This window comes from Eutrema salsugineum, unplaced genomic scaffold (assembly GCF_000478725.1).
Source record: "Eutrema salsugineum unplaced genomic scaffold, Eutsalg1_0 scaffold_11, whole genome shotgun sequence".
Lineage (NCBI taxonomy): Eukaryota > Viridiplantae > Streptophyta > Magnoliopsida > Brassicales > Brassicaceae > Eutrema > Eutrema salsugineum.
The window spans coordinates 2359763-2431851 of record NW_006256901.1 but is presented as its reverse complement, the minus strand read 5'-3'; the positions used below and the strand labels follow the sequence as shown (position 1 = coordinate 2431851).

Genomic DNA, 72089 nt, shown 5'->3' with positions numbered 1-72089 from the left:
TTTGCTTAGGTGTGTAACTTTGTAAGATCGTATAATATTAGTATGTATTCATAATCCGTAGATTACAAACGGCTTCTAGCAAAACATTATAACCACCTAATATTATACGATTGTCAAACCTTGACGTTACAACTTCAACTAGAAAAGTACGGATGATCTTAAGACATTCCTAACAATCTCCCACTTGTACTGGAATCATCTATTCCTATAATTCATTTTTCTCTATATCTCGATCTGAGCATAAGGCAAGAAACTCTGTCATCCTTATTAAGCTAGATAATGTTTATCGAACTCCGATTTATACTGATCAAACAAACGACTGACATTCACCTCGTTTGACCACGGCCATGCATTTCTCAGTATCAAATCTTCGATAGGCCCATAGATATTTATCTCCCGTTATATAGGAGGGAAAAATTCCATCTTGTTCCATCCCTGTTCCTTACACAATTCATAATGCGCCCAATCACTGTCTTTATAATCCCATTTTACGGCTGACATTTGACAGAGTCAAAGCGAACCAGTCCATGTATAAGAAATCATGACGAACTCACTATAGTCGTGATGAGAAACTCTTCTGACACTCATATACAATCTTGTAGATTTCTCATAGCGGGTCAGTCCAATACTGTGTTCTCTAACACATATCTATGTGATTGACTTTAATACAACATATTAATGACTTCACGAAACTTAGTCATCAGTCACCTCACATACTAGTCATTCTTAGTTATTAACGTCCCATTTTAATAACCTCAACTAGGGACCTCAATAATTTAAGTAATCTTTCACTTATAGAGTTTCATGATCAAGTCACGTACTTGATGATCTATAAGAATGACAATAAATTATTTTGGGACTATTATTCAATTATCCAATAATAAAATAATACTGAAACTAATTTTATTAATTGAAAATAAAATCAAATGTATGTAACACATGAACATCATATCATCAAAAGAAAGTCTCCCATTAAAAATAAGATTACATCTTTATGATCTAATGCCTATAGCAGCTGTATGGCTCTCATGCTTAGGCCTGCGAAGAGGCTTCATCAAAGGATCAGCAACATTTGCATCCGTTGAGACTCTGCTAATCTTAACATCTACTCTATCAACAATATCACGAATGAGATGATATCGTCTTTCTATGTGTTTGGATTTCTGGTGTGATCTAGGTTCCTTCGCCTGAGCGATGGCTCCATTATTGTCACAATAAAGATCCACCGGGCCAGATATGCTAGGAACCACACCTAGTTCAGTAATGAACTTCCTAATCCAAACAGCCTCCTCTGCTGCTTCAGAAGCAGCGATGTATTCAGCTTCGGTTGTAGAGTCTGCTACGGTGCTTTGCTTGGAGCTTTTTCAACTCACCTCTCCTCCATTAAGACAAAAGATGAATCCAGATTGTGATAAAAAATCATCTTTATCTGTCTGGAAGCTAGCATCAGTATAACCACTCATAAAAAGCTCATCACTTCCTCCATAAATCAAGAATTTATCTTTAGTATTTCTTAAATACTTAAGAATATTCTTGACTGCTGTCCAGTGACTTTCACCGGGATCGGATTGGTATCTACTCGTCATGCTTAAAGCACATGCAACATCTGGACGAGTACAGAGCATGGCATACATAATAGATCCTATAGCAGAAGCATATGGGATTCTACTCATGCGCTCTCGCTCATCATGTGTCGAAGGACACTGCGTCTTGCTGAGAGTAATGCCATGAGACATTGGTAGAAAACCTTTCTTGGAATCATGCATACTGAACCTATGCAAAATCTTATCTATATAAGTATCTTGACATAGTCCAATAAGCTTATTTAATATATCTCTATAGATTCGTATTCCAAGAATATAAGCAGCTTCTCCCATGTCTTTCATTGAGAAACAACTACTTAGCCAAGTCTTGACAGACTGAAGCAAAGGAATGTCATTTCCAATGAGAAGTATGTCATCTACATACAAAACTAGAAATGTAACTGCGCTCCCACTAGTCTTCTTGGAAACGCACGGTTCTTCTTCGTTTCTAACAAAATCAAACTGTTTGATTGCCTCATTAAAACGAAGATTCCACCTCCGAGATGCTTGCTTCAATCCATAAATGTAACGTTGAAGCTTGCATACCTTCCTATCAGTCTCAGGAACTGTGAAACCTTCAGGTTGTGTCATGTACACATCCTCTTCGAGATTTCCATTAAGGAAAGCTGTTTTCACATCCATTTGCCATATCTCATAATCATAATAAGCGGCAGTTGCTAGGAGAATCCGAATGGATTTAAGCATTGCGATTGGAGAATAGGTTTCATCATAGTCTATACCATGAATTTGTTTGTAACCTTTAGCAACCAATCTAGCTTTGTATATCAATATATTACCATCCATGTCTGTTTTCTTCTTGAAAACCCATTTACACTCAATGGCTTTAACACCATCAGGTAAATCCACCAAAGTCCATAATTTGTTTTCTGACATGGATCCCATTTCAGATCTTGCGGTTTGAAGCCATTTTTTGGAATCAGGGCCCATCATTGCTTCTTCAAAAGATGTAGGTTCATCACTCTCTATAATCAATGGATCATGATCATCTGTCACCCAAACCCCATATCTATTAGGTTCGTGACGAGTCCTCTCGGACCTAGGTACCTCAGGTTCCACAGGTGTAGACTCTACGACTCTTCGTAAATCTAATTGATGCTCTTCCTCAGAAGTTGCACTAACCTCCTGTGTTTCTCGAACTTCTTCGAGTTGTACTTTACTCCCACTATTTCTCTTAGAAATAAATTCTCTCTCTAAAAAGACATAATTTCGAGCAACAAACACTTTGTTCTCAGCAGGGTTGTAAAAGTAATAACCTTTGGTTTCTTTGGGATAACCAACAAAGTAGCATTTATCAGATTTGGGTCCAAGCTTATCAGTAATCAAACATTTGACATAAGCTTCACAACCCCAAATTTTCAGAAAAGACAGATTAAGAACATTTCTAGTCCATATCTCATATGGTGTCTTCTCTACTGATTTTGATGGATATCTATTTAGCGTAAACGTAGACGTCTCTAGAGCATATCCCCAAAAGGATAACGGAAGATCTGTATGACTCATCATAGATCGAACCATATCCAATAAATTTTGATTTCTTCTCTTAGACACACCATTCCATTGTGGCGTTCCTGGAGGAGTGAGCTGTGAAACAATTCCACATTCTCTCAGATGATCAATAAAAGTTTGGCTTAAGTATTCGCCTCCTAGATCTGATCGAAGGGCTTTGATTCTTTTGCCAAGTTGGTTTTTACTTCATTCTAAAATTCTTTGAACTTTTCAAAAGATTTAGACTTATGCTTCATTAGATAAACATAACCATATCTACTGAAATCATCAGTAAATGTGATAAAGTACTGATAGTTTCCTCTGGCATTTATACTCATTGGTCCACATACATCGGTATGTATAAGGCCCAACAAATCGTTAGCCCTTTCGCTGTGTCCATTAAAAGGAGCTTTAGTCATTTTTCCCAACAAACAAGATTCACATTTTTCATAAGATTCAAAATCAAATGATTTCAAAAGTCCATCACTATGAAGCTTTTGAATGCGTTTCTCATTTATGTAGCCCAAACGACAATGCCAAATAAAAGTTGGATTTGAGTCATTTGACTTAAATCTCTTGGTACTAATGTTATAGACAGGCATACTTTGGTTCAAAACATAAAGCCCATTCTCTAATGGACCGCTACCATAAAAAATATCACCACGATCAAATGAACAACACTTGTCTTTAATCGAAAAATAAAATCCTTCCAAATCCAAACAAGAAATAGAAATAATATTCCTGCTTATAGCAGGTACATAGTAGCAGTTTTTAAGTTCTAAAACCATGCCTGAAGGCAAAGACAAATGAAATGTTCCTACAGCTAATGCAGCAACTCTTGCTCCATTTCCAACTCGCAGGTCTGCTTGTCATTTCTCCAGAGTTCTACTGTTGCTTAGGCCCTGCATATTAACACAAATATGAGCACCACAACCGGTATCCAATACCCAAAAGGTAGAACTAGAAGTAGCAACATTTACTTCTATAACATAAATACCTGGAGAAGAAGTCTCAAAAGTCTTCTTCTTCTTTTTCAGATCTTCCAAGTATTTTTTGCAATTTCTCTTCCAATGTCCAGAACCATTACAATAATGGCACTTATCTTCACCATAAGGACCAGACTTGATCTTAGGAGCAGGGTCTGACTTGCTTGGATTCTCAATCCGGCTTGTCTTACCATTTCCTTTGTTCTTACCAAGTTTCTTAAACTTTTTACCCCCTTGTACCATAAGGACGTGAGGGGTGCCCTTCTTGATGTTTGGTTCAGCAGATCTGAGCATTCCATGCAGCTCAGTCAGAGTCTTTGTCAAATTATGCATGTTGTAGTTCCTAACAAACTGATCATAACTTGACGGCAATGACTGAAGGATGAGGTCAGTGGCCAACTCTTGGCTGATAAGACAGTCCAATTTCGCCAAGTTATCAATGTAACCTATCATCTTAATGACATGTGGGCTAACTGGACTGTCTTTTGGCAGCTTGCAGTCAATGAAAGCTTTAACCGTCTAGTATCTCTCAGTTCGTGCTTGCTCCTGAAACATTCATTTCAGGCTGGTGATCATGTCAATTGGCGATTCCACGTTCTCATATTGCTTCTGCTAGTCTGAGCTCATGGTAGCCAACATGAGACAACACACATCGACCATATCACTGGCATGCTTCTCATAAGTATTTATCTCTGCATGTGCAGCATTGGACTTAGGTTTTTCAGGAGGAATATTCTTCTCTAAGACGTACTCCTTTTTCTCCTGTTTGAGAACAATTCTCAGATTTCGATACCATTCGAGGAAGTTCGATCCATTCAGCTTGTCCTTCTCAAGGACAGACCACAGCAAAACTGAGCTGTGAGGGTTTGACATAACTGGATCAAAAGAATAGGAAATATTAATATGATGTTCAGGTATTTGAGAAATCTCAAAAATTAAGAAAACTCTTATTATATTCAAAATAAAATTCTCCTCAAAATGAATATAATGATCCAAGATCCGTATTTCACTAGAATTCAAGTGAGTTTTGGCTCATCGTCCGAATGTCTAGTTATTTAGGTAAGCAACACCTTTGCTAATTATATCCTATATAACTCTTGATTGTTAGACGACATCTAATGTCTTATCCAACCTATGTCTCTAAGTCCAAAAACGTTTTGATAACTTAGTCAAGTAAACCAATCTTATTTCATATGGTAACCATTACCATCTATCTCACTTATGTAGTTGTAGATGCCTTGCTTGGCAAGCCCATCAAACAACGAAACAAGCCTTGATAATTAAAATATTGGATAGATATCAAAAATACTCAAAATTATTGAGGAATTAATTTTAATCCAAATTAGTTTATATTTAAATTGTATCTAATATAAAATATCTATGCATATCATATATGCATTTTTATTGGATTGTAAATAATTTAAATTAATTTTAATCTAACTAAAATAATAAATTATTATTAATAATTTAATAGATTCCAAAACCCTAATCATATTAGAACTTGAACCAAAAAGATTTAAAAATTAGAACTCATATCAAAGTAAGAATTCTTGTACTGGGTTGAACGCACGAAGAACCACACCCATACGAATTCACTCACGATATACAAGATGCATATATATTATATATTTAAAAATCAAGGAATCATGTATTAATGCTATACGTTCATACTTTTAAATCCACTATATGCACAAACTTTATATCTATGACATGCACATGTTACTAATGACAAAAAAACGCATGTCTCCGATTATGATAGTAACGATTTTGTACATATATCAATTATGACAAGCACTATCACACGAACATATAAATTCTGGGAATTGCTAATCAAATTATAACTATCAGAATTATTATATGTCAAAGATTCAACGAACGTACTGATTTAATTAAAATCATAAAACTCATAGTTTAATCAATATTCACACAAACATGTTTCATGAAATTTCATAAATTCAAACATGTTTAAACCAATCAAATTAACATGTATATCTCATATATATGCTATATTCAAAATCAGTATTAAGCCAGTTCGCTTTGATACCACTGTTGGAATTCATACCGGTTTATAACGATTTATAAAATTAATTATGAATTCTATTTCCAAGATCTCAAGCAAATACTAAATTGAATCTAGGTCATCATATTTAGAGTATAACTGCAGCGAAAAAATGAACAAAAAAACAAGATTGTGTAGCACTCCAAATGTCGTGCCTCTACCAATATCCACATGCACAAACTAGATCAAAACGGGATGCTAGTGCCATAAAGATTAGATCTCAATGCTTAACAAACTATTTGTCTCTGCATTATGTTTAGGGGTTTTTTTTTTTGACGTGAGAGTCTGCTATATTTAGACATCTCATTATATCCCTTATATAATGAAATCATGTTGACCTAACTCATTAACGTTTAATGGGCCAAAGGCCAAACTCTTTTAATAAGAGTCAGTTACTTAAAGCTAATCTTTTGCTCATCACGTGTGTGCCATCATATATAGCATACATATATTATTCTTTTATCTCATATATATTTATATGAACTATATGTTATATTTTATATAACATATATTATTCTCAAATCCAACATATTATCGATCTAGTTTGTTTAGGTGTGTGACTCTGTAGGATCGTATAACATTAATAACAGATTCATAATCCGTAGATTACAAGCGGCTTCTAGCAAAACATTATAACCACTTAATATTATACAATTGTCAAACCTTGACGTTACAATTTTAACTAGAAAAATACGGATGATTTTAGGACATTTCCAACATATGATACATACGAAACAAGTCAGACTTCAAAGTTCATAAGTAATATGTAGCTAATGTCACATGTATGATATATAATATTCAGAAAAATGATACTCCAAAAAAATTTCACTTATGTTCCAACATACTTTTCAATCATTTTTAAAGATATAATTGTTTTATTATGTATGGTCTAATTTATTTGCTGTTAAATTTATAATTTTTACTAACAAATAAATAAATTATAGAATTTATAGGTTTTAAACATAGAAATTGGTGGTTGAGTTTAGGGCCGAACAACTTGATGGTAATGTACTGGTTGGAAAAGCTTTCACTATTCTAGATCACGCATATAAGGTGAGTTTGGGCGGTGAAATTATGGTCTCTCAAAGCTTTGGCAGATACACAAAGATCCAAATGAGCTCCGGTCATTTCTTGGCCCTATCGAAGGTTTTGGGAAAGCCGGCTATTTCCGAAACTAATAGATTTCTGGATAACAGCTGCAACCTCCAGGCGATTAAAAAACAACAATATATGTATATAGTAAATATTATAACATCAGGAAATTGGACACAGATGAGTTAGAAACACATTAATTATACAAAAGCCAACGATTTAGTCATCTATTCTATTAAAATAAAAGTTTTTTTAGTGCTTGTTTCCAAACACTTCTAATTTTTTAAAAAAAATTTGTTTGGAAACAGTTTTAAAATTATCTTAATTTATTGTAATATTATTTAAAAACACATTTTCTTTTATATAAAAATTTAATTCGAAAAAGATACTCCCTCCGTTTTAATTTATAAGATGTTTTGGAAGATTTTTTTTTTGTTTGTTTTATAATATAAGATGTTTTCACATTTATATACAAATCTTTATTAGATATTGTGTGACTAATAATAGTCTGCAGTTTTTTTTTATGATTGGCTGATTTATTTTTACTAAAAATATCAAGTAATATTTTTTAAAGAAAAATAATTTTCTTAATCTTTGTGCTTTAACCAAACATCTTATATAAAAAATGGAGGGAGTATTAATTTAGATAACTAAAAATTTCCATAAATAAAGGTTATATTAATTTAAAATTCAAACTAGTTAATTTCTTCCTAATTAAATTTAATTCTAAAAATAGATATTAATTTATATTACTTTAAAATTAATTTAACATTTAAAAATTAAAAAATATTTTTTGAATAACACGTATGATTAACGAATACGTTACTGTTTTAATTTAATCATATTTAATCAGACTAAAATTTAAAACTGATAAATACTAATATTATATGGTAATTTGATGGATCGATTAAGTTTTAAAAAAAAAAATATAATTGTGGTCTTCTGCAGATTAGGTTATCAAAACATGCATAATATTAAGATAAAAATTATTTCAAATTAGTAAATATTTATATTATATAGTAATATGAATGGACATATTAGAATTATGGTTTTATAACTATGATCCTTTTCGGATTAATAGAATGAGAGATTTAGAAATATGTTTTTATAATAACGATTATTTTTTTATTAATAGAATAACCGGATTAAAATTATATTTTTATGATCGTAGTCATAATAATACTAGAAAAAGGTAAAAACAAATTAAATCTAAACACAAAAATAAACCTTTTTTATTTATTAACAAATTATATTTATAAAGAAAAAATAAATTACATTACAAATTTTGATTTAATTTTTTTATACGGATGCACGAATAAAATCTAGTACACCAAAGTTGTCCCTCTAAAATTGAATTTTTAATTCATCTATGTTTTAGTTTCTTTATTATCATTTAGTTTTTTTCTTTCTTATTTTTATTTATTCGGGTAAGTTGTACAACTCTGCCTATAATACTATGTTTACCCATAAAATAGTGCTTATGATTATGTGATTTAGTAACAGTGTGGTCATTGATAATCAAGGCACATATTTTGCCAGATTTTCTGCTGAATAAAATTCATAGAGGAATCTTATGAAAATCTGCAGGTATCTTCTTATAGATATATACTTTAATCAGAAAGAGCACGAGAAAACAAAAAATATCTATTCTATTAAAACAGAAGCACTTTTAGTACTTGCTTCCAAATATTCCTAAATTTTTTTAAAATATTTTATTTTATATTTATATTTAATTTCGAAAATTAGTTATTAATTTAGATTTTTTAGATTTTCTTAAATATAGGTCATCTTTAATTTAAATTTTAAATTATTCGAAATTTATAATAATTAAATTTAATCACAAAAATCTGAATTCAATTTAATTTATAATTCAAAAAAATTAAAAAATTATAATTAAATTTTACTACAAAAATTTAGATAATAATTTTTTAATACTTTGAAATTCTTTAAATGCAGGTTAGATTTCATTTAAAATTTTGAATTTAAATAATATTTTCCTAATAGTGCATAGTAAATAAATATCTTATCATATTTTATCATAATCAATCGGTGTAAAATATTAAATATTACATTTAATAAATAATTATATTATACAATAATATGGTGGAGCTGATTAGGGTTACATATTTATACTTAATGTCTATGACTTAGTTTATTAAAACATGTAAGATATTAGTATGATTCAAGGTAATTAAACTAACGGTAATCAGTTTATAGATATATATATACATTTTTTTATAATAACACAAATGGTAAATACATATCTTATTATATTTTATCATAATCAATTGGTCCAAATATTCAATATTAGTAAATATTTATATTATTCAATAATATGATGGAACAAATTAGGATTAATCATTTATAATTATAGTTTTATATGAGTTAGTTTGTCAGAACATGTAAGATATTAAAAAATAATTTAAAATAACTAAACGGATGGATTAGTAAATTCATAGATATATAGATTGTTTATGTGTAAATCTAAATTCACATCATAACAAAGTTACGTTCATAATCAACATTAGATCAATGTATACTTAATTAACTCATATTCTATTAATATCTGATATTCTATAAAGTTCTCCGATATTCAAGCTAATTAACTCATATTCTATTAATAAACAAATATATATTATCTAAAATTAAAACATGATAAAAAAAATTTGATTTAAAAAATAAAATAAAATAAGAAAAACAAATTATATTTAAACCATAAAATAAATACAACTTATATTATAAATAAAAAAATTAAAAAAATTCTTGTGCGGACGCACAATATTAAAATCTAGTTAATATATAAATTAGCTGCCCATTTTGTACAACTCAAAATAGTGAAAACGGAATTGTACATGAAAATAACTAGGTTAAATAAGAAAATTTCTAAAAATAACATTATTTACTATATGCTATGTAGATAAAATTGTCCGTTGTAAAGTTATTCATATAATTATTATTTTACTATATTTTTAAGTAAAAATTCGTCTCTTGATTTGTAATAAATAATATTCATACAACAAGAACAATAACTAGTTAGGTTATGTTTGACATAATAGTTTTAGATTAATACACCATTTCAATAAACTTGAGATAAATTAGAAAATTGTGACAGAAATGAAATCCTATATTTTTAAGAGATATGTAATGTAAAAGCTAAATTATAAGATTGCGAAAATAGATAGATTATTGAATTGCCAAATCATTTAACCAATGGTTGGGTTTGACATAGTTTTAGATTAATAAATTAATTAAAATGATTTGAGTGTAAGTTACCGGAATGTGAGCATAGATATAGAGAACAGAGATCTTATCTTTCAGAGCAGCTCCAATGCAGGGATCTTAGGAGTCTCTAAGCATACTTTAAGATTAAAAATAAAGATTAAATGAGGAAATAAGATAGAATCAGTTCTAATTTGAGAGATTTGGAAACTTTATAGAGCCCCTGGCTGATTCTTATTGGGCAAGGCTTTTATCATTTTTTTAAATTTTTTTTTGAGACACTATTTCTCTTCTCATTCAGAGTGTGTCGACACAATCAATGTTTTATTTTTGACACAATCGATTTTTGGCTTCTCTTTTTCTCATTCAGAGTGTGGCGAGGCGGATAATAATTTAGAACTTCCCATTGGAGAGTAAAAAACTTTAAAACTCTTACAAATATTTATATAGGTGTATATAACTCCAAAAATATTAAAAAATGTGATAAAAACTCTTTAGGGTCTCCAAGCGTTGGAGATGGTCTGAAAAGTGAAGGTCCTGGTGAATATGTGAATTTAGAGAACGACTTGAGTTTATTCAATCACAAACGAGAGTATTTATACAAGCTGTAGCCAACCTTAGCTAACCCTAATACAAAATATGGAAATATTACAATATGTGATATTCACCAAGATATGCCATATATTCGATATTATCCTCAATACTCCCCCTCAAGTTGGAGAGTGTAGATTACGAACTCCCAACTTGACCAGTAAATTGTTGAACTGTACTCTCCCGAGTGCCTTAGTGAGCAAATCCGCCAGTTGCTCGGTAGTAGACACATGAACCATAGTAAGTAGACCATCTTGAACAGCATCATGCACTTGATGAAAATCGGCTTCAACGTGTTTCGTACGCTCATGGAAGACGGGATTAGACACAATGTGTATAGCAGACTTACTATCACAAAACATACACACCGGACCCTTATGTGGAAAACCATATTCGCCTAAGAGCTGTCGCAACCACTTGATTTCCCTTGTAGCAAAAGCCATAGCACGATATTCAGCTTCCGAAGAAGAATGAGATACAACGTCTTGCTTTTTAGTTTTCCATGAAATAGGAGAACCTCCAAGCAAAGCAACAAAGGAACTCAAAGAACGTCTAGTAGTCGGACACGCCGCATGATCAGAATCACAATAAACCGAGAGACTCAAATCAGGATCCGAGCTTAACAATAAACCTTGACCAAGTGTCCCTTTGAGATAACGTACCACTCGAATTGCTGCTTCCCAATGTCCCTCTCTAGGAGCTTGCATAAATTGAGAAAGAATATGAACGGCATAGGTAAGATCGGGACAAGTAATATTAAGATAGATCAAGCGACCAACCAGCCGTCGATATTTTTCGCATCCCGAAGAAAGGTAACTGGTATCCTTCCCCAAACCATGACGTTGCTCCATAGGTGTCGCGACCGGCTTGCAACCAAGTAAACCAGCTTCTGTAACTATGTCGAGAGCATATTTCCTTTGAGAGATCATGAAACCTTCTTCACCACGTCCAACTTCAATGCCTAGAAAGTATTTAAGCTTTCCAAGATCTTTCATATGAAAACACCTTCCGAGATAGTCCTTAAATTGTTGCAAGAACTCCATATCATTCCCACAAACCAGAAGATCTTCCACATAGACGAGTACACGTAGCTCGATATTGCCGCGACTAAACATGAACATCGAATAGTCACCATATGCCTGCGTGAAACCGAATTTCTTGAGTGCTCCTGTCAACTTAGCAAACCAACAACGAGGAGCTTGCTTAAGCCCATAAAGAGACTTGTGTAAACGACAAACTTTATTTGGATCAGAGTGTCGAAAACCTTGTGGAAGCTTCATGTAGACCTCCTCTTTAAGATCACCATGCAAAAAAGCATTATGGACATCCATTTGATGGACAATCCAACCTTTCTCAGCAATTACACGTAACAGACCTCTAATTGTAGTCATTTTAGCAACAGGTGCAAATGTCTCATCATAGTCTTCTCCTTCTACTTGACGATTACCCAACGCAACAAGACGAGATTTATATCTCTCGATCGTACCATCTGAATTGTATTTAATCTTGTAAACCCACATATTGCCAATAGCTTCTTTCCCTGGAGGCAAATCACAAACAGTGAAAGTCTTATTCAGTTCAAGAGCGTCCATTTCCCCTTGCATAGATCTCCGCCAAATCTCATAAGCAACGGCCTCTTTGAAACTCTTTGGTTCCACACCACTTGTCACTGCGGCTAAGAAAGCTTGATGGGCAGGTGAGAAACGCGCATCAGAAATATAATTTATGAGAGGATAGGGTGTGGTACCTTGGACCGTGATCGAGGACTCGATCGATGAAAACGAAGCAGTGAGAACGTGAGGGGGGTCTTCTTTGATCTGACGTGTGTTATAAGTCACAAAATCTCGAAGTTTGACAGAAGGTATCCGTGTACGATGACCACAACCTAAGACTTCTTGATCGTCAACTCTCTGAGAGTCATCTAGAGGTGCATGACTCGATGGAGACAAAGCGTTGGAAACAGGGGAAACAGACTCTGTTTCAGCAAGTGTATGAGATGATGGAGGTAAAACTGAGTCCCCGGTCATCTCCACGACTTGAGGTGCTGGTGTATCATCAGTCAAATCAGACGAGCTCCCCCTTAAATCAACAACTGGAGCTGTGGTGATGATCCAATCATCGTCTGGACCACCAGTAACAATGCGTTCAGTCTCCAAAGGTACTGTTTCCAAAGTCTTAAAACGGAACTCATTTTCGTGAAATACAACATCCCTAGATACGAAGAACTCGTTCTTCTCCATGTCGTAAACGCGCCAACCCTTTTTACCAAAAGGATAACCCACAAATACGCAACGTCTGCTTCGCGATCCAAACTTATCTTTGTCACGTCTAACTTGATGAAAAAAACACAAGGAACCGAAGACTTTAAGATGATCATAAGAAGGCTTTGTGTCAAAGAGTACCTCAGACGGAGAACGCCCCTTTAAGATCTGTGTGGGAGTCAAATTAATCACATGTGCTGCCGTAGAGATGGCTTCGCCCCAGAATTTCACAGGTAAGTTTGCTTGAAACAACAGAGCCCGAGCCACATTTAAAATATGTCGATGCTTACGCTCGACCCTGCCGTTTTGCTGAGAAGTCCCTACGCAAGATATCTGATGAACAATGCCCTTGTCTCGAAAATACGATCCTAAACACATGAACTCCGTCCCATTATCACTACGCACTAATTTAACTGACTTCCCAAATTGTGTTTCAGCATACGCACAAATTTTTTTTCTAGAACCTTTCGAACTTCTGATTTCTCAAGAAGCAAATATGTCCACCCAGCACGAGAAAAGTCGTCCACAATGGTAAGAAAGTATACAGCTCCACACGAGCTGGTACCCTATAAGGTCCCCAAACATCAACATGAATCAATGCAAAACAATCACTTGTCTTATTAATACTGTCAGGAAAAGTTAATCTAGTTTGCTTTGCCTTAAAACACACGTCACATGGACTTGGCTCAGCTTTATTCAAAACACGAGAAAGCTCAGATAAAGAAGAAAAAACACCAAAAGCAGGATGCCCTAGCCTACGATGCCACAAAACTCGATCAGAATTGCCATCAGTCCTGTTGACTCGAACAGCTGCGACATCCTTGAAATAATACACCCCATCACGTTCTTCACCGGCTCCAATCAGAATCCTCGAAAAACGGTCCTGCAAAATACAAATCGCATCAGTAAACAATGCAAAGCAATGTGTATGCTTCAACAACTTCGAAACTGATATCAAAGAACAGTTCAAATCGGGAACAAAGAGCACGTCTTTGAGAACAATTCGATCTGTCAAGATCAAATCTCCAACACGACTAGACATCGTCGTGCTACCATCTGCGAAATCCACCGTACATGGTGCTGTGTTCTTTACTTCGACTAGTAATGAAAAATCACCGGTCATATGATGTGATGCTCCTGTATCGATTATCACATCACCATAACTCTTACCAGACAACTTCTCAGATGATCCACTCGGCTTGCCTTCATGAATGATCTGTGTTATTGCCTTCCACTGCTCCGGTGTAAGCTTCGGAGTCGTACCCACGTTAGGACTGGTTGCATGTGCTGCATTAGCAGAGCCACGACCTTGGCCAAAACCCCCACGGCCTCCTCATGCACCTCTACTTCCACCACGACCGCCTCTATTGTTCATCCACTCTGGAAACCCGACCAGCTGCCAACAAGTAGTTTTATCATGACCTTGTCTCCCACAATGAGTACACACTCGATCCTTCCCGCGATTTCCATTCACGCCAACTCCACCAGCATCAAAACGAGGAACTGAACCAGACTGATCGCTGTTTTGTGGCTCACGTCGAGTCACAAAACCCACCGCTTCTTGTTGCTGCTGCTCCCGAGACTTGGCAGAGTTGAGACTTGCTTCCTCTCTGATCACCTTAGCATAGACCTTGCCCAAATCTGGTAAGTCATCTGCTTCAATGATCGCAGTAACCACATTACCGAACCTTGCCTCATCAAGACCCATGATGAACTGATGGACACGTTCATCTTCCCTTTCTTTCTCATAGGCTGCAGCCGCTGAGCAAGTACAAGCCGGAGGAGGCTTGTAGGTCTGGAGCTCCTCCCACATCTTAGCCATACGACCATAATAGTCGATCACCGCCTGTCCATTCTGACGACAAGACGCAACCTGTTCCATCAACTGATGAACTCGAACCTTGTTGCCCACGTCAAAACGCTTCTTCAAATTTTCCCAGAGTTTGTGTGCATCTGAGATAAAAGTTACTGTGGAACGAACTTGCGGTTCAATCGAAGTTCTGATCCAACCTAATATCATCGAGTTCACACTCAGCCAAGACTCCAAATCACCGCTGTCGTGAGCTGGTTTTGGCAACGTACCATCAATAAAACCAGTCTTCTTCTTAGCTTGAAGGGCGTTCAACATCTCCATAGCCCATTCATTGTAATTATCTCATTTTAACTGAACGGAGGTAATCATGGCACCGGGATTATCCGACGAGAAGATCGAGTACGGCGAAACTATCGTGGTGTCACCTTGTTTTGCAACAGTTTCACCAGATCGTACCACCGAGTTGTCTCCTCCAACATTAGAAACACTTGTTTCATCCGCCATTGTAACCGTACACTACCGGAGAAAGAGAAACTCGAAGAGAAAAAGAATAACTTTTTTTCTAAATTTGTGTCGCTCAACACGAGAAACAGAGAACAATTAAGAAAAACCCTAGTTTGATCTCTGCTCTGATACCATGTGAATTTAGAGAACGACTTGAGTTTATTCAATCACAAACAAGAGTATTTATACAAGCTGTAGCCGATCTTAGCTAACCCTAATACAAGATATAAAAATATTACAATATGTGATATTCACCAAGATATGCCATATATTCGATATTATCCTCAATAGAATATCGTATGAACCTGAGAATTCACCAGGACCTTCACTTTTCAGGTTTGAGCCAAAGAGGATATCGCATTCAATTGTTAGCGATGCCATGTTCTATCTATCTTCACAATCATGTGATTTAGCACTCAATAAATATATATATATTGCTAATATTGTGAACGAGTCAAAAGAGATCTTTGAAACATCTTTTATAATCAAGTCTTTCATTTTTTTTTAAAAAGAACATGATATTAAGGGAAAAAACTCTTATCTTATTGTTTCCATAAGCAGTGTATATATACATTACATAACTAATGTATCAGAAACCCTAATGGGCCATGAGACATTAACCTGATGGTTAATGGGCCGGTTACTAGAAGTCCATTTGTTTATAACACTCCCCCTTGGACAAGGTAACCGTGCCTGTCACAAAACCGGGATCTCTATAATGCGCTGGGGAACGTTGCCTCATTAAAACCTTACCAGGAAAACCCAGTGGGAAAAACCATGGTGAAGGAAAAAGAGTACAACACGCATTACTCCCCCTGGTTTAGGCATCACTGTAGATCTCTAAGTCTACGCATTCCTATCTGATGAATGAGCTTCCGGAGTGTAGAAGTCGGTAATGATTTAGTGAATAGATCGGCTGAATTTTCGCTTGATCGGACTTGCTGAACCTTGACCTGACCATCCTTCTGTAGCTCATGAGTGAAGAAGAATTTGGGCAGAATATGCTTTGTCCGGTCACCTTTGATGTAGCCGTCCTTGAGTTGAGCGATACAAGCTGCATTGTCTTCATACATCACCGTAGGCTCCTTATCTTCGTCCATACCACAATCTGATCGGATATGCTGAGTCATGGACCGCAACCAAACACACTCTCTACTAGCTTCGTGAATGGCCAAGATTTCCGCATGGTTGGATGAGGTAGCGGCAATAGTCTGCTTCATGGATCTCCAAGATATGGCTGTTCCTCCATGCGTGAAAACATAACCGGTTTGAGACCGGGCACAGTGCGGATCTGACAAATATCCTGCATCAGCAAAACCAACTAGACCATCCTTGTTATGGTTAGAATAAAATAATCCCAAGTCCTTAGTACCTTGAAGGTATCTAAGGATGTGCTTAATACCGTTCCAGTGCCTTTGAGTTGGACACGAACTAAAGCGAGCTAAGAGGCTCACAGCAAAGCAGATGTCTGGTCTAGTGTGACTAGCCAAGTACATTAATGCTCCTATGGCACTGAGGTATGGCATTTCAGGACCGAGGATTTCTTCATCGTCCTTCTTTGGACCGAATGGATCACTATCCAATCCAAGGCTCCTCACAACCATTGGGCTGGTTAATGGGTGGGCCTGGTCCATATTGAATCTCTTGAGTACCTTTTCAGTGTATGCCAATTGATGCACAAGGATTCCGTCATTGACGTACTCAAGTTGTAATCCCAAACAGAATTTAGTTTTGCCTAGGTCTTTCATTTCAAACTCTGCTTTTAAGCATTCAACTGTTTGGGCGATTTCACCAGATGTTCCGAGGATGTTCAAGTCATCCACGTATACTGCTATGATTACAAATCCTTTGTTTTGATATTTTCTGATGAAGATGCATGGACTGATCGGATCGTTTTCGTAGCCTTCTCTGATGAGATATTCGCTTAACCGGTTATACCACATACGTCCGCTTTGTTTCAGTCCATATAAGGATTTGTTCAGCCTAATGCAGTGTTTATCACGAGATGCATGCTTATCTTTGAGCTCAATACCATCTGGTAATCTCATATAGATTTCACTGTCCAGTGGTCCATAAAGATATGCGGTTACAACATCCATTAACCGCAAATCTAAGTTTTCTCTTATGGCCAGACTTATGAGGAATCGAAATGTAGTTGCATCCACCACTGGAGAATAAGTCTCCTCATAATCGATTCCGGGTCTCTGTGAGAATCCTTGTGCTACAAGGCGTGCCTTGTGTCTAACGACTTCGCCGAGTTCGTTTCTTTTACGCACAAAGACCCATTTGTTTCCCACTGGTTTAACATCGAATGGTGTCCTTAAGATCGGACCAAACACATTCCGTTTCTTTAAACTATTCAACTCCACGTTTATGGCTTCTTTCCATTTCAGCCAATCTGATCTACGAGTGCACTCAATTATAGACGTGGGTTCTAGATCCTCTTGCGTGTGCGCAATCTCAAGTGCTACCTTGTATGCAAAAGTTTCATTGATGTCGACATCTTTTCTGTTCCATAGAGAACCGAATATGATATAATTGATTGAGATCTCATTATTATCAATCCCTTCAGAACCTTGAGTTTTGGCGTCCCAAACCTCTTGAGATGGTTCGATAGGGTAAGTATCAGCTGAGGCTGTATCCGTGTTCTCTTGAATCCCGGTTTCAATCATTGCACCTTTCTTTGATTTCTGGGGATTCTTATCTTTAGAACCTGGTGGTCTGCCACGTTTCTTACGTGCGTCAGACTCTGTAGCAACTTGACTTTTCCCTGAGGGGACATCTATTCGTACTGTGCATTACAAGCTGGTATGTACGATTTGGTAACTTTGTTCGGGTCAGCAAAGGAATCTGGCAATTGATTAGCTAGCTTTTGTAAATGTATAATTCTTTGGACCTCTGAATCACATTCTAGAGTTCGAGGATCTTGCCATTGTGTGGATGTTTGATTCCATGAAAGTTCTTTTACCAGCTTGTCTGTTTCACCACCTAATCTAGGATATACCGATTCATCAAATCGGCAATCTGCATATCTGGCTTTAAACAGATCTCCTGTAGTTGGCTCGAGATATTTTATGATGGTGGGAGAATCAAAACCAACATATATTCCCATCCTCCTTTGAGGTCCCATTTTAGTCCTGTGGTGGTGCAATGGGTACATAGACTTAACACCCAAATGTTTTAATATGGGAGACGTCTGGCTCATGACCCGTTAGCAATTGGGATGGTGAATATTTGTGCTCACTAGATGGTCGTATGCGTATTAGTTCAGCGGCATGTAAGACTGCGTGTCCCCAAGCTGAGACCGGGAGTTGTGACCTCATGAGTAATGGTCTAGCAACCCATTGAATTCGTTTAATGAAGGATTCAGCTAATCCATTTTGTGTATGGACATGTGGAACGGGATGTTCAACACTTACCCCCATGGACATACAATATTCATTAAACGCTTGGGAAGTGAATTCACCAGCATTATCAAGACGTATAATCTTTAATGGGAAGTCTGGAAAATGGGCTCATAATCTGATGATTTGGGCCAATAACCTAGCAAAAGCCTGGTTCCTAGAAGAGAGCAGACAGACATGCGACCAGCGGGTCGATGCGTCAATGAGGACCATGAAATATCTGAATGTCCCACAAGGTGGGTGAATTGGTCCACATATGTCTCCTTGGATTCTTTCCAGAAAGTTCAAGGTCTCTTTAGACACTTTGACTGGTGAAGGTCGGGTAATCAGTTTCCCTTGTGAGCAAGCTGTGCACTTGAGGTGCTGAGGGAAAATACCATTTGGTTTAAGGCTGTGCCCTTTAGAATTCTGGACTAATTTACGCATCATGTTCGCACCGGGATGACCCAGGTGATCATGCCAAATAGTGTAATCTAAAAACCGTGCTTTGATAGCAGCATTAGCCTCAATCATACTGACTTTAGCATGGTAAATGCCAGTAGATACGGCGGGTATAGTTTCAAAAACTTGTTTATGGCCATTTATCATTTTAGTGATAATTAAAAACTCTTTGTTCCCTTCATCCTGAGTTTTGATATGGAAACCATTCAATCTTATGTCTTTGAAACTCAATAGGTTTCTCTTAGAACTGGGTGAGTATAAGGCATCAGAGATGTCTAGATATGTGTCATTTGATAACAACACATTAGCTTGGCCATGGCCCTCTATTAGGCTCGAACTACCCGCTATAGTGCTAATGTTTGCGGTTTTGATTACTAAATTTATGAAGTAATTCTTGTCTTTTAGAATGGTGTGGCTCGATCCACTATCCACAATGATATCCATATTGTCTTGCATATCTTTATTAAACAAGAATTATAATTCAATAACATGCAAAAATGAGATGTAAATAAAACATTACTCCATAAATTAAAATGTAAAAGCAAAAGGTTTTAAAAATCCAAAGTAAAGACAATAAATCCCAAAAAACAAAAGATAAAAGTTTAAGGAGTAATGAAAAACAAATTCAGATTTTTGAGATCAATCAAGGAGGTCGGAGAGCTCATAATCCATGCCATCAATCTTATCATCCTTTGAGTCATTTTCATTGACTTGATGAACCAGGTTAGCCTCATGATTATCTTTCCCATACTTCTGGTAGAGCTCAGCAAGATATTTGGGAGTACGGCAGATCTTGACCCAATGATTAGTCATTCCGCATCTTGAGCAAGGAGTTGGTCTAGATGAACTGCCTCTTTGGGTCGGTTTGTTGATACCACGACCCTTACCCCGACCAAAACTGAGGTTAGGTCGGTTATCTTGGTTCGGTCTACCGCGTCCTTTGCCGCGCAGTCCATGTCCATTTCCACGTCCACGTCCACGATCTGAGGATCTGTTACGTTGGACGAAGTTGGACTCTTTTCTGGTTCCTTCTGGCAATGGGGCTGATCCTGGAGGCCGCATGGCACTGTTCCTCAACAGAAGCTGATTGTTCTTCTCAGCAAGCAGTAAGCAAGATATCAAATCCTCATAGGTGCTATGATTCATGGCACGGTATTGTTGTTGGAGAACAACATTGGGAGTACCAAAAGTAGAGAATGTTTTCTCTAGCATATCCTTATCAGTGACCTCCTCGCCACATAGTTTTATGAGTGCAACTATCCGAAAGAGTTTGGAATTGAATTCTTCGACGGATTTGAAATCTTCGAACCGTAGGTTCTTCCAGTCGAACTTGGCTTGGGGCAGTATGACCGTTTTCTGATGGTCATATCGCTTTTTCAGTGCCACCCAAAGTTCGAGTGGATCCTCAAGAGTGAGGTATTGTTGCTTGAGAGACTCAGCGAGGTGATGGCGGATAATAAATATCGCCGAGTACCGTTCTGTTTGAGTCGCGGTGTTGGGATCTTTGATGCATTCACCCAGACTTTTTGAGTTGAGGTAGATCTTGGTGTCAAGGTTTAGTTAAATAATTTATGTTAAATAATCAATAGTATGAGACTATGATCATTGGAATAAGGGATTTAAGGTATTCTTGGGAAAACTTTCCATTTCAGGAAACTTGCTATTTTAGGAAACTTGCTATATAAGGGAACTCTAAAATCGAACCTTAGGGTTTATAGCCTAGCCGGTTTACTAGGGTTTCCAAATTTAGCTCTAATAGATAAACATTGGTTTTTTTTTTTTTTTTTTTTTTTTTTTTTTTTTTTTAAGGGTTTAGGGTTTAGGCAATCTAGAGATCGGATTGATCGATTAAACAACAAAACCGGTTAAATTAGATTTAATTTTGGAAACCGGTTATTAGGGTTATTAATCGGTTAAGGGATTAAACTAAACGGATTTGCTAGGGTTTAATTTTTATTAGGAAAAACCGATCGGTTTAAACTTAAACCTTATCGATTTAGGATTAGAATTTATCAGTTTATAAACGGTTTAGGTGGATCGATTGGTTTAGAGTTTAAGGGATCGATTGGTTTAGGATTTAGGAGCTTGCATGGACCGATTTTAGGGTTTTCAAGGATCGGATCTAAGATAAATAACCGATCGGTTTAGGATTTAAACAAAGCATTAGGGTTTAGGTTTTATATGATAAAGCCGATTAGGAAAAATAAAACCAATTAGGGTTTTGACAAGAAGAAAGAGGATCGGTTTGTTTGCGGTTTTGATTACTAAATTTATGAAGTAATTCTTGTCTTTTAGAATGGTGTGGCTCGATCCACTATCCACAATGATATCCATATTGTCTTGCATATCTTTTCGCCAAATGGATTTCTGACCGGCTTATGATCTGGGAGCTAAAGACCACAGATATCTACTGGAAACTCCTGAGAATGATGGCCAGAAGGGAGGACGAACAGCTGCTACAATGGAGGAACCACCGCTTGGAAAGAATCACCCGCTAAGGTGGGACAGCGCCGATTGTTTTGAGTCTTGAGGGCGCGTCTGGTGTCGGATTGAGGAGCGGTTTTCACCACTAGATTCTTCTCTTCCAGGGCTTCAAAATGATATGTAGATCGCCTTCTAACTCCTTGTATTTTGAGAGATATGATCGTTTGAAGTTGAGCTTCGTGCTGATAACGTATTAAGGGAAAAAACTCTTATCTTATTGTTTCCATAAGCAGTGTATATATACATTACATAACTAATGTATCAGAAACCCTAATGGGCCATGAGAAATTAACCTGATGGTTAATGGGCCGGTTATTAGAAGTCCATTTGTTTATAACACATGAAACTAAATCAATTTAATTATTGTTTAAAGATTGGGGTTTCACTTAAATCGGTTTGAACCGGTTAATGTATTTGACCATATAAAATGGCAGAATACCAAAAAAAAAAGGGGGAGGGGAGGTTTGAGCAGCAACATTTGTCGTTACACCAATATATAAATTAATTTGTAGTCTTAATCACTCCACTCTACTACCGAAAGCAAAAGCTGCTCTTCTCAGAACTGATCATTCTCTTTGCTGAAGCATGCCCAACGATCCTTTCCATCTGCAAATAAACCATCACATTGGATTCAGATAACAACACTTAACATATCAGAAACTCACTCATCAGATTGGTGCTACTGAGAGAGCCAACTCTTATTTAGGGGGCATATATATATCAACAATACTCTCTGTGAGATATTCCTCTGTGATTGATCTCTAAGAGAATATATCACTGTTTATGGCTCTCATTAGTGTTTTAAAAAACAATCAAAAGATTGTAAAATGAGAGTTATTTAGTTACCTTGAGCTGATCAAATCGACAAAAGAGCGCAGTGGACATCATGTCATGTGATTCTTCAAGCATGTTCATTATCTGCAAGTTAAACCTAGAAATAATGAGATCCGACTGTCTTAATTCTCCTTGATAATTATGCCTTGTGTCGCAAGTAAGATGCTCTTAAGTCAAACCTGAGGGTAAAACTCCTTCCGTTCCGGAAGAGAATAGAAAATCAACTTCTTTATGCCGCGGATCTGAAACCCGAGAAGCCAGAAATTGATCAAGAATTGTATTTATAAAATAAAAACTAATCAAAAGATCAAAGATAATAAATAACCTTGTATCTCCAATAGAAGTATGCTCTCTCAGTGTAAATTATGATCTTTTTGTTCCCTTCAAAAAACTCTTGTCGTGCTTTGGATTTACCCTCTTTTTCTGTATATCTGAAAACGAGAGTCAATATATTGATAAATACAGATAACTATAAGACAGCAACTTCAGAATAGGGGAAAAAAGAATTTGGTCTCACTCTCCAAGAACACAGAAAGAGGCATTCTGCGACTTCAAAAAGCTTCTTAGCATGACGAGCTCGAAGTAAGAATTCATAAAGATCATTACTCCTCCCTACAAACAGGATTATATGGCAAATTAAAGTATGGGTACATATCAAAATAGTTCACCCTTTGAATGATGGGAGTACCTGAGCAGAATCTTTAATCTTTGGGAATATCTAAACCAAAAAGAAGAATGAAATCAGAAAATATTGTATTGACCCTAGTTTCAGTGGTTACGGAAACAAGAAATGAACTAGACCTTTTTGGTAAAATATTCAAGACGTGCATCGTTAGCATGGTCCACGGAGTCTGCATCGAATCTTCCATAAATCTGCTCGACAGGGAGCAATACTTCCTGAAGAACACCTTTGTATTCACACGCAAGCTTCATCTGCATTGATTCAACTAAAAGTGTGATGCATGGGACAATTTTAATTCAAATATTCATATCATAGAATGTTGTTTCTAAAGTGACTTAAATCTGATAATCTATGCTGTGGAACCCTTTCTGAGCAAGTAGAGGAATGTTAACAGGACAAAGGCATTGATAGAGCATATAATATACTAAACAATAGAAAAAAATTCCCACCTTTCCTTTATAGTTCAAGCAATGGTGATTGAATAGAGCATTGATATCTGAAATGAAATAATTTTTGAGTTAGTACGAGTTTAGGAACTTCACCATAGTCAAGGGTTATGGAGAATATAGCAAAAACGAAGACTTTATATGAAAACAACACCTGTGGTTAAATAAGAGCTTAGAACTATTGACTGCCGATAGAACCGTGCATGTCCATCGAGATACCTAAACATAAGACAATTTTTATCGAGATTCTTACAAGTAGTTGGGGATCTTGGAACACATAAAACGTATTATAGAGAAGAATGAAAAACTTTATGAAGTCAGAAGAAGTACTTACAATGGCCGGATTCGCATGACATTGGTACCATGTTGTTTTGATGGCAATCTGTTTAAGTGGTCGACGACTGTTTCAAGGAACCGCCAATTCTGAAACATCAATATAATGAAGAATATAAGAAAGAAGTCATAATAATAATCCATCTTTGCAAACTCTCACAAAACATATACCTGCATAGATATTATGTCTGCATGATCGATAACCAAAACCTGCATCCACATGTCAAATGAAAATATCAGTAATTTCAGAATAGACCAGGTTTCAGAGATATAACGACAGTAGACTAATTATATATGTATATATATATATATATAATATCTTCTTTACGCAATGATAAAACAAATACCTCGATTGAGGAAAGATAATCAACATCCAGGTCCTTGTTTTCTTCTGCTAGACCAATGGCCTAGAAAGAGTGAAAAGTGATAAGAGACTGAATCGATCAAGAGGATTTACACAACTAAAATTATAACTTGCAAAAGAGTACCTACCATAAGTAACTTGAGAGGGGAAGCAATAATGATGTCCGAGGAATAGAAATCACCATACAGCCTAATGCTCTTCCTAGAATCAACAAGAGATCGACACAAGTCTCAGCCAACAACCAAATTACAAACAGGAAGCATGCACTGCAATGTGAATGATGTAGGCTAAAGATAATGTACCTTGTATGCTTAATGCCCAACATAAAACAATCATCATTGTTCCCCTCACCAAAAAGGGTTTGCCAATCACAAGGCTTTGAAGGCTTTCGAGTTATTGAGTTCCCATCACACTCATCAGAATCGTCTTCACATCCAAACTCAGCATTAAACCGGTCAAGGTGTTCTACATTTACCTGATATCAATAAATGTCATTAGAAGAGAACATAGGCAACTCAAGACATAATCAGCAAATGACTTAAATAATTTCATGAGTTTGTATACCCTTTGAGATTCTGGAGTTAGTTGTATGAGCCTCTTAACAACGCGAAAGGCTATACTCCTGAATGGTAGTAGGATAAGTACCTGGGTATATACAATAAACGTAAGACCAATTTGGCAAAATGCGAACAACAACAGATTTGAAACTCATAAAGCACAAAAGGAGAAGGGGGTCACACCTTTGGACGAGTAAATCCTTGGTCTAAAAACCTACCATTGGAAAGAATTTCCTCTTCGGACAACGTCTCTCTATGCTTGGAAATTATGCTTTCATTCGTGTTGACAAGATCTCTAGTTCTAAAAATGTGATTCAACTGCATATTGAACAAAAATGAATTCAAGAAATCTTGGAGAAAAGCAATCATGAAATGGCTTTATAAGAAGGAATAAAAAGTGTGCACACACAGAATGCATAATGTATGCGTCCATGGCACTTGAGTCTTCGTTAAGGCCTCCATTATAAAAGGGTCTCTTGTTAGAATGCAAAATATCCTGATAGCTGTTGCCTAGAAAATTAATATTATAATCAATGACAGAGCCATAATAATACAAAAGAATTTGAGAAAAAAGGTCTGATCATACTTACAAATGGAGAATAGTCTTCTCCTTTTAGATGAGTTGAAATCTTTTCCTCCAGATTTATCGTATAATTGAAGCCAGTGCTTAAATAACTTTGGCTTGAGTCCGTATGTTGCATCACTCTGGACACATACATCAAGAAAATTTTGTCTTGTTCCTTTCCACATGCAATTTGGTATGTCAATGGCAGGTGCTTCCCATTTAAACTTCCAGTTGCCTTTTGGTAAAGTTTCCACTTCTTGACTTGATAATTTGTGACTAAGGTGATCACTAAATGCACTAGTAAATGAAGAAGAAGCATCTACAGAAGATTGGCCATCGGTATTCAACTCTTGCTCCTCCTCATCCGTTTCACAATCCTCGAAATCTTCTTCTTCCTCACTATGATAATCATTCTTCTCCTTCTCTGTGTTCTCAGTATGATCTCCAAGATTTTCCTGATCAGCCCCTTTACAAGAAGTATGATTAAGATCACCAATAGTCTGAACAACCATGTCATCTCGTTCCTCTTCTTCGTCATCGTCATCATCTCCTTCTGTGTCGCTTTTACCTTCCTCCTCTCTCTGCCTGTTAAACGATTTGCAAGAAACTTAAAAGATAACAAAATTTGAAAAGAGTTTAAGGATAAAGTTCCACAGAGGAACAAGAATGTAACCACTATAACAGAGAGTTCCAGATTTCAGCAAACTAAATATTTTGAACTTGTTAACACATTGTACAAAAGTACCTTCTTTTGTTCATATCAGCAACAACCTTGTTAGATAAACCGAGAGATGCCAGTAAATTATTGTACGTTGTTGGTTCTCTGTAAATCGATGATGAATCTACAATACACAAATGATTTTTATTTTGAGTTGCGGAAACAATCTGTGAATCACTTGCAAAAAATAACCATGACGACGAACTAATTAAGATACCTAGATACTCAGTCGGAGGATTGTAAACAAGAGTTTTACACTTCTTGTTCGTATCCTGTTTCTTGTCCAAATTTTCCCGTGGCATGTGCCTCTTCAGCACTCGAGTAGAGTTTGGAGCCATCGAGGGAAGCTAAGTGCCACACAGAGACTAATTCAAACTGTCTCCGAAATTAGGGATTTATATCTTTGTTTTGTTTTTTTTTTTTTTTTTTTTTTGAGAAAAAGGGGTTTAAAAAAAAAAAGTCGGTTTTATGTACTGTACCTTCCATGGAAAAAAGGAAAGTTGCATTTTTTTTTTGTTTTCTTTCTTTTTGTTTTTTAACGAATGTTTACATAATCATAATGCAAAGCATCATATATTACATATGGTACGTAGAAATGATGGAAATAGAGATCATTAGAGGGAATTTGAGATTTTGCCAATGCATCTGCTACTCTATTTCATTTCCTGTTGATCCAAGTGAAATGAACTTCTTCAAATCTTTGTTGCCAGAATTTGACCTCTCTTATCCAATTATAAAGGCTAAAGTTTAACCTTTTCCCCTTAAGTAGCTCCACAACCGATTGGTTATTGCCTTCAAAATTTATCCTTTTTAATCCCTTGCTCCAACAATGTTGCATAGCCATAATTAATTCACGGTTCAATTGCTCGGTTGACTTTGCATCCTCTGGCTTGACTTGATCCACAATACTGTCCTCTTTCATTTCTTAAAATCCAGCCGGCTTTGGCTGGGATATCTTGACTATAGAAAGATCCATCATAGTTGCACTTGGTAAAACCTTGTGGCGGCTTTCCCCATCTTTCTGAATTGCCCTCCGTTTGTCTTGGTGTTCTAAGATCCGACAGTGTTTATGAAATTTGTGACTCAATATTCAACCACTCAGCAGTGTCTTGTTTTGCAAGTCTTAAGGTTTGGCGCCAAGGAATTTATTGTTGTTGGTACAGCAAAGAGTTTCTGCTTTTCCATAGTCTCCATAGGGTCCATAATGGTAAATGTTTGAGGGCAGATAGGGCTGTGATGATATTACATGAGAGGCAAACTTCTATCTTTGATTCAAGACTTTCCCCATGGTCCAGCAGAATTCGGTTTGACATTCCAGAGTTTCGCCACACCCTTTGGTCATAGTCACAGTCAAAACACAGATGTTTAGCCGTTTCTTCTTCTTGAAAGCATCTTTTGCACACTGAATCAGGCGTGATGTGCCTCTGTTTTAGAGATTCTCCCATTCCCAAAGCATTAGAAAGTAATTTCCATAGGAAATGTTTTATTTTTAGGGCCGTTCTAATTTTCCATGCTTTGTTCTTTAGTAATACATCTCCTTGTGGTGGTCGTGGTGGCTCATTATCTGGCAAGTAAGTGCTAAGCCAATAACCGGATTTAACTGTATAAATTCCGTCTTCTGTATAATGCCACCCTAGTAGATCTTTCTTAGCAGTAGAAGTGATCCTTAAAGAGAGGATGATATTCACATCCTCATCTCGAAATAGAGCTCTAACCTGCTGTTCATTCCACCTTCCGTTTCTTTAATCAAAAAGATCGCTCATCAGTATAGACTCATCAATCTCGTGTCGTGGTTGAGGTGGACGTGGAGGATGAGTAGGCAGCCATGGATCTTTCCATATATTGATGAAAGAACCATCTCCAACAATGAATCTTACCCTTTTGCGAAGTAATTCTTTCCCCTGTAGTAGAGATTTCCAGCTACGAGTCCTTTCTTTTCCTTGTTGCATTAAGGAAATTACTTTCATTGAAATAACGTCCTTGTAAGACTTTTGCCGCCAGATGATAACATCGGATTTTGACCATTTTTATGGATCACTTTAATATCTTTTACAGGTGTTTTTACTCTATTTTTAAAGGTTTTCAAAGGATTTCTATGTTTCCAGATTTTAAAAGACTTTTCAGGTAATTTGGGATAAAGAGGCACAAATTGGAACAAAAAGACTCTTTTGGATAAATGCAGACCGTCAGAACTCTCATGGAGAGACGAAGACCTTCTCACCGTCTGATCACCCTCAAAATTGGACAACTTATAGAAGAATCAACCAGCTTTCAAATGCACTTGGTTTGGAGACATTCCAACGGTTGGATCTCAAGATATTCCATTAGCCCCGGAGCCACTCGAAGACGGCCAGCAAGTCACGCGACCGCGGCCAACAGCCTATTTCCTGTGGTCAGAAGCCTCCCGACCGCGGCCAACCACTAAATCCCCGCGGTTACGTCACTCCCGACCGCGACCATCAAGCTCCGAATTAAAGCCCATATTTCTGAAGCCCAAAGTCATTCTCAGCCTCAATTCCGGAACCCTAGAGACCATGGAGTATTGAAGACTATAAATACTTGTCATTTAGGTCGTTTTTAGAGAGCACCCTTCATTGTTTACAGAAACCCTTTTCCTTTAGCCGTTTTTATGCAATTTTTGTAGAAGATTTTGCAAGTCCGATTTCATCAATAGAGAAGATTTCTTCATCTCTTTTCTTTACTCTTTTTCATTACTTTTATTAAAACCAATGATGATGTCGACCTCAGCCATGTCTGAGTAGATCCCGAGTTGGGCTTAGGGTTCCCAAAAGGGGCTCTCATAATCGATTAAGACATCTAGGTTTATAGATATGGGATTTCGACCTGTTCTCTGTTTATTCTTGTTCTTATTGCATGTATGCTTGATTGATCACCTAGTATCTGATCTAGATAGTTAGTGTTGCGAAAGTTTTCATTAAGTATCAGCCCTAGAATGAAATAGGCGATTTTTCCGTAGGAGTGGAAACCTACCTGCGGCGAGATCGTGAGTATTGACGAGTTTTGTGCAGCTCTTGCGTTCTCTCCCTTCCAGGGCCAGAGTGGAAACCTACTGGTCAGGGTTGCGAGAAACAGTTGGTTATGATCACGACAGTGACGTAGTCATACCGCCGTACTCTAGCTCTAGAACCACCTATATATCGATATCCGTCAATCCCAAACTATCTACCCTAGTGTCAAAACCGATTATGATCCCTTAGAGTTCCCAAAAGCTCAGCATTTTTAGTCATAGTTTAAAAACCAATCGATTTTTATTTGCTTATTTAGATCTGCATTTCAATTGCCTTAGTTCGATATTTACTTGCTTTCCATTCGATTTTTCTACTTGCTTTCTAGGATAGATTTATTTGCTTTCTTTAAGTTTTAGTTTAATTCGTGACAAACAACCAACCTTTAAAACCAATCTAGTCTAGACATAAAGTCAAAAACCGTAGAAGAATACCAGGCACACAAATCTCTGTGGATTCGATCCCTAAATACTACAACTGATTAGCTGTGCACTTGCGGCTTTCATTTGTTTTTGTTAAGGGTAAAACTTGTTCCCTCACGCAGTTGACACGCATCAAGTTTTTGGCGCTGTTGCCGGGGATTTGTTTCGCTGCCTTTTGCTATTTTTCTTGTTTTAACTTCTGTTCTAGACACCTGATCTCTAGTTTTTTCTTAAAGTTTTTCTGAATTATCTTTCCCTTCTTTTGTTTCTTTCTGAATTGCATGAATACCAGGCGCAGACCTGTAGAAAACATTCCAATTCTAGACGAGATAGACAGACACGAAAGAGAACTTCGAAGACTTAGACGAACACAAGGAATGGCCAACGACGACCAGCCTGGAGATCCTATTAACCGAGCTTTAAATATGGACCAAGATGGGTCCGAACATGGAGAAAATGAAGAGAATGATCACAGAGGAGGTGATCATGCTCGACAAGATGGAGAGGAGGATGAGGTTCCTCCAAGAAACCACCAGAACCGCGAGAGAGAAGAACGTGAAGACCTTGAAGCACCCATCAATGCAGCCGATGGTGACCAACAAGGGATGCAGCCGAATGGGCGCGTTAACCGCCCTGTTCAGCAAGCAATTCAACACCAAAGACAAGCCAGAAACCATCGCATAGCTGATTTTGATGCACCTACTCAAAATTTTCAGAACCGATCTGCAATTCAAGTCCCATTTCCGAACCGGAATGAGTTTGAAGTCAAGCCTCAAATCATCTCGTTGGTGAAACAAAACCAATTCCATGGAATTCCTTCTGAACACCCAATGGACCATATCAAGCTCTTTGAAGAAATCTGCAGCATGATGAGAACAAACCAAGTTCCACCAGACTATTTAAAGTGTAAGTTGTTCCCTTTTTCATTAGCAGATAAAGCTCACCGTTGGTTGAAATCTTTGCCTGCAGGATCGATTACTAATTGGGAAGAATGTAAAACTGCTTTCTTGAACCACTTCTATACTAAGTCAAGGTTGAATCAGTTGAGAACAAAGATCTCAAACTTTCAACAAGGGCCAAGTGAATCTTTCTATGAAGCCTGGGAACATTTCAAGGAGTATGAATGTGATTGCCCTCACTATGGATTTCATGGATCAAGCCTGCTAAGCACATTTTACCGAGGTTTGCAACCAAAATACAAACTTTCACTTGATACAGCTAGCAATGGAGATTTTGGACAAAAGACGATAGCCCAAGGAAGAGCTCTCATCGAAAATTTGGCTCAAGCCAATAGCAATGATTGTCCTGAATACGATCGATCGACGAAGCAAACCGGTATAGACAACAAGAAGATAATCGAGTTGAAGAACATGATGAGCCAGCTTCTGAAGAGCAACAATTGCCCATGCTTGTGAGACCAACAATGGCGCAGAAGATGGAGGACCTAGTGATATCGATCACATTAATCAAGCCTTTCAAGAAGAAGATGTGAACTATGTAGGAGCACTTGTGCCATATCAAAATCGCTCCAACAATGGTTTCAACAACAACTTCCGGAATGCAAATTACAACAATCTCTCTTACCGAAATCCAAATGTGGAGAATCCTCAAGATCAGTACTACCCACCTCAGCAAAAATCCTTCCAAAACAAGTTTCAAGGTGGAAACTTCAGAGGAACAGTACCATATCAACCGCGACAGCCATATAACTACCAAGGTACGGGTTTTAACAATCAATTTGTACAACAGCAGGGAGTCACGACGAACCAGCTAGCTTCACAAATCGGTAGATTTGAACAGTCCATCCAGCAGCTTGTTATGACGAACAAAAAAGCATCTAAAGACGTGAACGTGAAAGTCGACTGCATGTACAATGATCTGAACGGTAAGTTCGAATCTTTATCTTCGCACGTCAAAAAGCTAGACGTACAAGTCGCCCAAACAGCCGAGTCTATGAAGAGGCAAAGTGGAGTTCTTCCAGGAAGAGTTGAAGATAATCCTAAGAGGTTTTGCAACGCCATAACCACATTGCCCGAAGAAGAGGCCAGAACCGATGGAAAGAAAGAAGAAACCCCAATCTTTGTACCACTGTAAAAAGATGTCGATGCCAAGCAGCCACCATTTAAGGTATCTGAACGATCACCGTTTCAAAGGCTTACAAAAGCCGATGATCCGGGACGTTTTGTTTTCCAATGTTTCATTTCAGGAATCAAGTTTACAGACTGCCTGTGCGATTCCGGAGCCAATGTCAACATCATGTCAAAGACATTTGCCAAGAAATTGGGCATAAAAACCTTAAGGACATCGACGGTTAAGGTTATCTTTGGAGATTCATCTCAAAAAGATACTGAAGGGGCGATTCATGATCTACAAGTTCTAGTGGGAGATAAGATTGTTCCAGCTGATTTCCAAGTCCTGGAGATGGATAAAGACAAGGAGAGGCCACTCATTTTCGGGAGACCATTCCTAGCTACCGTAGGGGCAGTAATCGATCACGCAAACCGGCATGCTGTTTTCCTCAATGTGGATCGCAGAAGGTACTACCCGACTATCTTAGACGATTTTCCAAGCAAAGGAAACAGGCCAAAAGAGTAAGAAAAGGAGAAGCCGAAAGCTTTTGCAAAGATCAAGATCATCATTCCACCGGATGCAACAGAAACTAGTGAGGACCAAATCCAGGAGCTGATCGAAAACACAAAAAGGGTTTTAAACAATGTTAACGTCCGGAAGAAGAGTAAAGGGAAGAAGACGGCTCCTCAAGGAGAAGAAGTAAAACCTCCAGCTACCGGAAGTGATAAGGGCACATCAAGTGGAGTGCCATTCAAATCAGCCTGATTCTTCATGCCTACGTCGAGCTAAACGACTTAAAACAAAAGCGTTTAATGGGAGGCAACCCATTTAGGTACTCTTTCTTTTAGTTTTCTTTTCCTTTTTACAATTTTATGCTTTCTTTTTCTTTTAAGTTTCAGATATTTCATAAAACAAAAAAAAGAAACAAAAAAAAATCAGAAAATTAGAAAAACCAAGAAGAAAAGGATAGGTTTTTAGCTGCTCGGCCCGACAAAGACCTAAAAGTTGGACGAAGGCCGGAGGAGGAAGAGCCGCGGTCACGACCAACCGACCCGCGGCCAAGGGAGCATTGACCGCGGCACCGTGAACGTGACCGCGGCCGAGCCCTCAATCACCGCGGTCGCGCGTCTCCTGAGCGTGGCCGTTGGTCGTTGAGGTGACGACGCGGATTTCCGCCGCTTTTCGAAGTTACCTGGTGTTTCCCGGTGTTACCTGGTGTTTCCCGGTGAATCCCGGTGATTCCCGGAGCATTCCCGGTAAAGCATGTTAAGATTCTCCGTAAGTTTTAAACTTTCCTTATTTGCAAGACAAGAAAGGTAAGTTCCCGTAAACTTAAAAATTTCCCGAAAATTTTCCATTTTTGCCACAAAAACGCTTTTTAAAGAAAAGAAACATGCTTTTTGGATCAAAACTCCTTTTTCTCTTCTCTTCCAAAAGACTTGGAGATCTAGGAGATAGAATACATTTTTCAATTCTTAAGTTTTTTAAGAGGTTCTTGGCCCAAACCTCACTCTTTTTCAAAACTGATTTCAATTCTGCCATCAAATCTCTCTTTCCAGCAAGGTATGAACCTCAAACTCGCCATTTTTAATTGATTTTAAAACTTAGGGTTTTTCTTAAAAGGCCCAAATCTCTGTTTATTGATGGTGGAAATAGCTTAAGAGCGATAGATTATCCTTTTAGGTTATCTAAAACTCGTTTTTAACACCTAGCTTAAAAGGAATTGAGATTTTTGAAATTTAGATTCTACATGCTTTATAAAAATCGAATTTGGAACAGCAAAATTGATGAATCTGATTAAGTCTTGTGTGATTAGTGATTAGTATTGGGTAATCTTTAGATTTTACATGGAAATTGCTCATAAAAACCGATTTTTAGAAAATTTCTATGTTGAGAACATCAAAAATCCGAATCTAGTCATGAACTACTTGATTTCTTTGATTTAATGTCAATTCTGCTTGCTCATGGTTTTAATTAATCTCTTTATACTAATGTTAGTATAACTGATCTTAATGTGTTAAAATCAGCATCCATATTCACTCTTTTTCCAAGAATCATTTCGTTTTGCAAAAAAATGGAACAAACCAGATCCCGAAGAAGCCGTCGCACTGGTGACAGCTCTGGACATTCGCGATGATGCTACTCTAGGAGAGTACATGCTGAACCAAGCTAGACCGAGAAGAAGAAACTATGTGATGAGATTGCTCCAGCACTCAAGAGAAACACGAGCAGCTCCCGAGCCACCACAGATTCGATACATTGGCAGGGAGACAAACCCGAGAGTGGACTATGCAAGACGTTTCAAGAACTTGAACATCAAACCCACGCCTTGCATTGATTATCATACACTTGAGATGCTTGGAATAAGAGAGGATGTGATCTGGTACATCGATGCACTTAAGAGACCCTACATGAGGCTGAACCTTCTGACTTATCCTGAGCTAGTCCGCGAGTTCTTAGCAACTATTACACTCCACCACACGAAGAGGAGGAACCCCAGAGCATCAGATGGCATCCTGTCATTCTCTATCCGAGGACAGCCTTACTCGCTCACCATTTCTGAGCTTTGCGAAGCTCTTAAGCTTCTATACACCGATGGCATTTACCTTGAAGATGAACCCGATCTTAACTTGTGGAGAGAGATGGGTCATGGAGTCTATGATAGCGGGAGATCCAAGTCAGCCCTTCTTACTCATCCAGCAGTGAGAGTTGTGCACAAACTCTTAGCACACACGATTTTCTCTAGAGCCAACATGGGATGCGTTTTGAAGACTGAGCTCATTACACTTCAGATTCCGTTTATGGACGACCCACGACTTGCTTGCTTTGCCTGGATCATAGCACAGAACATGGTCAAGGTGAAGCATGATTTACATGGTTGCGAGGACGCTACTCCAGCTTACGGGAGTGCTATTACAGCGATACTACAGGCTGTAGGATTCGATTTCTCATCTGATGATCCACTTCCCGATGTCTGGTATGACCTACTTTATCTCTCTCGCGATCACACTATCTCTCGTGCCGCTTTTGATCCAGACAGGTTTGGTTACAAGTATTGCACTGGCAGTGAGGAGCACCGAGTCAGCTTGCCTTCACCATCAGTTCCGAGATTGTGTAACGGAGGACGTCCGCGATGGACTACGGAACCCGATGATTTTCTGCCATCTGTACCTCGTCTACCATTCACCATTGGCCAATACATAGTGGCCAAGGCAAAACGTGATGCAGCTGCGGCCCGTGCTCACTTTCAGTCATCTGTTTCGACCGGCCACACCTCATCATCTACATCATCGCACACACATTCTGATCTGGAGCACAGAGTTGAGAGACAGGGACGACGCTTTGAGCACATTGTCACCTTCCTACAGGAGCAGCACCAGTTCGCAGACGACACATCGGAGGATGAGTGATTGACCAGCACTCCATTACCATCACGGTTCTATCATCATTTTCTTTTCTTTTATCTTATTTTATTTTGCCTTTATTCACCATCTTCTCACCAACTTTTTCACACTGGGGACAGTGTGATTTAAGTCTGGGGGAGGATGTCTATCCGTACTAATCATTTTCTTGCTTTTGCTTTTAAATTTCAAGCACTTTTTAAAATTTAATATGTAACCTATTCGACATTAAGTATTTTTCAGGAATGTTTGACGCAAAACTATGATGATTTAGACCTGCACACTTCTACACTTCGCATGATAGCTCATTTGTGGTTAGCACTAGACTAGGCGGTAGCTAGAGTACTTGTACTACGAACTCCCACCAGAGAACTTCTATTCATGGAGATTCTTTCTGACAGGATATACTAGCTCATTTTATTTGACCTTAATATTGACATCTAATTTTCTCATCATTGATTTTAGGCAGGCATCGACATACACATCTAGGACGTCTTTTACCCTCACTTTTACCACTCTTTGTCGTCCTAGATAACCAGTTTATCCTTATCTGGTACCATACCCTAAACCCAAAACACTTGTTTTCAATCCTCATGCATTCTCTCTTTAGTTTATATCAGCAAATATGTGAAAAAACGTCGGAGAGAAGAGGAGCGACGCAGTTTTCAGTCACTCACAAACGAGACTGAATGGAATTGGGAAGGAAGAGTATCAGAAACCTCATAAAGCTTTACAAGACAGATATTAACTGGTAATTTCGTGCTCTCTAAGACTCTATATCTAAAGGTGTTCCCTTTCTTCAAAAAAAAAAAAAAACGAATGAAAAGAGAGAGGAAAACAAAAAGCCTAATGAGTCTTAGATTGACAAAATTTGTGGAGCAACAAGCAACCACTATTCGTTTAAGGAGCTATGGTTTTGAAAGATTTACAAATAAGTCTGGGGGAGTTAGGAGAGAACCTGAGGAAGAAGACCAGGAATCTATGGCAAGAAGAAAGTGACTGAAAACTGTGGATACCTACAGCTTCACTCTCTCTTGCGGTTTTGCATAATATCCTGCATCCTCCAGATCTTCAGGTAACCCGTAAACACTTTAAGCCTTATCCCTAGAATTATCCTTTTGACACCTAGCCTAGGTTGCCTTGCCTAGACTTTCTTTGATGAGAACCACCGAGATTTTTAATGAATGTTAAGAGCTAGTTGACTGGAAGTTAGATCTTAGTGCATAGATTTCCGCATGACGGATTAACGGACTAGTTATGCCTGTATTGCTAGTGAGAATTTTCTATGCTATTCCCGATTGATGCATACTGATCGATATTGGTCTAGAAGTTTGGTCTCTGAGATTTTGTTTAGTTCCTGCGTTTTCAAACCTCTCGCCGAGATTTAGCCTTTGTTTTGTTTGAAGACAAACAAAAGACTAAGTCTGGGGGAGTTGATAACACCGGATTTTGACCATTTTTATGGATCACTTTAATATCTTTTACAGGTGTTTTTACTCCATTTTCAAAGGTTTTCAAAGGATTTCTATGTTTCCGGATTTTAAAAGACTTTTCAGGTAATTTGGGATAAAGAGGCACTAATTGGAACAAAAGCCTCTTTTGGATTAATGCAGACCGTCAGAACTCTCATGGAGAGATGAAGACCTTCTCACCGTCTGATCACCCTCAAAATTGGACAACTTATAGAAGAATCAACCAACTTTCAAATGCACTTGGTTTGGAGACATTCCAACGGTAGGATCTCAAGATATTCCATTAGCCCCGGAGCCACTCGAAGACGGCCAGCAAGTCACGCGACCGCGGCCAACAGCCTATTTCCTGCAGTCAGAAGCCTCCCAACCGCGGCCAACCACTAAATCCCCGCGGTTACGTCACTCCCGACCGCGACCATCAAGCTCCGAATTAAAGCCCATATTTCTGAAGCTCAAAGTCATTCTCAGCCTCAATTCCGGAACCCTAGAGACCATGGAGTATTGAAGACTATAAATACTTGTCATTTAGGTCGTTTTTAGAGAGCACCCTTCATACTTTACAGAAACCCTTTTCCTTTAGCCGTTTTTATGCGATTTTTGTAGAAGATTTTTCAAGTCCGATTTCATCAATAGAGAAGCTTTCTTCATCTCTTTTCTTTACTCTTTTTCATTACTTTTATTAAAACCAATGATGATGTCGACCTCAGCCATGTCTGAGTAGATCCCGAGTTGGGCTTAGGGTTCCCAAAAGGGGCTCTCATAATCGATTAAGACATCTAGGTTTATAGATATGGGATTTCGACCTGTTCTCTGTTTATTCTTGTTCTTATTGCATGTATGCTTGATTGATCACCTAGTATCTGATCTAGATAGTTAGTGTTGCGAAAGTTTTCATTAAGTATCAGCCCTAGAATGAAACATGCGATTTTTCCGTAGGAGTGGAAACCTACCTGCGGCGAGATCGTGAGTATTGACAAGTTTTGTGCAGCTCTTGCGTTCTCTCCCTTCCAGGGCCAGAGTGGAAACCTACTGGTCAGGGTTGCGAGAAACAGTTGGTTATGATCACGACAGTGACGTAGTCATACCGCCGTACTCTAGCTCTAGAACCACCTATATATCGATATCCGTCAATCCCAAACTATCTACCCTAGTGTCAAAACCGATTATGATCCCTTAGAGTTCCCAAAAGCTCAGCGTTTTTAGTCATATTTTAAAAACCAATCGATTTTTATTTGCTTATTTAGATCTGCATTTCAATTGCCTTAGTTCGATATTTACTTGCTTTACTTGCTTTCCATTCGATTTTTCTACTTGCTTTCTAGGATAGATTTATTTGCTTTCTTTAAGTTTTAGTTTAATTCGTGACAAACAACCAACCTTTAAAACCAATCTAGTCTAGACCTAAAGTTAAAAACCGTAGAAGAATACCAGGCACACAAATCTCTGTGGATTCGATCCCTAAATACTACAACTGATTAGATGTGCACTTGCGGCTTTCATTTGTTTTTGTTAAGGGTAAAACTTGTTTCCTCACGCAGTTGACACGCATCACCAGACAATTTAGGTTTTGAAGTAATCTCCAAACTTGTTTAGCATGTAAAGCATTGTTGAAACTTTCAGGGTCTCTGAATCTTAATCCCCCTTTTTTTCCGGGCAGGCTCATTCTTTTCCAAGCGTACCAGTGCATCTCTTTTCTTTCCATTGTTTTCCCCCACCAAAATCTTGCTAAAGTGCCACTGATCTCCTCACATATGTTTTTCGGTATTTTAAAAACATTCATGGAGAAGATTGGCATTGCAAGAGCGACAGATTTTAAGAGCACTTCTTTGCCACCCTGAGAAAGGAAATTCTTGCTCCAGCCATGTGTTCTTTCTTTGACTTTGTCAGTGATGTATTTGAACATTATATTTCACTCTTTTTGGATCCAAATTATTCTGGTAACCCCAAGTACTTGCCATTGCCTCCATCATTATGGATTCCCAAGATATTTCTCATATAAGTTTTGGTGGAATCCATAACCCTGCTGCCAAAGGTGATGTCCGATTTGTCTTAGATTGACCGCTTGCCCTGAGACCGCTTCATATAAAGATAAATTCCTTTTTATTGTCAGACCTGACCTTGCATTAGCTAGTGTGAAGAACAGGGAATTATCTGCAAACAGCAGATGATTAATCATTGGACTTCTTGTACTAATTTTGATGCCTTGAAGTCTCCTTTCTTGCATTTCTCTGTTCATAAGGTGTGACAAGACCTCTGCGCAGATGATGAATAAATAAGGAGACAAAGGGTCTCCTTGTCGAATTCCTCTTGTAGGGATGATCTTGCCATGTTGTTGACCATTTAGAAGAACTGAGAAACTTACTGTTGAGACACAAACCATTATCCAGTTGATCCAATTTTGATTAAATCCCATCCGTTTCATGGTCTCTGCTAAAAAGCTCCACTCCAAACGGTCATAAGCTTTTGTTATGTCCGTTTTGATAACCATATAAGACTTAGATTGTTGTTTCCTGGCCTTCAAATTATGAAAGATCTTATGAGCAATGATAATATTGTCAGTGATCATTCTCCCCGGTATAAAGGCTGCTTGATTCTCAGTGATTAAGCCAGACAAATGAGGTTTTAGTCGGTTGACTAATATCTTTGAGATGATTTTGTAGGCCACATTGCAGAGTGCAATTGGTCTAAACTCCTTCATGGTCATTGGAGGGCTCACCTTTGGGATTAGACAGATGTTTGTGTGGTTAAGGCTTTGGTCGAAAACACCATCAGAGAAAAAACTTTGTACTTCTTGCAGTATGGCTGGACTAATTTCATTCCAAAACTTTTGGTAGAAATCTCCTGAAAAATCATCTGGTCCTAGTGCACGGTGGGGACCAATAGCAAAGGCTGCTTGCTTGATTTTCTCTGTGGTTACATCTTTTGTAAGTGCATCATTTATTTCATCAGTGACCCGCGAGTTAAAACCTCGGAAGACCTTTTGGTATAGTGTATTAGGGCAGGGTTAAGAAGTAAAGAGCTTCTGGAAATATTCAATAGCAACATCCTTAACCTCACTGTTTCCTCTTCTCATTACTCCATCTCCATCCAATATGGAGTTTAATCTGTGGTGAGCTCGCTTAGTCTTAGTTGTTGCATGAAAAAACTTTGTATTGCGATCTCCTTCTTTAAGCCAAGAGATTCTGATATTAAGCTTCCAAAAGATCTCCTCATGTAAGCCCGATTGAGTTGATTTCTGAGGGATGTCTTATCAGCATTTGATAGAGATCCATTTGCAGTTCCTCTGTCTAAGAGATGCCTTATCATTGCAATTTTTATGCAGAATTAAGCATGTTCTTCCTTTTCCATAAGGAGATGTGCTTCCTGCAGTTTGAAATCCTCGTGGTCAATCTTGAATTCTCATGTGTGGGTTCCGTTTGATTCCAACCGTGTAAAACCGACTCTTGGAACCCTACTTTATCAAAATATCTGCAGTCATACCGGAAGTGACCTCTTTTTGGTTTGGTATCAGCAGTCATAAATGTGATGAGAGGACGATGATCTGATTCCGCAAACTCCAAGTATTCTGTTTCAGAGGCTGGATATAATCTATGCCATTCACTGGTTGCCATAGATTTGCCTAGACAACAAGAGACATAGTGTTGACCCCGTTGTCCAGCCCAAGAGAATTTGTCTCCAATAGTTTTCAACTCTGTGAACTCACAGCTTCGAGTCATTCTTCGAAAGTCTCTGAATGAGTGATCCGATCTAGCAGGACCTCCTTTCTTCTCATTATTACCAAATAACTCATTGAAATCTCCAAGGATAGACCACGGAAAACCTCTTCTGTTTGTTCCAATCCTTTCCAAACGTTCCCAAAGATGATTTCGCAATCGAAATTCAGGGTGACCGTAGACAAATGAACAATAAAAGCTGTTTTCATTGCATTTGACTAAACAGTCTACAAGATTAGGGGATTGGAAAAAAACAGAAACATCAAGTTCATTCTTCCAGAACACAACTAAACCACCACTAAGACCGAGAGGTGGAACTATTACAAGCTTAGAGAAACCTAATTGGCAGCCAACATCGCGCACATAGTCATCTTGCTGCTTTATCTCTGATAGGTAGATGATGTCCGGGAGATAAGTTCGGTTTATCTCCTTGAAGTGTCGAACTTTCACGTCTGTACCTAACCCTCGACAGTTCCAGTGCAGTGTTCTCATGGGGGTTTTGGTGGTTCAGAGCCCATCGCGCCTCCAACGGTTTGGTTGGTCGAAGAAACCGTAGCTTCTCCACTGCATTCTCCGACATCGATTCCCATTGATCTCTTTCTTGCCTTTGTATCCTCTTCCTCAAGCTTTCTCTTGCCATGTAGATAGCCCACAATGTCTTCATCAAATGCAGCATAATCTCGGGCAATTTGTTGCTATGCAATTCTGAGTTCACCATATCTTGGATCTGTTCCTGGGACATCGCCGGTTGAGTTCTCGTAGATGGGGACAGGGTTGTATATTTCATCAATTTCAAGCTCTCCACGTTCCATTGGATTTGAGAAGTGTTCATCAACATCAGCCTTCGGGTCTTCCTCTGCTTCAATTCTCTGCAGTTCATCTAAGGGTATGATCTCTTCAACATTCTCACCATCTCTTACATTGTCTTCCGGATCACCATCTCCATTGTCCACAGGTCCATTTGGTACACGTTGGTTTCCATTGTTGATCTCTCCCTCAAGAATCTCATCATCTTCAAGTTCTCGTATTTGAACTCCTTGGTTGTGTGGTCTTCCTTCTGCAGGGTCCTCATCAGCATCGTCTTCGTCATCAGAGATGTGAATGGGTCCTCCATTCTGAACCAAACAGGTTCCTGAATCATGAGTTACGATTCCACAAACTTTCAGAAACCTTGTAGACGTTCATATCTGAACCGCAACAGGGTGTTAACTCTGGGTGAGAATTGAAAGTTACGCTGGAAGCGTAATGGTTGAGTGATGACCCAGTTAACTCTGACACGAGCGTATTCAAGTCTGGCTATGGCCTCCGGGTTGTAGTCAACCTCCATGATCATTCCAAAAGCACGACCAATGTGTGCAATGACGTCTTGATTCGCGTACTGTAGAGGAATACCTCTGATTTGTATCCAAAAAGGGATAAAATCAAGCATTCTGATATCCATCAATGGAGCCCATCTCTGCATCACAAGCATCCGATCAGCAAAGACCCAGGGTCCTCGCCGTAAGACGTTTTCCAGAGTTTCCTCGGTCGAAAAAATGAATTGGAAACGGTGGTCGTCTCCAATTCTTCCGAAGACAAGGCCTTCAAGGCCCCACATGCGAGGGAGGTTGGCAATGATGGATCGTAGGTTCTGTCTGCGAGGGATGGTGGGTCGGCCCATGATGACAAACTGAATTTCATTAACCGCTTGATTAACAACATCAATAGGAAAAAGGTTCATCATCTGCACCGAGGTTGAGATCTTGCACTGATCTTCTTAAATTGTCTGCCATTTTCACAAGAACTGCGAAGAAACGTAAAGGGAAGGAAAGATTTGATGGATATTTGGAGTTGGATTGTGATAACCATCGTTGTAGAGTCTTTCTTTTATACTGTAGAGGCTTTATCACATTTGATAGAGAACGTGCATCACTCTCAATCGTGAGATCGAGAGAGGGAATAGCCACACCCACATAGATAGAGGCATCATGGTGTCCGATCTCAGTGGGGCAATAAACCGTCGCCGGTGAGGCGAGAAAGAATCGGTTTAAAAACCTGATATAAGACTCGGGTGAGGCTTATATGATTGCGGAATCGATGGCTTGGTGGGAACAACACGCTGGCTATGACGCTCTCTCGTGTAGTTCGGTGGATGGAGATGGTAAGACAAGGCTTGCTTCCACAAGACTTGAATCGAGATGGGATCTGTCAAGCTGGCTTTAACGCTCTCTCTTGAGGGATCGGTTAGGGATTTCGAAGTGGATCGAAGGCACCACAGAGACAATGAACGGATCTCTGTTACTGCGGCTCAACTCTTGGTGAATCTCTCACGCAAGAACAAGCAATAAAGCTCTTAGGCACAAGCTAAGAAAACGGCGTTATTTTATTGATATCGGGAAAAAGTTGAAGTACAAGAGCTGCATGTGGGACTTTATAAATAGTCCGTCAGCTTTGAACCTTCTAGGGTTCGACTCAATGAATAAAAAACGACACTAAGGACTCAAAACAACAGGACTTGTAAAAAGAAATAAAGCAAAATGGCAAAGCGTCTCATTTGGACACAAAAATGGAAAGTTCACTTAAAAATAAAAAAGGAAAAAAAACTAATCGTGTGCAACCTTTTCTGGACTTGTTCCGTGCACCTCTGATGCCATCTAGGGTGTTAGACACCACTAGGATACTCCCATGTTACCTGCACAAATCGTATAAATGGAAAATACCTGGTTGCGGCCGGCTGTGGGCTTGCTTGTTATCTCGTTGATTCGCTCGTTAGCCTTGAGATTTCCTTCGTTAGTCTTGATGTTTAGTTCATCTAAGGTCCTGTCTACGTCGTGTCCTGCGAGTTCTTCATGTATTTTCATGCGTCCCACTTCATGTTCCTCCTTGGGTCTCGTTGGCTCGCTAGCGGCTCCGAGTCTTGAAACGGTTGTATCTTGAGGGTCCAATGCAGCCTCTTCGAGATTCTTGGTGTTCTGTGCTCCATTTCCTGCCAAGTAAACATATATACCTGTTTCTAGTTGAGGCTGGTTCTCTTTGAGGCTCAGACGCGTGAAACCCTCCATTATGTCTAAGTCGGGTCCTTTGGGGCTGTCTCGCGTGTATTGTTCTTGAGGCTCGGTTTTGAATGCATCTCCAAGTTCCATGGTACTTAGTAATGATTCCACGGCCAAGTTGAACCCTTCTCTAAGCCTCCTTGCCTTAGAACGGGTCATTGGTGCTTCTTTGAGCTCAGGAACGACCTTTGGGTCTGGTGATGGCTCGATGGCCTCATCATTCCCTCCCTCTTCAAGAGGTTTTGTCCTCAAAACTGTTTCACCTGCATCATAACGAGACAAATCAGCAACATTAAAACTATGTGAAATGTTTAGCTCACCTGGAAGTTCTAGTCGGTAGGCGTTATCATTGATCTTTTCCAACACTTTGAAGGGTCCGTCTCCGCGAGGGGGAAGCTTGGAACTCCTTTGCTGTGGGAACCTTTCTGGTCGCATATGTAACCAGACCCACTCTCCTGGTTCGAATACAAGTTTCTTGCGTCCTTTATCAGCTCTCCTTTTGTATTCCTCCGTTTTCTTCACTATATTATCTCGGGCCTTCTCATGTATCTTCTTCACAAATTCCCCTTTCTTGAGGTCGTCTAGATTAACTTGCTCAGCTTGGGGTATTGGAGAGAGATCTAAAGGCGTCAGTGGATTAAATCCATACACAACTTCAAAAGGAGACATCTTAGTAGCCGAGTGAGTAGCATGATTATAAGCAAATTCAATGAAAGGCAAACAATCTAACCATGTTTTCAAATTTCGACCAAGAGTGACCCTAAGTAAAGTAGATAGTGTACGGTTTACCACTTCGGTTTGCCCATCCGTTTGAGGATGACAAGTTGTAGAGAATAGAAGCTTGGTGCCAAGCTTTCTCCAAAGGGTCCTCCAAAAGTGGCTTAAGAACTTAGAGTCTCGGTTAGAGACAATCGTTCTTGGCACTCCATGTAATCTCACCACCTCTTTAAAGAACAAGTCCGCGGTTTGTGTGGCATCATTAGTCTTGTCACAGGGTATGAAGTGCGCCATTTTTGAAAAGCGATCAACAACAACAAAGATCGAGTCTTTGTGCCTGATCTTGGGTAAGCCTAGTACAAAATCCATAGAGATATCCACCCATGGTGCGTTAGGGATAGGTAAAGGTAAATATAGACCATGAGGATGTAACATGGACTTGGCCTTATGGCATGTAACACAGCGTGAGCAATACCTCTCCACGTTTTTCTTGAGATGCGGCCAAAAGAAATGTTCTGCGATTACAGCCAATGTCTTTTCTACTCCAAAGTGACCCATGAGGCCTCCACCGTGTGCTTCTTTCAGCAACAGCTCCCTCAAAGACCCTTGAGGAACGCATAGCCTCTTGTCTGGGAAAAAAACCCATCGTGTAAATGATACGAGGTATAAGCTCCCTTGCCATGTCCTTGATAAGCTTCTCCGAACTCGGGATCATCTTTGTATAGCTCCTTGATATGCTCAAAGCCGAGTACCTTGGCCTCCATAGTAGATATCAATGTATGCCTTCTTGAAAGTGCATCGGCCACCACATTCTCTTGTCCCTTCTTGTACTTGATCACATAAGGAAAAGTCTCTATAAACTCCAACCATTTAGCATGGCGTCTCTTAAGTGCGGTTTGTCCTCTTAAGTGCTTTAAGGTCTCGTGATCAGTATGAATGATGAATTCCTTGGACAACAAGTAATGCTGCCAGGTCTCCAATGCTCGGACTAAGGCATATAACTCCTTGTCGTAGGTGGGATAATTTAGTGTGGCTCCACTGAGTTTTTCACTGAAGAATGCCACTGGTCTCTTTCTTTGGTGTAGTACAGCTCCAATTCCCACCCCTGAAGCATCACACTCCACCTCAAACATCTCGTCAAAGTCTGGTAGGGCTAAGACAGGTGCTTGTGTTAATCGGCTCTTCATGGCTTCAAAAGCTGCATCTTGGGCTGGCCCCCATGAGAATGGCACGTTCTTCTTGATCACCGCGGCGAGTGGGGCAGCCACCGTGCTAAAATCTCGTACAAAACGCCTGTAGAAGCTGGCCAGGCCATGAAAGCTCCTAACATGACCGATTGTAGTTGGTGTAGGCCACTCGCGTATTGCCTTGATCTTCTCCTCGTCTACTTGTAATCCCTGTTCACTTACTACAAAGCCTAAGAAAACAAGCTTGTTAGTACAAAATGTGCACTTCTTAAGGTTAGCATATAGGCCTTCCTTGCGAAGTGTTTTAAGCACTAGTTCGAGGTGTTGAAGATGTTCATTAAGGTTCTTACTATATATAAGTATATCATCGAAATAAACAACTACGAATTTACTTATATAAGCTCGAAGAACCTGGTTCATAAGGCGCATAAAGGTGCTTGGTGCATTAGTCAAGCCAAAAGGCATAACTAACCACTCATACAAGCCTTGTTTGGTCTTAAATGCGGTTTTCCACTCGTCTCCTTCACGCATTCGAACCTGGTGGTATCCACTCTTTAAGTCCACCTTTGAGAAGATTGTGGATCCGCTTAGCTCGTCCAACATGTCATCTAGGCGTGGAATGGGGTGCCTATACTTGATGGTGATGTTGTTGATGGCACGGCAGTCCACACACATTCTCCATGTACCATCTTTCTTGGGTACTAAGAGAACCGGCACAGTACAAGGACTGAGACTCTCACGGATATAACCCTTGTCCATTAGGTCGCGTACTTGTCTCTCTAGCTCCTTAGTCTCCTCGGGGTTCATTCTATAAGCTGGCTTGTTGGGCAAAGCTGAACCGGGAACTAAGTCGATTTGGTGCTCTATTCCACGAAGTGGTGGCAATCCTGGTGGTATCTCTTCGGGAAATACATCCTTGAACTTGTTCAGAATAGCTTGCACTTCAAGTGGTATCTCAGAGTCACCTAAACCTGCGCTTAGACATTCTTTAAACATCATCAGTAGCACGGTGCCATTGGCACTCATGGTTTTGTAAACATCAGTAGATGATAAATAAAGACTGCTTTTACTTAGCGCGGATTCTTTGTTCATGTGCACTTACATCTCATGTACCTCGGTGGGGCTTAGAGGCGCAAGATTGTACTTACGCTCCTTGTACATGAAAAAGTAATGGTTGGTGCGGCCATTGTGGGTCGTGGCTCGGTCGAATTGCCACGGTCTACCGAGTAATAGATGTCCGGCTTGCATGGGCACCACATCACAAGTGACTTGATCATGGTATTTGCCAATACTAAACGGTATGGACACTTGCTCGGAGATCTTGAGCTCGGTCTGGTCGTTTAACCACCTTAACTTATAGGGACAAGGATGCTTTGTCTTCTCAAGACCTAACCTGTCCACCATATACTTGCTAGCCACGTTAGTACATGAACCACCATCTATGATAAGGTTACATACCTTGTTCTTGACGGTGCATCTAGTATGAAATATGTTCTCTCTTTGGGCTGTCTCCTCAGGGTGAACTAGGACGCTTAGCACTCGGCGAGTCACTAAGAGTTCACCAGTGTCGGGATATTCAACCTCCTCCTCCAAGTCGTTAGATTCATCTTCTTGTTCATCTTGCGATTCATAGTCACCACAAGGGGTAATGATCATGACTCGCTGATTTGGACACTCCCTTGACATGTGACCCCTGCCTTGACATCTAAAACAAGTTATATCACGAGTTCTTGATGTGGGATTAGAGGGCTTACCTTGTTCGGCTCGGTTGAATTTGGGAGACTCGGTGCCTTTGCCCTTGAATCTTGATTCAATCTCCACAGCTTTGCCTTTGTCTACCAGCTTAGAACTGCTGGCGTTCCATGGTTGGCTCGTGCGGTTACGGCTAGTAAGAGCGGTCTTACGCTTGATTTGCTGCTCCACTTGAACGGCAAGATGCAATAGCTCGTGTAACCCACTATATTGAGCTCTTTCCACCTTTCTGGCTATTCTCTCTTGTAGACCGTCGATGAACTGAGCCATCAAGGCTTCCTCCGATTCTTCTAACTCCAACGAGTTCATCAGCTTCTCAAACTCCTCAAAATATTCATCTACGCTTCTGTTTCCCAGAGACAATTTGCGAAAACGCTTTTGTAAGTCTCTATGATAGTGTTCAGGTACATACCTAAGTCGTAGGAGGAATTTCATGTCGCTCCAAGTGACGACTGGTCCAAAGCGCTGCCTCCTTCTCTCGGCTACATTTCTGTCCCACCATGCTAAGGCATTGTCAGTGAGTTGTGCAGCCGCAACAGCCACCTTCTTGCGTTCAGCGTAGCCATAGCACTCAAAGATGTGCTCTAGCCGCCTCTCCCAATCCAAGTATGCCTCGGGGTCCGACTGTCCTGAAAAAGTAGGAGGTGTTAGCTTGAGATCATGAGTTTGCTCTCGGGTATCCACTACCCTAGCTGGATTTCTCCTTAGAGGATCCGGCCTCCTCTGCTGTCGATGCTGAAGAGGATCAGGTGGAAATTCATCCTCTAGTTCGGGCATCTCTTCATCATCACTCGCGTCACCGGCTTGCACTTGTGCTCCTCGAACTGGGGCTCTCCTTGGTTGTGCCTCAACTCGATCTATTCTGGCTCCAAGTTCTTGCCGAATGTTTCCCATTTGTTGAGTCATGTTCCTCAACTCCTCCCTCATTGCGGTCATCATTTGGACAAGAGCATCGTTTGGAACAGGTTCTCCTTCGGCCATGATACTAGTTAGCCTCACTTGGTGTCCTTGTACTCAACAAAGACAACAACTAGTCAAAAGTACCACCGAATAATAAGGGTATCAAAACGCTAGACTATTTGACTCGCTACTTAAATGAAACTAAATAACTTTTTATATGGTTTTCAAATTTTAGTACGCAAAGAACAAGGATTAACGGTCTAAAAATCTAGCAATGCAACGGATTCCCTTTTTTTTTTTGACTAATGAAAATGAAAACAAGCAATTAAACTTTTATCTAGGGTTTTTGGTTTTATGAATCAAAATAAGCTAAACGAGTATGAATAAAAATGAAAAAGTGTAAGGGATAGAAAAACCAAAGGCAGGAACCTTTGGCTCTGATACCAAAATGATATAAGACTCGGGTGAGGCTTATATGATTGCGGAATCGATGGCTTGGTGGGAACAACACGCTGGCTATGACGCTCTCTCGTGTAGTTCGGTGGATGGAGATGGTAAGACAAGGCTTGCTTCCACAAGACTTGAATCGAGATGGGATCTGTCAAGCTGGCTTTAACGCTCTCTCTTGAGGGATCGGTTAGGGATGTCGAAGTGGATCGAAGGCACCACAGAGACAATGAACGGATCTCTGTTACTGCGGCTCAACTCTTGGTGAATCTCTTACGCAAGAACAAGCAATAAAGCTCTTAGGCACAAGCTAAGAAAACGGCGTTATTTTATTGATATCGGGAAAAAGGTTGAAGTACAAGAGCTGCATGTGGGACTTTATAAATAGTCCGTCAGCTTTGAACCTTCTAGGGTTCGACTCAATGAATAAAAAACGACACTAAGGACTCAAAACAACAGGACTTGTAAAAAGAAATAAAGCAAAATGGCAAAGCGTCTCATTTGGACACAAAAATAGAAAGTTCACTTAAAAATAAAAAAGAAAAAGAAACTAATCGTGTGCAACCTTTTCTGGACTTGTTCCGTGCACCTCTGATGCCATCTAGGGTGTTAGACACCACTAGGATACTCCCATGTTACCTGCACAAATCGTATAAATGGAAAATACCTGGTTGCGGCCGGCTGTGGGCTTGCTTGTTATCTCGTTGATTCGCTCGTTAGCCTTGAGATTTCCTTCGTTAGTCTTGATGTTTAGTTCATCTAAGGTCCTGTCTACGTCGTGTCCTGCGAGTTCTTCATGTATTTTCATGCGTCCCACTTCATGTTCCTCCTTGGGTCTCGTTGGCTCGCTAGCGGCTCCGAGTCTTGAAACGGTTGTATCTTGAGGGTCCAATGCAGCCTCTTCGAGATTCTTGGTGTTCTGTGCTCCATTTCCTGCCAAGTAAACATGTATACCTGTTTCTAGTTGAGGCTGGTTCTCTTTGAGGCTCAGACGCGCGAAACCCTCCATTATATCTAAGTCGGGTCCTTTGGGGCTGTCTCGCGTGTATTGTTCTTGAGGCTCGGTTTTGAATGCATCTTCAAGTTCCATGGTACTTAGTAATGATTCCACGGCCAAGTTGAACCCTTCTCTAAGCCTCCTTGCCTTGGAACGGGTCATTGGTGCTTCTTTGAGCTCGGGAACGACCTTTGGGTCTGGTGATGGCTCGATGGTCTCATCAAAACCGTTGTAAAACTTGTAAGAATAACTGTAAAATCGCCTGGACAATCACCATTTTTTTATATCGCCGCTATGCTAGTTGTTTTTCTTTCTTTCTTTTTTTTTTTGTTTTCTTTCATACTATTAATTATCTTCTTAAACTCTACTAATCAAAGTTGAAAATAAATGCTTTTCATGGTATCCCCATGTAATTTAAAAAGATAATTTTATTGGTCTAAATTTAAAAGGATAACTTTAAAAATCCATTGTTATTGGTTTGCTACTTTTTATAATCTAATAAAAATTCATTGTTATTCAAAAAGTTTGTATTTAAAAAATTCATAACTCAATTAAAATCTATTAATATTGGGATAAAGATTTTTTACAATTTAACTCATAAATCATGACTTTCAAAATACTACTTATATCTTTTGGATTCTCAAAATCTGTCATAGTAAAATATTTTGTAAATTGTTTAAATTCACAAAACTCTCTGCAAATTTTACAAATCCAACAAAAATCTTGAAGATTTGAGTAATCTCATGACTTTTAAAATTAATCAAAAGCTTTATAAATCCAACTCCCGATAACCTCTCCACCCTCTTTTAGCATAAATTATAGGAATGATAAAACAAAATGAAACAAATAACTAATTTTTGAGTCCATTACAACACTCTCGATTGTTAGACCAACAAGAACTTGGTATTTTTTTAATGGTTAAACTACAATGATTTTCTAAAAGTATAAAAATCAGAAAATAATCGATAGAAATATGGAATGTATAGTTTTAGTTAAATATTTTTCAGTCATGAACAAATAGTTTTTGTGTCATGTGTCGCGTGAAGTATCTATAAAATATTTTACTAAACATGATTTAATTTATTTAAAATAAAAATAAATTATTGATTTTATATGTATGTGAATAGTATTATGATGAGTAATAATATGATTTTGTATTAGTATGACAATTACAAATATATAATATGGTTATAAAATTTTATTATTGATTTTTATCTTTTTAATATGAATGTAATTGTATAGTTAATAGTTTAACTGAAATATTGATATATCTTATCAAATAAAAAAGTTTAGTGATTTTTTTTTTAAATATAAATTATCGCATATGCATAAAATATAAATTTATTATATGTTTGATGTGATAATTAATTCAGAAAATAAAAGTAAACAAAGAAAATAAAAGAAATATAATGATTTAAAAATAATTCATATTATATAATTAAAAAAATGAATATAAGAAAATAGTTAATATGATATAATCTCAAATCCTTTTATTTTATTTTATTGGCTAATAAATATGTTTTAAAATTATTTACTAATTTTGTGTGTCTAATTAAGAAAAGAAAGGTATTTTTTTGAACAATTACTTTTAATAATTAGTTTAATAAGATATATTTGATTCTCTAACCAAATTAATATGAGTGGTTTTGATTGTAATTATTCTAGTAACAAACTTTTTTTTTCAAAAAACCTTTGAGAAGCTTTGTGGAGATGACACCTCAGCATGACAAACTTGTTAATAACACATGAGACAAATGTTATTTTTAAAGTGTCTTTGTCAATTAGTAATATAAGATAATAAAAAACTAAAAGAATATTAAAGTAAAATTTAAATTTAATTAGAGTTTTAGTTATATATAACTAGGAACAATAAAATAGTAAAATTCTTCATATATGTATGCACACATATTTAGAGACTTTTACATTAGCATCCAAATTTAGTCACATAACTATAAAAACGTTGAAGTTATTTATTTTTTTTGTGTGTGCAACTATTTCAATTAAAAAAAAACAAAAGAAATGTGTTAGTTTTCACTAAAGAAGGAGTCATTACAACGTAAAAGAGCCACATTGGCTAATCTATCCGTTAAACTATTAGCTAAAGAAAGAATATGATGATATCAAATATAGACAAAGCCACTACAAACTACTTTAGTGTCTAGAAAGAGACTGTAATCTCCAAAGCTTGGCCACCGAATTTGAGAAGAAGGATAATTAAGTTTCAAACAATCCGAGAAACATGTCAAGTGATTGAAACCCGATACATTTGAAAAACGAAGTCCTGAGAATAGAGAAAGAGATTCTGCCATTAAGGCGAAGGAGACCGAGGTATCAGAAGAAGATCCTTTGAATAACATGACATCTGACGGGTTTAACAACTTAACCTGAACCACAAAAGTAACAACTGGCTGACCAAGCAACATCTGAATACAATCAGTTAGCCTCATCAGACAGAGGAGAGACCGCAACCACTTACCACAAAAGGCATCGTGCAGGATCTTTCAGCTTTGATTTCTACCACATACGGGCCTCAAAGTTATATAAAAGTTAAAATTACTTAATTGACGCTATATAAGATCGTAAGTGCGTTAATATATATCACCGGACAAAATTACGGTTTCTATATGTTCTAGGTCAACGAAAAGCATATTTAATTTGTCGGTTTTTGTAATTATTAATTTTTTTCAAAGTTCATTCTATAATCATATTTTGTCTTGGTTTTAAAACAGATTTTTTTCTTAGATACGAGAGTAAGATTTTGTGCTTATTAGTTTTCATTTTCATTTTCATTTGTAAACTAAACTGAAAATTTGTATTGATTAAAGTAGCTAAAAAAGGAGAATAAAACTTTACTACTTTTTTGTATTCCATCAAAAATATAATAAGAATTAATTTAAATAAAATAGAAAAACTTATTCACTTTGGTTAGAAGAAGCGATGTATATTCATTAAAAATTATTTAAACTTACCATAAATAATATGATACAAAAAAATATTATCCTGAATCCGAAAACAAGAATTATAATTATTAGTTTGTTTTTCAATGTACTATATTAATTCAAAAATTTGTATTGGTTAAATTAGTTAAGAAAATAAAATAAGTTTTGTCTGCTCCCTGTTCATAAGAACTTTTCAACACATGAGAGAGGTAATGCAAGAAAGATATAAAAATTATATTGTACATGCAGCTTGTGATTGCTATAGATATATAAGAACTTTTTTAGAGTTGTTCTATGTGATTTATTTACTGATTTTTTTATGTAAGTTGTATTGATTTTGACTACTTATTTATGTTTTAAATCAAAACTATGCTAAATAAAATAAAAATGACAAAAATAATTTATCTATAGATTGAAAAAGATGATTACAATGAAGGTAAAAAGATAATGTGTAAAAACCAAATTTCTCAGATATAAAATAATGTTTGTTACTTATATTCTTTGCAAATCCCTAAGTATGAGAATTTAATCATCACCACTTAGGTTTATGATCTCATCGAAGAACCATTAAAATTTACTACAACCAATACATGTTACCGGACAAAATTTCGGCTTCTATATGTTCCGAGTAAACGAAAATCATGTTTACTTTGTTGGTTTTATTATTATTAATTTATTTCAAAGTTCATTCCTTAATCTATATTGTCTTTGTTTTAAAACTATTTTTTCTTAGATACGAAAGATTTATGCTTATTATTTGTTTTTTCATTTGTAAATTAAGCTGAAAATTGTATTGAGTAAAGTAGTTAAGGAATGAGAATAGATTTTAACTATCTCGGTTTTTTTGTATTCCATAAAAAAAATCATATAATGAGAATGAAATTAAATAAACTATAAAAAAAAACTTATTCACTTTGGTTGGTTCATTAAAAATCATTTAAAGTTACCATAAATAATATAATACAAGATAAAATTTGTCATGAATTTAAAAGCAAGAATTATTAGTTTATTTTTAATGTAATATATTAAATCAAAAATTTCTACTAGTTAAATTAGCTAAGAAAATAAAATAGTTTTTATATTTATATTATTTGTTGTTATTTTTATTATTTTTAAAGAAAACATATATAACGTGAATGAAACTAAAATGATGAAAAAATGATTTTTTATTATTTGAAGAACTGATGTAGAATTTTTAATCTTTGTATCAGTATTATGATTATTAAATATATATATATAACAGCCTTAGTACCCAGAATGGTTCAATAGACCAAACCAGTAATAGCGAGTTAACATACATAACATCTTGAGGGTAGACACGAGCACTCCTTACTAATATGTCTACCTTCGTATTCTTGGCTCGTAGAACATGTGAGATCAAAAAGAAGCTAAATCTCTCATTTCACTTCAGAAACTCCTCAATGTGAGTAGCGAAAGCTGGCCATTCTTTGCAGACACCATTATTACCAGATCCGAACAGTCTGTTGCAAAAACTACTTTTGTCGTCTGATTCTCTAGCATGTAGAACATAGCCCATATTAGAGCTTCCATCTCAGCATGCAGAGGCGTAATACTCCGCTGCACATTGCGTGCCCCCATTATCTTGTCCATAACCTCTTCTTTAAAATAGTACCATCCTAATCCCACTGAGAAATCTGTTTTCTTCCAAGAAGCATGTATATAACACCACCAATCCTCATATATAATGGGTATCGATCCTGAGACACTTATATTAATTTGTAGAGCTAGATCATTTTCCAATCTTTGTGCCTCCTCCCATACAGAAGCCACCGATTCCGCTATGTTCACTGTAACCTGTGGGTCTACATCCATGTTGGAGTATACTTTTTCTTCTTTGCTTTCCAGACATACCATACATTAATCCATGGAAATTGGTTATTACTATACTCCTTAGGTTGTCTCCAAAATAGATGATCGAAATTAGCGAATACCGATGTCATAGGAAAAACATCAGAAGGTGTTGGTATTTGAGAAAGCCAAGTTTGTAATGCAGGGGAACACTCAAAGAGTACATGATTAATTGTTTCTTCTTATGCTCCGCATCTTGCATATTGTGTGTCACATTGTATTCTCCGTGTTCATACCCTGCTCGCTACTGGTAAACACCTAAATAATGCTTGCCAAATAAAATGTCTTAACTTTGGAGCGCATTCTAGCTTCCATGTATGTGTTTGTAAAGTTCTAATATCTGGTCCGAAGTATACCTCTGGGGAGATATCTGGGAGTTGTTGTTTCGTTTGATATCTTGATTTCACCGTATACCTACATGACTTGGAGAAGTGCCATCCCACAGAGTCAGGACTGTAAGACTTACTAATAGGGATTCCACAAATAATTTCTACATCCGCTGGGTTAATAATTGCATTTATCAACTCCAGATTCCACGTATTTGTCATTGGATCGATCAGGTGATTAACCATGAGATTCGAGTAAACATTTACATTTGGCTGATCTCAGGCGAGAAAATGGAATCCAGGGATCATTCCATACCGTGATAAACCAACTCGTACCAACTCTTTTAATTAGCCATTTGTTAACAAGAGATCTAGCCGAGGTTATAATTTGCCAACCACATGATGGCGTGTATGATCGTATAGGGTCCAAGGGGGTTATACTCCGAAAATATTTTTTCCTTGAAGACCTGTGCGAATAGTGAATTTGGTCTTTCAATTAATCGCCATAACTGTTTTGCTAGTAATGCCCTTCCTGGGTTTATTTGTCCCCGTGGCTGTCCATTTATCAAAACTTTGTATCAAACCGAGGTAATGCAGAGCATCATCCATGTTATCCATTTTTCCGCAAAACCAAACTGTCTCAAAAAAGTTTTTGATTAATTCCATTCAACCCTGTCATATGCTTTACTCATATCCGTGCCATGTTTACTTTTGCATGATTTGTTTGTGTGCAGTCCATGAAACATCTCCTGAGCTATGAGTATATTATCCATAATTAAACGACCAGCCATAAAAGCTGACTGTGTTTCCGAGATCATGTTGGGTAGTAATTGTTTCAACTGTTGGCATAAAACTTTAGATATGATCTTATAACCTACATTACAAAGACTAATTGGATGAAGTTCTGTCATCCTTGTGGGCCTTTCTGTTTTTGGTATTAAACAAATATTTGTCATATTCAATCTGTCGTCGAAGCTTCCAGTTTCCAAAAAACCGTTGACTAGACCTAAAATATCAGCCTTGATAATTTGCCACCAACGCTGGTAAAAGAGTGCTGTCATCCCATCTGGACTCAGAGATTTCTCTGGATGCATCATAACAGTGTGCTCCATACTTCCTTCTCAGTAGCCCTTGCTGTTAGCATCTCATTAGTACTATTTGTAATTAATGTTTTTATCTCCATCAACGCATTCTGAAAATCTATTGGTGAAGTTGAAGTAAATAATTCGTCAAAATAATTGACAGCCACTTGTTCAATCTTTTTTTTCAGAAGTTACCCATGTCCCTCCCGCATTATATATGTAATCCTATGGTCCGGTTTTGCGCTCTCCCCTGTTTAATTTGGGCAGATAATTTTTTTTTCTTTTTATCCCCCATTTTTGCCCATTGTGTTATGCTTTTCTGTTGCCAGAATAATACCTCATCACAATACGCTTCCCTTAACTTTGTGTAATCTCTATAAATTCCTCTTCTGTCCTTGTATCATCGTTTTGTATTTCATTTAAAGCTAGCTTTAGCTTATCTATTTTTCCCTTCCATATGGTTTAAGATTTTTCTGCCATTTGGATATTCCTCTTTGACAATAATTTTGTCCACAAATGTCAGGCTCTCATCACCAGCACCTAAGTCCCATCCTTTAGAAATAAACTCCATTAAACCGTCGTGTGCTACCCATCTCTTGTCAAATCTAAAGTGAGATTTTTCTTTGGAATTTTATCCTCTATAGTAGCAACAATAGGCCTATGATCTGATCCGATCATAGCATCAAATTCAACAAAAGAATGTGAAAAAATCTCATGCCAATTTTAATTGGCTAGTGCCCTATCCAATCTGCACCTAACGATTGATCTGTTTCTTCTCCCTCTCCAAGACATAGTATTTCACAAACCTTCCAGCTTTGATTTGTAAATCTATTACTAATAAAAGTTGAAGCTATATGCCTCTAAAAAGAGTTATTTACGTTCAAAGACACTTTCCAGTTTCATTCTTACAAAAGAGTCACTTATAGCTATTAGGTAACTTATTTTTTTGTTAATCCAAAATTATCGCTCATGGATACGATAAGGTGGATACGAACTAGTGGATAGCAGATTAAACCCAGATTTTAAAAACAGTGATTATTTTTTCCCATCTATTTTGTTTTGTATTTTTCTATATTTTGGAAGATATAAAATAATTTTTTTGGTTAGAATGTGTTATAATTTTATTTTTTCATTGTTTTAAGATCCATTATACTATAGTTTATTTATTAAACAATAATTTTTTTTAAAACACATATATAAAAAAATTTAAAAAAACAGAATTTTAGGTAGATATCCACTCAGAAAATATGATGTGGATGATGCATAATGGACATATAACATGGACATGATTGCGTGGATATGCTTTCAATGAAATATCTACTCAGAAAATATGATGTGGATGATGCATAATGGACATATAACATGGACATGATTGCGTGGATATGTTTTTATTGATATATTCAACATGGATATACATTTTACATTGTCTATAACCTATCCACATGATCCATGTCCACCTATGGACAATGTAAAATGTATATTCATGTCGAATATATCAATGAAAACATATCCACACAATCATGTCCATGTTATATGTCTATTATGCATCATCTACATCATATTTTCTGAGTGGATATCTACCTAGACTTCTGGTTTTTTTTTAAAAAATTATACATGTGTTTTTGAAAATTTTATTGTTTGATAAATAAACTATAGTATGATGGGTCTTAAAACAATAACAAAATGAAATTATAACTCATTCTAACAAAAAAAGTTGTTTTATTTCTTTCACAATACATAAAAATACAAAACAAAACAGATGGGGAAAAATAATTATTGTTTTTAAAATCTGGGTTTAATATGCTATCCACTTCTTCGAATCCACCTTATCGTATCCACGAAGGATAATTTCGGGTTATTTGGGCGTAAACAGTAAAATAAGTTACCTAATAGCTGAAAAAGTCTTTTAGTGTAATACCTCTTATAGAAAGTGTATTTTAGTGTAATTATCTCTTGTGAATGTCCACATATGATTTAAAAGTTTAATTCTATTGTTTCACATCAATATTTAAAACTAAGAAATTTTCTAAATTTTAAAATTATATTGTTAATAAAAATTTATATTTATAGAAAAATAAAAGTTGAAGCTATCTGTCTCTAAGGACATCCACATAAGATTTAAAAGGTCAATTTTATTAGTCCACATCAACAACTAAAATTAAAAAAGTTTCTAAATTATAAAATTACATTACTAATACAAAAAAATATAGGAAAAATTGTTAATTAAAATTATTCTATTATTAATAACAGTTAAACTATATTATTTTTAAAGCATCCAAATCAGCAATAAAACTTTTAATTTTATTCGTATATATCAAAATTGTAAATTAAATTTTTTTCATAATTCTAATATTATGGTTAAGAAAATGAATTAAAAATAAAGAAATCTCCATTAACAACAAAAAAAACCAACATGAAATTAAAATCTTTATTATCACTATATTAAGTTACAAATTTTAAAAATATATGCTACTTATACAAGTTTAAGTTACTTGATTTTAAGACTTTTCACATAGAATATTAAATAACTAATCATTATGATTTATATTCATCTAAATTTTTTCCACATATGCGAAACATATTTTCATATAATTCTCATGTAATATACTATGCGAAAATGATCGAATAAATTATATTTTGTATATTCTAATTGGAATTGCAATAGTTTTGAGTTGTTAAATTTATTAGTTCATTTTTGTAAATTTGTATGTATTAAATTGTACCGGTTCTTCCTACTTAATTATAATTAGAAGAAATAAGAATAAATATTATGAAATTGACTATAATCATACAAAAATCATTAAAATAAATAAATATAATATATTCATTAAAAAAAATATAACAAGAATAAAAATAAAAAAATTTCATTTTTATTAGAAGGGATGACGTATAATTATTGAAAAATTATTTAAAATTTTACACAACTAATTTACTAAAATATATTTAATTCATAAGTTTTTAATGATTTTATTTATTTTACATTCAACTATTGTTTTTGTTCAATTGTTATTAATCTCAAAGCAAACATTTTATTTATTAGTTTGTTTTTTAAATTAATATATCAATATAAAAATTTGTATTGGTTAAACAAGAGAAGAAAAAAATTAAATTATAAATTTTATTGTTTTTTATTGTTCTTAAATAACACATATATAATTAGAATAAAAATGAAAATGATGAAAAAAATTATCTTCATGATTTAAAGAAGGAATGTGTAATATTTCGTCATTATGTCAATACTATGTTTAAAAAGAAGCATTTCATTATATTGTAAAAATTTTAGTTGGTTTGGGTATATTAACTTATATGTATTTGTCCAAATAATATATTTTTAAAATATGACATACAATATATAGATTAAAAAAACCGTTCAAACCTCACAATTTACATAAAAATTATTAGATTAATACCATAATATTTTAATATATTATTAAAAAAATAATATATAAAATTTATATTTTAATAAATATAACTGATTTTATATAATTTTATCAACAAAATACCTACGCATAGCGTGGACGCAAAATCTAGTTACTAATAAATGTTGAAGATATATACCTCTAATTGTGTCCACAAAGAATTTAAAAGTTAATTCTATTGGTGTACATCAATATTTAAAAGAAAAAATGTTTCCAAATTTTAAAATTGTATTGTTAATACAAGAATAAATATAGAGAAAATTATTGATTTAAAAATCTTCTATTATTAATAGCAGTTAAAACTATATATTTTTCAGGGCGTCCAATCAGCATTTTCTTAATGATTAAAAAAAAATTATTTTCTTAATTTAAAGAAGTGATCTCCATGTCAATACTATGTTTAGTAAACAGCATTTTTCAATATTTAGCTTTTTTAGTTACGTTGTTTGGTATATTAACTTATAAGTATTCGACCAAATAATACATTTTTTAAACATCACATATATAGATTAAAAAAACTGTTAAAATCTCATAATTTATATATAAATTATGAGCTTAAAATTGTAATATTTTTAATATATTAATAAAACACTAATATATATAAAAATATCTTAATAATAATAATTGATTGCATGTAATTTTTACTAAAAAATATCCACGCGTAGCGTGAACGCAAAATCTAATATCAATAAGAAGAAAAAAAGAAGAAGAAATGAAATGAAACATACTTCTTTAGTTTTTTAAAAAATTAAGTTTCTAGAACAACATATTTGTAGTGCTTCACTAAAATGTGTTCTACTGAGCCTTACTTAAAGATAAAAATGAAGGGAACCCAAAACATACCACCTCTTGTTTAAGGATTGTCCTTTTAAGATGACAAAATAGACCTTTTCAATTAGTTTTGCTCTTGTTAAATGTTTTCACAACCTTTTTGGAGAAATATTCTTCATACATCTTACTGATAAGATGAGGATTCTTTTTCACTATCTCCACGTTATCTTTTCCTTTAGTGACTTCTTCCATATTATCGATGATATTTAATAATGCAGCATCACCCAACTTTTTTGCGTTGTACTGTTGAGCAAAAACATAAGCCACCAGAGACTTTTCCAAACTCAAATTGTTTACCAAAAATTTCTCACAGAAAATTTTCAGCCGCATTACTTGATATTGATCTGACAAGACGAAGAGATCACATGCCATTTGCTCATCCAGACATGCTTTACCTGTGTAGAGATACTCAATAAAAGTTTGAAGAGTCTCATAAGATACGTTACTGATCTTGACTCTGCTGCTACGACTTTCTTCTGTATTATTCTCAAACATTGCTCTGAAGACTGGTGAACGACTCATCTAGTAAAATAAATCAAGTTTTTTTTAGAACCCTAATAAAGATTATAGACTTGTAGAAAGTTCACTCCATTAAAGAGATTATAGAATTGAAGAAAGTTTACTCTAGAAAACTTTCACAACACTCATTATCTATGAGATATATTAATGTGATAGATCATAATATATTCAAACCCTATAAAGGAATACAGAGGACAAATTAAAACTCCAGTTTCTCATCATGTTCTGGTGCAAAGCAGAAAATTGGGTTCTAACAAAAGTAAGTAAAACCAATGAAGAAGATACTAAATGAAAATATATATTCAACATATTAACACAGATCATCATTTTTTTATTGAAAATGAAATTGAATTAAAGCAGTTCTTAAAACCAAAGAAGATGATACACATGAAATGGGAAAGACATAGAAGTGATCTAGAAGATACTAAATGAAAATATATCATTCGACATATTAACACAAATCATCATTTTGTTTAAAAAAAACACAAAACGAATATTGAATTAAAGCAGTTCTTACAAAACTAGGAAAAGGCTAGTAACTTAACTTAGTACCATATGACTGCAACTTCTATTTAATTCTAACTTCAAATAGATAAGAATGGACAGAAGTTTTTTTTTCTTGAAAATTTCTTTATCGTTAACGCAAATCTCTCTATTTACATTGAATGACCAACTATCAAACACAAACACATATATTGAATATTTAAAAGAAACATAAAAATCAAAGTTAAAATAACTCATCACCAAAACTAATGGCCTAAAAAATAGAGAACAAACCAGAATAAATTTATGAGCAGGAATAGGAGCGGCAGAAGCCGCTGAATTAGAGGCGATGAGAACAACGTCCGCGAAAGACTTGGAGTTGCTGACGTGATCTTGAGAAGAGGATAAGCGAAGAAAATCAACTTTGGCCTTTACAGCGTTGACCTTCTTCAAGAGTTTTTCATGCGGGAAATACATGTCCCCATCACAGCACTCCTTGCAGATGCGGCGGGAATCATGAGGGAAATACATCTCCCGACAAGAGATGCAGCACACCTCCATGCCAGTGTTAGAATCACTGGAATCGCTGAAATCGCTATCCGGGTCGTTGTGGCAAGAGCGATGTCTCTCCATCCTACATAAAAAGTTATGTAAATCGAACAATTTTTTTTAAAAAAAAACAGAACCGCTCCTCCTTTTTATAATTAAATCGATCAAAGGTTATATTTGGTTTTTGTTGACAAAAAAAATACATACATATGTTAGAGATTTTTCTTAACAAATAATATTGAGATATAGAACTTTGGTGACTATTATAGTATCAAATCTTAATATTATAGTAATATTAAGATTTGATACTATAATAGTCACATCCATTGAATCTGCCAAAGTTCTATAACTTAATTTTTAAAGGTAATGACACCAAGAAAATCTAATTTAATTCAGGTAACTTAGTGCATTTTTGGTGAGTATTCATCCCAAAAAATACAAATTGAATATATGGTAAAAAATACTCATCATAAAGAAACTAATTGTCTGAAAAAATTTGTTGGTTCTTTGTGAGATGTAGGAAGGAAAAATTGTTCAGTAGAAGAAAAAATAATAGAAATTTGATATTTGACATGATATCATATCATTAGCCATATAATTATTTTTATTATTATTATAATTGAATTGATCAAAAGTTCTATTTGGTTTTTATTGACCAAAAAAAAAATATACATACATATGTTTGGATTTTCTGTTACCAAATAATATTAAAATTTGATACTATAAATCTAATCCATTGAATATGCCACAATATATGAATATATGACACATTCTCTTCATCAGTATAACCCTAACTAAAGACTGTAAAAAAAATGCAGTCAAAGTTCTATAGTTTAAATTTTATAGGTTATGACTCTAGGACAATCTAATTAATCCAGATCATTTAGTGCATTTTTGGTGAGTAAATCATCCCCAAAAACACAAATTGAATATATAGTATAAAAAACTCATCAGATAGAGACTAATCGCCAGAACAAAATTTGTTGGTTCTTTGTGAGATATAGGAAGAAAAAACTACTCAATAGAAGAAAAAAAAATATAAATTAGATTTTTGACATGGTATCAGATCATTATCCATATAAATTATTATTATTATTATAATTGAATCGATCAAAAGTTATATTTGATTTTTGTTGACCAAAAAAAATATACATACATATGTTAGGGTTTTTTCTTACAAATAAATATTAAGATTTGATACAATAATAGTTACATCCATTGAATCTGCCAAAGTTCTATATTGAAATTTTACAAGTAATGACACCAAGACAATCTAATTTAATCCAGGTAATTTAGTGCATTTGTGGTGAGTAAATCATCCCAAAAAAATACGAATTGAATATATGCTAAAAAATACTCATCATATAGAAACTAATCTCTACAACAAAATTTGTTGGTTCTTTGTGAGATGTAGGAAGAGAAACTGTTCAATAGAAGAAAAAAATAGATATTTAATATTTGACATGGTGTCAGATCATTAGCCATATAAGTTTTTTATTATTATTATAATTGAATTGATTAAAAGTTATATTTGGTTTTCGTTGACCAAAAACAAATATACATACATATGTTAGAGTTTTTTCTTACCAAAAAATATTAAGATTTGATACTATAATAGTCAATTCCATTGAATCTGCCACAATATATGAATATATGACACATTTTCTTCATCAGTACAGCCTAACTAAAGAATGTCAACAAAAAAATACAGCCAAAGTTCTACAATTTAAATTTTACAGGTTATAACACCAATACAATCTAACATAATCCAGGTAATTTAGTGCATTTTTTGTAGTAAATCATCTCCAAAAACACAAATTAATATATGGTAAAAGCAACTCGTCATATAGAAATTAATCGCCGGATCAAAATTTGTTGGTTTTTTGTGAGATATAGGAAGAGAAAACTACTCAATAGAAGAAAAAAAGAATATAATTTTGATATTTGACATGGTATCAGATCATTAGCCATATAATTTTTTTTATTATTATTAATATAATTGAATCGATCAAAATATATTTTTGGGTTTTTGTTGACTAAAAAAAATATACATACATATGATAGGGTTTTTTCCTACAAAAAAATATTAAGATTTGATACTATAATAGTCACATCCATTTAATCTGCCAAAGTTTTATAATTAAATTTTACAGGTAATGACACCAAGAATCTAATTTAATCCAGGTAATTTAGTGCATTTGTGGTGAGTAAATCATCCAAAAAAAATACAAATTTGAATATATGCTAAAAAAATACTCATCATATAGAAACTAATCCCCATAACAAATTTGTTGGTTCTTTGTGAGATGTAGGAAGAGAAACTGTTCATTAGAAGAAGAAAAAATAAATATTTGATATTTGACATGGTATCAGATCATTAGCCATATAAGTTTTTTATTATTATTATAATTAAATCAATCAAAAGTTTTATTTGGTTTTTGTTGACCAAAAAAATTTTACATACATATGTTAGAGTTTTTTCTTACCAAAAAATATTAAGATTTGGTACTATAATAGTCAAATCCATTGAATTTGCCACAATATATGAATACATGACACATTCTCTTCATCAGTACAGCCTAACTAAAGAATGTCAAAAAAAAAAAATACAGCCAAAGTTCTATAATTTAAATTTTACAGGTTATGACACCAATAAAATCTAATTTAATCCAGGTAATTTAGTGCATTTTTTGGTGAAAAAATCATCCCAAAAACACAAATTGAATATATGGTAAAAGCAACTCGTCATATAGAAACTAATCGCCATAACAAAATTTGTTGGTTTTTTGTGGGATATAGGAAGAGAAAAGTGTGGTTTGATATTTGACATGGTATCAGATCATTAGCCATATAAATATTTTTATTATTATTATAACTGAATCGATCAAAAGTTATATTTGGTTTTTATTGACCAAAACAAATATATACATACATATGTTTGGGTTTTCTATTACCAAATAAGATTAAGATTTGATACTATAATAGTCTAACCATTGAATCTGCCACAATATATGAATATATGATACATTCTCTTCATTAGTAGAGTCCTAACTAAAGACTATAAAAAAAGTACAGCCAAAGTTCTATAATTTAAAATTTACAGGTTATGACACCAAAACAATCTAATTAATCCAGGTAATTTAGTGCATTTTTGGTGAGCAAATTATCACAAAAAAAAACAAATTCAAAATATGGTAAAAAAATAACTCATCGTATAGAAACTAATCGCTATAACAAATTTTGTTGGTTCTTTGTGAGATATAAGAAGAGAAAACTGTTCAATAGAAGGAAAAAAAAGAATAAAAATTTCATATTTGACATGATATCAGATCATTAGCCATATAAATTTTATATTTTTGATTATTATTTTATATTTTATCTTTGCTCAAGAAACTCGGTCTATGCTTCATTATTATCCCATGAGCTGCTTTCTCTATTAAACTTCTTCTTTATTTTATAATCAAGTTGTATTCTGATAAAAAAAAAAAATAATAATATTTGAGATTGGGTTCTATCTTTCGATTTCTTATTTATACTATGAAATCAAATTATGAGTTTTATTTTATTTATTTTCAGTCTTTCATAAAGAAAACTAAAAAGTAGTTTGAATTTTAGCTGAAGATAAGTATTATGCAAAATAATATACTCAGATTTTGTATGTGATTTTTTATGTTGCTATTTAGATGTCTTCAACTAATATGTATGTATTTCACTTAGAGTTTGTGGGCTTTATGCAACAACCGAAACCAAATCCAGTCATATAATGTATTTGGCATTTATTTTACTGAAGACATAAGTTTCTTCACAAAATGTTTGAAGAGGAATCCAGTCTTCTTACGATTTTGTTTCGTATCGGCTTTAAGATTTAAGAAGTTCTCTATAAGCAGAGGAAGTTCCATTGAAAACTTGATGATATATGATGTTTCAGACTTTAACTTATGAGGGAGAACCTGAATTTAATCTTGAAAAACTGATTGTCCAATATCATTTGTGTTGTCATGTATGAACTTGTCGAATGTGTTGAGATGTGACAAGTTATTCTTAACATATTTTCTCTTCATATATTTTGTGAATTCTTAAAATCTATTTACTTATCCTACAAGTAGAATTAGGTTAATTTGAATATATAAATATATGAGTTAGTGGCTTTTTTGAAATAAGAAAAAAAAAGCTTCTCAACTAAAAAATTGAATTATAAATTTAATATTTTGACACTAACAATATGAAAGATGTACACGTCCTGACAAAAAGATACCGCACCTCCATCTCAACATCAGAATCACAATCGGAGGATGGTGTCTTTTCATCTTACACACAACAACTTAAAAAATCAGAACTATTTGATTTTTCAATTATCCTCTTATTTTTGGACAATATGTATTATGATTTTTTTCTCTCATCCAAACGACATTAAGATTTGATACTATATGAGTGAAATGCATTGTATCTGTCACAAAATATCAAGATATCTGAACAAAAGTTATTATTATTTTTCAACCAAGTTATATAGTTCATATTAACCTAAGTAATTTTATATGAAGACAGAAAATACCCCGGCAGCTCTATTGTAAAAGGTATATCTGTCTTTCTACCAAACAGCTGGACTGTCTACTAAATTTTAGAGCGAGAGAAGAAGAAGTTTCGAGAAGATAATTCATTCCATGATATTACAATAACCGGCCAATTGTAAATTACATATAGAAAATGAAATTGTAATAATGTTATTGCTAGAATTATAAAATTCTAATCCTAATACTCTTCTTGAGCATGCAAGTTTTGTATGACTAATATGAACCATTTATTTTGTTTTCATGGAGAAATTGTTTGATAGACTTCTACCATTTTCTTTTTCATGTTGGTGCTAACAGAATGTTTACCAGAGTCGTGGTCGGATTTATCAGATTTGCAGATTCGTTGGATTTTTTTGAGTCGTCAATTTCATAAGGATTGGTGGGATCATTGGGTTCATCAGGATTATCAAGATCATCGAGGTCATCAAGATTAATAGGGTTAATTGAATAGTCAAGTTATCCGCCATTGTCACTTTTAGAAGTGTTGGGAATATCCTGAAATCATTTATACTTTACTCTAGTTATTATTAGAGTATCTGTTGAATGAGTTATAGTCGAGGCCGGTTCATAGTGATTTGACGCCTAAAGCGTACCGTAAAAAAGATGTTCTTGATCGAAAAAAAAAATTTGCAGCATATTTTTAAATATATAATTAAAATAGTATAAAATATCATTAAAACATAAAGCTTAAGATCGATTTTTTAAGCCCAAATTATTTTTTTTAAGCTTAAGATCGATTTTTTTAAACTCAGAATCGATTTTTTGAAGCCCAGAATCGATTTTTTAAAGCCAAAATCGATTTTTTGAATCCCAAAATCGATTTTATAAGCCAGAATCGATTTTTTGAAGCTCAAAATCGATTTTTATAAGTCAGAATCTTTTTTTTTAATATTTGATAGAGATAATAATTCTTATTTATAGGCAATTTTCCCTTCCCATTTTTTGTATTTGGTTGATGTGGGATAAGTTTATTTACACACTTATAAATTTTTTTTGGGTACTCACCATATATAAAGGTGTGTAAACACACCTCTAATCTTATATATAAAAGAGGCTGAACTCTCTCCAGCTGATCGCCACATCAGCATGGGAAAGAGTGCCACGTGTCATCTAAAATTGTTTTTGTTGCTTCTTGCTCTTCTCTCTTTGGGGACGTTTTGAGATAAAGTTATGGCAACTCTTCGTCTTCTCCTCCTCTTCTCTAACGGATGAAAATCCCTTATTGACAACATCTACTTTAATTTATACTTCCCAATCTTTCGCAACCAATATCAGTTCGTCTTCCTCATCTGGATTTATAGGGTTTTTTTCCTTATTTACTTTCCCAATTGCTTAAGGTCCTCTCTTTTTCCGCCAGTACGTAACACACAGAGAAGAAGAGAAAATCAATCTCCTGGTAGGTATTTCCGTCACGACGTCAATTTGTCCTCTCTTTTGCGAAATCGCTAGAGCGAATAATAAATTTAGAAACATGGGAGTGAATCAAATTATTTTTTTTCCAGCAATTTTCGTAGTTTAGGGTCATCAAATTTCCGTCAATGATGTTGGCTGATAGGCTTTGTTATTGTTGATACCATTAGTATCTCAGAATTATTCACTAACTTATTACAGTGGAACCAGATACTCTGATTCACGAGGGAGTGGCTACGTCCAGCATTCACAATCGGGATATGGTCAGACCTCCTCTTTTTCTTCTTAAATTTCCCATTTGTCTGATGGGTAATACTTGATATTTTCTCTGTCAAAATATGCATCAGTTATATATTTCACCTTTTCAAAGATATGATTTAGTGACTAAGTTATCCTCTCTGCAACAAACTGATTTCCATTATTCACAACGGCAATTCCGTTTGCGCTAAAATACAATTCATGGACGGGAACAAATTAGGGAGTTTGCTTTTCTATTTCCAAAGCTATTTTTGTAAAAATCAGAAAGCGCCAACTATGATAATCTCTTTTTTTTAATAGCATCAATATTTGAATTCCTTGGCTCATGTTCACGAAACATTTGTACCTTGCTCGTTTAAATCACTTCTCATTTAGCAGAAGCTTATGTTGTACTGTTCTTTAGTCATAATCAACTCACCCATATAAATGAATGCTGGTTACAATCCCCTGAAAAAGGACAACGATGATCTAGAGAGGTAGATGGATAATGAATATCTTTATGGTAGAGGATTAACTAAATATTGTTAGCTGGCTAAATACTGACTGATAAGGTTAGGCTTTCACTGTTGGACTCCTTCTTATAGTTGTATGAAGTCTCTCACATATTTGTCTCTTAGTGATACTAGAATTATGAATAAGACGAGCTACTTTGAAGTGAAAAGGGTTTTGTGAAACAAAAGGCAATAGGATGGCACTGATACGTTTCTTTCTCTGCTAACTTAATGGTAAGATTAACTGACCACATCTCTCAAGTTAGCTCCTTATCCTTTAGGCTTGATCTTGGCATGAGTATGACATTGTTGGCTCACACTACTTGTTCCAATGCCACATTCGGAGAAGTGTAGGTTTTGTCAAGTGCCAAAGAATTATCGTTGCTGGTAAGCCCACTCACTTCATCTTTATTCTTTTAATTCTTATTGTATCAAACACAATTAAACACAAATATCTATCTTGAGAAGGGGAATGAGGTGAAATGACAAACCAAAATGCAATAGGAAATATATACTTCAAAAAATTAATAGTATTTATCTATCTTTCTTGATTTTTCGAAGAATCTCTGCAATAGTCTACGAGCTTCTCAACTGTTTAATGCAGAAACTTCTTTAGACCTTTTACGATATAAACTGAGTGATGTTGCTCTGCACAAATTTCAGTTTAGAGGCCTGAGTTATATTAGCATTTTAGTTGTCATTTTGTAGCTAAGTAAAAGGAGTTGTTACATTTCCTGTATTCTACATGTTGTTTCTGAGTAAAGAAAATTTGAAAATTTCCAGATTGTGTTTTGTTTCTATATTTGCACAGATGAAAGGATTTACTACCTACATGCTTCTCTCAAGTTTCGAAAAAGTCAGGCAACATCTGTCTACCACGCCCGCCCTTAATTGATTATACGCAGTGAAATCTCCAACTTCACAGCTGCCAGACACAATATTTTATGGAATCAAAGTTTATATCCTCTCTGATAGGCAATTGTCTATAGGAATTCTCAATTGTTAGTTAAATGAGAAATTTACCAAAGAGTTGGTGTAAAACGCAGCTTATAGATATATAAAATATTATTGTTACGTTGGTATCAATGCAGAGCCGTGCCTATAGAAATTAGGCATTTGCCTAAAACCACACCAAAATTAAAGAAATAAGAGCTACATTGTTTTATACTCTTTCCGTTTCACAAAGAGTGTCGTTTTAAGGTTTTATTTTTGTTTCACAAAGAGTGTCGTTTTATATTTTCAATGCAAAATTTTTAAAAATATTCCAGTTTTAGCCCTATTAATTTAATATATTTATTAGATAAAAACAAGTTATTTAATGTATTAATAAGGGATAAAATTGTACTTTTAATAATTTTCTTAATATGTGCGAAAAATATCAGAATGACACTCTTTATGAAACGGAGGGAGTAGCTATTATTATATATAATTTGGTAAATATGGTTAGGATATTCTTTTGAAAATCCTATAACAATAATATTGTTATTGATATCTTTCATTTTTATAGATATAGATCCACATATGTTGACAACTGTTATAATAATGTATGATATAATAATGTATGATATGATAAGAAAATAAAAAATGTATTAAAATAGTATTATTATGTGTTTAAATAATGTGTTTAAATAATAATATTACATTTAATATTTACACAAATAAAAGGTCACATTTTTTCGATTCGCCTAAAGCTTCGATGAGTCTAAGCACGGCACTGTATCAATGTATACGCTCAGAAGCTTTTCACTAGAGGCATATGTTATTCAAGAGATGCAATAATATAAGACAAAAATAAAACTAAATTAATTTGACACTAATGGAGCACCAAATCTGAATAGGAAAATTTACTTGTCACATATTTTTACCATGTGGGTAAAAACAAAAAGTTAAAATGTTACCATGTGGGTAAATCGAATTAGCCTTCAAAAATTAAAGACCGGACCTGCCCTGAGGCTCGGAGATAAGGAGGATCCAAGAAGCATTGGCCGCAATTTATAAGGAAAAAGAATTTGTCGCAAATAATTTTTATCTTCCTTTTTTTTAAGATATGCTAATTCACAAGTACGTTATAATTCTGAAAGTTACTTCCAAAAATATATTGATATATTTACTTATACATCATAAACATTCATATCAGATAACCAAGATGTAAATAAAATATGTGTCTAACACTAACTTTTTTTTTAATGAAAATTCATTAAACAGAAAACATTTTCGCGCATGCACGGATACTCATCTAGTTTGTCTTATTCTTCCTCTTTTTATTCTGCGATGGCAACATCCCCGATCTTCAAGCTAGGGTTTTTTGTGAGAGGATCCAGACACAAACTAAACGAAAGACACTAGTCACACGAACCTGATCTCAACGCCAAGTTATTTATAGGCAATTTTTCTATTTGGGCAGTCAATTTTCGTTGAACCATATTAATAAGAATCTGTGCTCAAATAAAAGATTCAGACTTTATGCTAATTTTGTGGAACACTTTGAGATTTATAGCTCCCAATGGATGAAAGCCAATTCTTACAAAGTAGGCACAAACTTTGTTTTTTGTCTGTTAATGTCTGTTGCCTAATTAATAAATTATCGACTCAAGACTTTTTTATTTTATTTTGGAATTATTACTTGCTGTGAGTGACCCAAGCCCAACTCTGCATGTCCAGAAGACAGGCCCAAAAAGTAGGCCCAACTGCAAGAGTTCAGAGATGTCATCACTCTGTTCTTCCGTATCTGCAAAAAGAGGAAATGCAGAGTAAAGACAAGCTCCAGCTACGAAACCGTTTTGAGACTCTCCAATCTGTCTGCATTAGCTAAAACATCTTTACAGCTGTAACCTGTAGATAAGAATACCCTAGTTCTGGATCCTTCTATAGTCTCTATATAAGTCTTTGTAAAGCCATCCTTGTAAATTAAACGAGAACAGCATTTTTCACACAAAAGATCTCATCTTTCTCAAAGATTCACATGGTATCAGAGCCATTGTAAACCCTAACAGGTATCAATGGCCGATCCTCTTCAAACATATCCCTTTCCCAGTAACGTCCATGTCTTGAGCTCTGTTACCTTGAAGCTCAACGACACCAACTACCTATTGTGGAAGACACAGTTTGAGTCTCTCCTGTACAGTCAAAAACTCATCGGCTTTGTCAATGGAGGTGTAACTGCCCCACCAGCCACCAGAGTCACTGTCAACAACAACGTCGAACCCAACCCGGTGTATGAATCCTGGTACTGCACTGACCAACTTGTCCGGTTGTGGTTGTTTGGTACCCTGTCTGAAGAAGTCCTCGGATCTGTTCACAGCTTGCTCACCTCCAGAGATGTTTGGGTTTCGCTGGCAGAGCACTTCAATAAAAGCTCTGTCGCTCGTGAGTTCTCGCTTCGTCGTAGTCTTCAGCTGCTGCACAAAAAAAGGCAAGACCTTTGCTGACTACACCCGTGAGTTCAAGGCTATCTGTGATGCTCTTAGCTCGATTGGGAAGCCTGTTGATGAGTCTATGAAGATCTTTGGCTTTCTCAACGGTCTTGGGAGAGAATACGATCCGATCTCCACAGTCATCCAAAGCTCTCTCACCAAGCTTCCCACACCAACGTTCAATGATGTCGTCTCCGATGTGCAGAGCTTTGACTCCAAACTTCAGTCTTACGAAGAGAGTTCCAATGTCACCTCTCAAATGGCCTTTCAGGCACAGCAGACGAACAACAACTACAACCAGCAACAAAACAGAGGTCGTGGCCGCTCTAACCAGAACCATGAGCGTGCAGG

At 36.0% G+C, this 72089-nt stretch overlaps 3 protein-coding genes, 1 non-coding gene and 1 pseudogene across 4 annotated transcripts; all 5 read right to left on the bottom strand.

Annotated features, from left to right (window-relative positions):
• Positions 1-20098: 20098 nt before the first annotated feature.
• Positions 20099-26780, bottom strand: LOC18026297 (U3 small nucleolar RNA-associated protein 25). Its single transcript, XM_024160423.1, has 21 exons — positions 26660-26780; positions 26470-26566; positions 25750-26309; positions 25569-25669; positions 25343-25477; positions 25167-25247; positions 24905-25077; positions 24731-24803; positions 24586-24645; positions 24410-24448; positions 24240-24328; positions 24060-24124; positions 23909-23955; positions 23579-23710; positions 23466-23495; positions 23295-23389; positions 23103-23208; positions 22957-23019; positions 22790-22861; positions 22479-22549; positions 20099-20981 (listed from the first exon to the last, which is right to left on the bottom strand). The coding sequence occupies exons 1-21, from the start codon at positions 26778-26780 to the stop codon at positions 20099-20101; spliced, it is 3093 nt and encodes a 1030-aa protein (XP_024016191.1).
• Positions 26781-30931: 4151 nt separating this feature from the next.
• LOC112090073 lies at positions 30932-31037 on the bottom strand. Its single transcript, XR_002901432.1, has one exon. It is a non-coding gene; the product is annotated as a small nucleolar RNA R71 (small nucleolar RNA).
• Positions 31038-41241: 10204 nt separating this feature from the next.
• On the bottom strand, positions 41242-42948 carry LOC112089674 (annotated as a pseudogene).
• Positions 42949-46580: 3632 nt separating this feature from the next.
• LOC112089673 lies at positions 46581-48215 on the bottom strand. Its single transcript, XM_024160422.1, has one exon. The coding sequence runs from the start codon at positions 48213-48215 to the stop codon at positions 46581-46583; it is 1635 nt and encodes a 544-aa protein (XP_024016190.1).
• An 11889-nt stretch (positions 48216-60104) lies between these two features.
• LOC18026296 (BTB/POZ domain-containing protein At4g08455) lies at positions 60105-61679 on the bottom strand. The gene is made up of 2 exons (XM_006409299.2): positions 61341-61679; positions 60105-60566 (listed from the first exon to the last, which is right to left on the bottom strand). Exons 1-2 carry the CDS (start codon positions 61677-61679, stop codon positions 60105-60107), a joined length of 801 nt encoding a protein of 266 aa, XP_006409362.2.
• Between the last annotated feature and the right edge of the window lie 10410 nt (positions 61680-72089).

Excerpts from the sequence above, each read along its gene's own strand:
- LOC18026297 (XM_024160423.1), bottom strand. The coding sequence starts at position 26,780 with ATGGCTCCAAACTCTACTCGAGTGCTGAAGAGGCACATGCCACGGGAA. Across the intron at positions 26,567-26,659 it reads TCCTCCGACTGAGTATCTAG|ATTCATCATCGATTTACAGA; the intron begins GTATCTTAATTA and ends TGTGTATTGTAG. Across the intron at positions 23,711-23,908 it reads GCTTGAACTATAAAGGAAAG|ATGAAGCTTGCGTGTGAATA; the intron begins GTGGGAATTTTT and ends GAATCAATGCAG.
- LOC112089673 (XM_024160422.1), bottom strand. The coding sequence starts at position 48,215 with ATGGCCGAAGGAGAACCTGTTCCAAACGATGCTCTTGTCCAAATGATG.
- LOC18026296 (XM_006409299.2), bottom strand. The coding sequence starts at position 61,679 with ATGGAGAGACATCGCTCTTGCCACAACGACCCGGATAGCGATTTCAGC. Across the intron at positions 60,567-61,340 it reads CTGCTCATAAATTTATTCTG|ATGAGTCGTTCACCAGTCTT; the intron begins GTTTGTTCTCTA and ends TTATTTTACTAG.